Raw genomic sequence first — 71073 nt, forward strand, 5'->3', positions numbered from 1 at the left:
TAACATAGGGCATTAACTACTCTATGCAACGGCCATAGAAGTGAATATAATAATTCAAATCCCCCTCACTCTCAAATAAACTTGCAAGAGAAGCCCTATAAAGGAGTGTTTACAGGGAGTGCGGATGCAAAGCCCAGGGAGATGTTCAAATCACTCCTGGATCAAGCCACTGAAGTGGTCAGGCCTGGGGCGGCGGGGCAGCCAAGACTGAGAGAAAGACACCGAGATCTGGATTAGACGCTGCTATGTTCTAAAGCAGGTGATGACAACCCCTTAATAGCCCTGGGCCGAGAATCTGGTCTGATGAGATAGTGGTAGACATCAACATGTTCCATTTCTGACCACTTACCTGAGAGAAAAGAAGATTCTCTGTGTGGTTTTTGAGGTTTGAGAAACGGTGTTACCTAGGCAGAGGGGAGAGGGCCATGCATACAGCACCGAGGAAGCAGATGGCTAACGGTTTTCATAGTAAAATATCATTATGGAAATTTAGATTTCTGAAGAAGAGCTCTGATCATTTCTCACTGTTAATTTGAGGAGAAAAATATAAGGCATAGAATTGACATCCTAGGCTTAAGCTTAGCTTTCTTTTTTATTTTATATTTTATATTTTATTTTATTAAAATTTTATTTATGTATTCATGAGAGACATGCAGAGAGAGAAGCAGACTTCCTGTGGGGAGCCTGACGTAGGACTCGATCCTGGGACTCCCAGGATCACGCCCTGGGCTGAAGGCAGATGCTCAACCGCTGAGCTACCCAGGTGTCCCTATATTTTATCTTATTTTGTACTTCACTGCATTGCATTTTTTTTAATGGTAAGTATGCTCTGTAATCCCCATCACCTATTTTACCCATCACCCCAACCACCTCCCCTGTAGGAATCATCCACTGGATTTCTAGTTAAGAATCTGTTTTTTGGTTTCTCTTTATCCTTTGCATGTTTGTTTTCTTAAATTCCACAAGAGTGAGATCATATGGTACTTGTCTTTCTCTGACTTATTTTGTTTTATACTCTCCAGTTCTTTCCATGTTGTCACAAATGGCAAGATTTCATTATCTTCTATGACTGAATAATACACCGTTACATATTTATACCTCATCTTGTTTATCCATTCATCAGTTGACACACACTTGGGCTGTTGTACATAATTTGCAATAAACATAGGGGTGCATATATCCCTTTGAATTAGTGTTTTTTGTATTTTGGGGGCAAATACCCAGTACTGCAATTACTGGATTGTAGAGTTGTTCTATTTTAAAATTTTGAGGAACCTCCATACGGTCTTCTACAACAGTTTGCATTTCCACTAGCAGTGGAAAAGGATTCCTTTTTTTCCACCTCCTCACCAATACTTGTATCTTGTGCTTATTTTAACCATTGTGACAGGTATGAGGTGATTATCTCATTGTAGTTTTAATTGGGTGATGAGGGGTGATGTTGAGCATCTTTTCATGTGTACATTGGTCATCTATATATCTTCCTTGGAGAAATGTCTGTTTATGCCTTTTGCCCATTTTTAAATAGGAATATTTGGTTTTGGGGGATTGACTTGTATCAGTTCTTTATTTTGGATACTAACTCTTTAGCAGATATATCATTTGTAAATATCTTCTCCCATTCAGTAGGTTGCCTTTTAATTATTTCCTTCGCTGCACAGAAACATTTTATTTTGATGTAGTTCCAATAGTTTATTTTTGTTTTTATCTCTCTTGCTTCAGGAGACATGCTTACAAAAGTGTTGCTGTGAGAAAGTATTGCCTGTGCTCTCTTCAAGGATTTATATGGTTTCAGGTCTCATGTTTTGGTCTTTAATCCATTTTGAGCTTACTTTTGTATATGGTATAAGGAAGTGGTCCAATTTTCCCAACACCATTTGTTGAAGAGATTTTTTTATTTTATTTTTATTTTTTTTATTTATTTATGATAGTCACAGAGAGAGAGAGAGAGGCAGAGACACAGGCAGAGGGAGAAGCAGGCTCCATGCACCGGAAGCCCGATGTGGGATTCGATCCCGGGTCTCCAGGATCGCGCCCTGGGCCAAAGGCAGGCGCCAAACCGCTGCGCCACCCAGGGATCCCTGTTGAAGAGATTTTTAAAAAAATATTTTTAAAAGATTTTATTTATTTACTCATGAGAGACACAGAAAGACAGGCAGAGGGAGAAGCAGGCTCCCTGTGGGGAGCCCGATGTGGGACTCGATCCTGGGACCCTAGTATCATGCCCTGAGCTGAAGGCAGACGCTCAAACATTAAGCCACCCAGGCATCCCAAGAGACTGTTTTTTACTCACTGTATATTCATTTTTCCTTTGTCAAACATTACTTGACCATATAATTGTGGGTTTATTTCTGGGTTTTCTGTTCTGTTCCATTAATCTATGTAAGTGTCTGTTTTTATGCCAGTGCTGTACTGTTTTAATTACTATCACTTTGTAATAGAACCTGAAATCTGAAATTGTGATCTTCCAGTTTTGGGGTTTTTTTTAAAGATTTTATTTATTTATTCGAGAGAGAGAGAGAGAGAGACAGGCAGAGGGAGAAGCAGGCTCTATGCAAGGAGCCTGACGTGGGACTCGATCCTGGGTCTCTAGGATCACGCCCTGGGCTGAAGGTGGTGCTAAACCACTGAGCCACCAGGGCTGCCCCTGTTTCATTTTTCAAGGTTGCGTTGGTTATTTGAGGCCTGAAATGAGTCTCTTGGGCCTTGGGTTTTTTTTTTTTTTAATCCATTCTGCCACCCTTTGTCTTTTATTGGAGCATTTTACTCTATTAACATTCAAAGTAATTATTGATAGATATATATTTATTGCCATTTTGTTATTTGTTTTTGCGGTTGTTTCCATAGATTTTCTCCAATCCTTTCCCCCTTGCTCTCTACTCTCATGATAAGTTCACTTTCTTTAGTGATATACTTGGATTCCTTTCTCTTTATTCTTTGCATATCTATTACTGGTTTCTGATTTGTGGTCACATTAGTTTTGTATATCACCTCTTCTGCATATAGCAGTGTATATTGTTGATGGTCACTTAAGTATGAACCCATTCTGTACTTCTCTCCTCCCACATGTTAGGTATTCAGAGTTATATTTTACAAATCCCTTGACTGATACTCACAGAAGTACTTATGTTTACTACTTTTGTGTCTTTTTCTTTTCAGACTTTCACTTATGGTCTTCCTTTCCACTAAGAGTCCCTTTTAATAAAGCTCGTAGGGCTAGTTTAGTAGTCATGAACTCCTTGAGTTTTTGTCTGTCTGAGGAACTTTTTATCTCTCTTTCTATTCTGAAGGATAAGCCTTGCTGGATAGAGTATTCTTGGCTGCAGATTTTTCTCTTTTAGCACTTTGAATGTATCTTGCCACTCCTTTAGGCCTGCAGAGTTTCTCCTGAAAAAATCTACTGAAAATCTAATGGGGTTTGCCTCCTATATGTAACTGTCTTCTTTTTTCTTGCTGCTTTTAAATTTTTTCCTTACCACTAATTTTCCCCCATTTTAATTACTATATGTCTTGGTTTGTACCTCCTGGGATTGAATTTCTGGAAGGAATCTCTGTGCCTCCTGGATCTAGATACCAGTTTCCTTACCCAGATTAAAGAAGTTTATTTCTCCAAATAAACTTTCTGCTCCCTTTTCTCTCTCTCTCCTTCTTCTGAGATCTCAAAAATACAAATATTATTACACTGTATGGAATCACTGAGTTCCCTAAGAGTATTCTGAATGTGCATAATTTCCTTTCCTCTCCTTCACTCAGCTTGATTCCTTTCCATTACTCTGTCTTCCAGGTAATTAATTTGTTCCCCTGCTTCATTTAACTTGCTATTTATTCCACCTGGTGTATTTTAAATTTCCTTTACGATGTTCTTGATCTCTGATTGGTTCTTTTTTATCTCCGTGTTAAGGGTCTCACGATATCCTCCACTCTCTTCTCCAGTCCAGTGAATATCTTTATAGTCATTACCTTAAATTATCTTTTTTAAAAAAGATTTTATTTATTTATTCATGAGACACAGAGAGGAGGGGCAGAGACACAGGCAGGAGAAGAAGCAGGCTCCATGCAGGGAGCCCGACGTGGGACTTGATCCCGGGACTCCAGAATCATGCCCTGGGCCGAAGGCAGATGCTCAACCACTAAGCCACCCAGGGATCCCTACCTTAAATTATCTTATCAGGAATATTACTTATACCCATTTCACTTAGGTCTCTTGCTGTGGTTTGGTCCTGTTCTTTCATTTGGGACATATTTCTCTGTCTCATTTTGTCTAGCTCTCTCTGGCTGTTTCTCTGTGTTAGATGTCAGCTACTTCTCGGGCAACCAGGTAGCTTAGTGGTTAAGCATTTGCCTTTGGCTCAGGTCATGGTCCCGGGGTCCTGGGATCGAGTCCTGCATCAGGCTACCCACGGGGATCCTGCTTCTCCCTCTATCTGTGTCTCTGCTTCTCTTTCTGTGTCTCTCATGAATAAATAAAAAAAATATTTTTTTAAAAAAAGAAGTCAGCTACTTCTCTTGCCCTTAATGATAACAGCCTTATTAAGAAGTCCTGTAGTGCCCTGCAGGGCAGTGTACCCTGTTCCTCAGGACCTGGAGTTTCCGTGAGTATCTCCTATGTGTGTTGCCTGTTTTTCCTCTTTCTCCTTTAGTCCAAATGTCTATAGAGGCTCTCTTTGGTCCCCAGCAAGGGTGGAGTGCATTTTAAGAAGATGTGAGTGGTCTGTTTATGAAACAAGACCTGCCCCTACCACTGCTGGATTTGAGATCCTGTAAAATACACGGTTGGGAGTTGTGATGTTGGCAGGTTTTGCCTGGGTCTTCTAGGGGAGGGCCCACAGCACCAGGACTCATGCTCATGAGATGAGCATGACTCCCCAAGGCAGATCTGCTGAAGCATGGGGGCAGGAGGCAGGGTTGATGTAAGCAAAACAGGTAGTGTCTCAGCCATGCTGGCTCCTGCAGATGGCATGTGTTTGTGCTGGGCAGCAGGGGAGGAAAATGGTGCCTGCTAGCTCCTTTGTTCCTGGAGGGGTTTTCTCATAATCCCTGTCTCCCTGGGCCATGCTCCAAGATGAGAGAATCACCCTCCCTCCCATCTGCCCCCAGCATTTTTCAAAATGTTGGTTCTACAGCATACCTGCATGGGCTGTTTGTTGTGTTGCCTCTTTAAGGGTGAGGATTCCATTTCCTAAAACCCTCTGGGATCTCCCAGAGCTAAGCCTGCCAATTTTTCAAATTCCAGGTTTGAAATCCTTCTGGTTGTAAAGAACTCATAAAATGCGTGCCTTTTGCTTTCAAAAGCAAATGCTATGGGGATTCATCCTCCCTGCTCATGGGCTCCTCAGTGTGAAAGTCTGTCTTTCACCCTTCTCTGTGCTACTGACTCCTTTCCTACCATGGATGGTATGATCCATTTCACTCCCAGACTGTGTCTTTGCCTTCCTTATCTTCTTTAATGTGGTTGCTAACTCTAATTTTAGTTGTGAAATTTGTTCTAGTCTTGGGATCATTTTTCTGAGTGATTTATGCTGGTGAGAATGTCTACCCATACTGGTGGGACAAGGCAACCTTAGGGTCCTCCTCTGCCATCTTCTCAGCTGACCTCTTAAGCTTAGCTTTCTTGGCAGGAGCTAAGGTAGATAGCAATGGCCTAGCCACTGACATCCTGCACACAGGTCCTGTGGCTTCTGAGACTGGGAGAAAATACAAAAAAGAATAAAATTTACCTTACTTTTGGTTCCTGCAATAGCCAACTTTATTGTCCATGGGTGAATTGGGATTTGTTTCACAAGGAGAGTAGAACAAAGTCAGGAGATAATACTCAATGATTGACATTCAAAAACAGATTATGGAGAAGACAACAAGATAATTGTTCTAGAAAAAAAAAAGAAAAGGGATTTGTCAACTCTCATTAGCTCCTCCTTTAACAAGTCAACAACTAAAACTGGAGAACTCAGAGAAAATCCTTTCAATGGTTTAGAGCAATTGTCCCATAAACCTATGATGTCCAGGTCTCTGCCATAGAAGAATATACATGATGCAAAGGAAAAAATAAATGGCCTCCACTCAGTCAAAGGTGGGGGAGACAACAGCAAGAGAACAAATATCTCATTTGCCCCTGCTGGGCTCTAGGAGTGGCAATTTGACAGCTTGGCAGAGGAAAATGTTGCCCTATTCCCTGACTGGGACTTTGAGGTGGGGGGGTAGTCCCTTCACACACCGTCTTTTATCAGTTTTGGATAGAGGCTTACGGTGGTGACCATGGTGGTAAAACATAACCAGCAAAAGGAGTGCCCAAGGATATTTTTCCTAAGACAATCTTATTCATATTTGAGATGAACACTGACTTGAAAGCCAGTGGGCCTGCCTTGGGACTTGCTGGGGTATGACATGGTCTTCTAATGGCACAGCTTGTAGTGGGATTTGCACGAGGTATAGGGAGAAATTGCTGAGCCAATGGTCTGCAAAAGACCCAGCTAGTAAAGGCTAAGGGAAGGTCCATTTAGCAAAGGGAAAATGGCCCATGTTTCTGAGAGTATTACCCAGGGCAAAAATAAAAAAATGGATCACCAGTTTACTAGGCACAGAGTGAAAAATACCACAAATGCAGTGTGTCCTGTACATGGTGAATTAGCATGAGACAAATCTATGGGTTCCTTCACTACTAAAGGCGAAGTCCCAAAAACTGTTGGTTTCTTTTTCTGAGTTTAGTGACTGAAGACAGAAGCCAATACCATTCACACATTTTGCTACCCGATTTTCTTTGTCAGGACTGCATGGCACCATGGTTTTTTAAATTATGCAATATTGACATAAATATCTAGATTTATAGATATTTTTAAATACACATTAAAAATTTTTTTGACTATTTTTAATCATCAAAGGATTTCTCAATACTGAACCTCAAATGTGCCACGGCTACAACCCACCAGAGTTCAATACCTGTCCTTTTTGTCAAGAGTCACCCAATTTCTTACAGCCTCTATTGCTCTGTATTTTCTCCCAGATACAATCAATTTAACCTAATTCACATTATTCATTCACATTTGAGCTTGAGTCTGGTCTAAGGGATGATATTAAACATGTATAGCATAAAGGAGTACAATAAGGGTGGGAGATACAAAGGTGAGTTTTTGAGGCACACTTCCTAACTTCAAACTCCAACTCCTCATTTAATAGATGTGTGGCTTCTGTGTCCCTATTTCTTCATCTATAAAATAGAAAAAATAATAACATTTTAGGACTGGGATAAGAATTACATAAAACAATACATCTGAAGAACTTGCTACAGAGCTTGGAACATCAGAATTTTTGCATAGGTGTCAGCTGCTCCTAATGACATCATTTCCATACTCCCATCTACACAACACATAACCTGAATACACTGGTTATTCTCCTTTTCCATGTCACTCAAAACACCTTGGTAGTGGTACCTAGCCAAAGTTCAAATCTATCCTCTCAGGCATTGGCCCTATACCCCCAGAAACACTAAATTTTTAGTACTCTGTGGCAAGAACCAAAGTCAGAAAATCTGCCCTGTGTCTTGCTTCAAGATCTTAGCTGAAGATGTTAAGATGCCCCAAGATGCTCTGCTGAAACAACTAGTGTTCTAGATCCAAGACTCAACCAAATTTATGTGCCATAGACCTTCTTTCTGTTTCTAGATGAGAATCTACTTCCTTTAACAAAATACTACATGTCTAAGTTGTGGGTTTATAAGTTTTCTTCACATCCTCTTCTTCTCCAACCCTTCCTGACAGAGGTTTGGAGCCCGACAAACCTGGTGGGTACCTACCTATGCATATACAGGTAACTGATTATATCTAATTTCATATGGCAAGTCACATCCAGAATGTCAGTAATTTTCCTCTTACAAGGAGTCAAACTGCATCCCTCACAAATTAGAATAAGAAATCAAAACCGGAGGAGAGGCAAGGCGGCAGAAGAGTAGGGGTCCTCCTTTCATCTGGTCCCCCAAATTTAGCCTTTTAAATCACCTTGAATACCTATGAATTCAACCTGAGATATAAAGGAAGAATGGCTGGAACTCTGCAAATAGAAAAGTGACCACTTCTTGCAAGGTAGGAGTGTGGAGAAGAGAAATGGAGGGGATGTAATGGAAGATAAAATGTGAGCCGGCAGTAGGAAAGGAACATCCCTGGAGTTCAAAATTGGGACATTTAGAAATCTGCTCCTGTGAGAGATTTCCCTGCCTGAAAGGTGCTCAAGTGGTGAAGTGGGACAGAATTGCAGGTGAGACAGTGGGACAATATTCCTGGAGTCACAGAAAGATCAGGGACGCCTGAACCACCAGAGTTCCCAAGCATTGGAGCAGGAAATGGGTTTAGGTCAGCGAGCCTGGGAGAAGGCTCCACTTGTTGTGCCATAAGCCATGAACCACAGCTGGATAGAGTGACTGTTCTCTGTGTTGGGTCCCTGCAAAGCACTGGAACACAGCAATCCTCCACCTTCCTCTGGGAGAGGCAGAGTGGGTGCACACTCTATGGGGTGAACACTCTCCGTGCCAAGGCCCTGCGACAGACAGAAACAGGGAGACCCTCTGCTTCCCCCAGGAAGAGCGGAGCAGGTGTTCACCTCACAAACAAGTGGGCAGAGGCTTTTCCTGCCAGAACCCTACAAATTGCAAAAATCAGTGTCCTCTGCATGCCCCTGGGAAGGATCTAGGTGGGTGGGCACCACAGGAGTCTGCAGAGTTTGGCACATACCCTGATCCCTCAGCTCCCAGGCTGGAGATTGGGGCACGGTCATGCTATTTCCCTTTCACCCCCAAAAGAAGCACAAAAAGCCTTACACAGCAAACAGCTCACACTGAGCCCAGCAACCCCACAGAGGCACAGACACCCAAGAATTAGCACAGCAGGCCCCTCCCCAAGAAGACCAGCTGGAAGAACAGGTGAATAGCAAGTTTACTGACCAATCAGGACTGCAAAACTCCAGGACAGGGAGAAAATAGTCTATAGAACTCCAGGTTTTTCTCTTATGCATTTATCTTTCAGCTAAGATTTTCCAATATTTTTTCTTTTTTCCTGCCTCAACTAGTTTCTTATTTTATAAACTTTTCATTTTTAAGTATTTTCTTTTTAAGCTTTCATATTTTAATACATGTTATATATTCTTCAGTTTGGGCTTCCTTTCACTGTATTCAGTTTTATTTTTGTATTTATGAAATTTTGCCTTTTTAATAATTTTGGAACTTAGGATCTTCTAACATAGAGATCAAAATACACTCAGGACTCAGTGGATCACCCTGTTTTGTCCACTCTGTGAGATTACATTCTCTCTCTTCCTTTTTTGTTTCTCTTTTTAAATTTGTTTTTCTTTTTCTTTGTCTTTTTTATTTTCTGGTTCCTGACCTCTTCAGAATTGTGTAGTGTGTATCTTGCTTGGATTGTGAGTGATATTTTTGACTCTGCAGCCATTCTGCACTGGGCAAAATGACTAGAAGGAAGAATTCACCACAAAAGAAAGAACCAGAGGTAATTCTCTGCCACAGATGTAATGGAAATGGATTTAAGTAAAATGTCAGAGATGGAGTTCAAAATTAACAATTATAAAGTTACTAGTTGGGTTTGAAAAAAGCGTAAAAGACTCTAGAGACTCTCTTAGTACAGAAATTAGATCTAATCAGGCCGAAAGTAAAAATACTCTGAGATGCAGTCTAAACTGGATGCTTTAATAGCTGGGTAAATGAGGCAGAAGAGAGAAGAAGTGACATGAAGACAAGTTGATGGAAAGAAAGGAAGCTCAGGAAAAGAGAGAAAAACAACTAAGAGCCCATGAGGAGAGGTTCCAAGAGATAAGTAATAGTTTAAAAAAAAATAACATCCATATTATTGGAATTCCTGAGGGCAGAGAGAGAGAGAGAGAGAGAGAAGATATACTTGAGCAAACTGTAGCTGAGAATTTCCCTAAAATGGGGAAGGAAATAAGCGTTCATATCCAAGAGATAGAGAGGACCTCTCCCAAAATGAACAAAAGTAGGTCAACACCCCGACATTTAATTGTGAAGCTTGCAAATTTCAGAGATAACGAGAAAATCCCCAAAGCAGCTTGAGACAAGAGATTCCTCACATACGGTGGGAGAAATGCTAGATTAACAGCAGATCTATCCACAGAGACCTGAAAGGCCAGCAAGGGCTGGCATTATATATTTAGTACTAAATGAGAAAAATATGCAGCCAAGAATACTTTCTCCAGCAAGGCTGTCATTCAGAATGGAAGGAAAGATAAAGAACTTCCAGGACAGGCAGAAACTGAAAGAATATGTAACCACTAAGCCAGCCCTGCAAGAAATATTAAGGGTGATTCTGTAAGGGAAAAGGGAGTAAAAAAAAAAAAAAGAAAAAGAAAAGAAACCCAGAAACAATCTGCAGAAGCAGGAACTGTACAGGTAATACAATGGCACTAAATTCATATCTTTCAATAGTTGCTCTGAATGTGAATGGGCTAATTCCTCCAGTCAAGAGACCTGTACATGATATCAGATTGGATAAAAAAGCAAGACTCTTCCATACGCTGTCTACAAGAGACTCATTTTAGACCTAAAGATACCTTCAGACTGAAAATGAAAGGGTAGAGAACCATTTACTATGCAAATGGACCTCAGAAGAAATCTGGCATAGAAATCCTCATATCAGATAAATTAGATTTTAAACCAAAGACTGTACTAAGAGATGAAGAGGGACACTATGTAATACCTAAAGGGTCTATCCAACAAGAAGGTCTAACAATTATGAATATTTATGCCCCAAATTTGGGAGCAGCCAATTATATTAACCAATTAAAATCAAAGTAAAGAAACACATAAATAATAACACATTAATAGGAGACTCAACTCTCAGAAAGGGACAGATCATCTAAGCAGAAGATCAACAAAGAAACAAGGGCTTTGAATGACACACTGGACCAGATGGACTTCACAGATATATACAGAACATTCCATCCTAATGCAAAAGGATACATATTCTTCTCAATTGCGCATGGGACTTTATTCAGAATAGACCACATACTGGCTCACAAATCAGGTCTCAACTGATACCAAAAAGTTAGGATTATTCCCTAAATATTTTCAGGCCACAGTGCTTTGAAACTAGGACTCAATCACAAGATGAAATGTGGAAGGAACTCAAACAGAAGTTAAAGAGAATCCTACTAAAAAATGAGTGGAAAAATTAGAGAAGAATTAAAAAGATTCATGCAGGCAGCCTGGGTGGCTCAGCGGGTTAGTGCTGCCTTCCGCCCAGGGCCTGATCCTGGAAACCCAAGATCGAGTCCCACGTCAGTTTCCCTGCATGGAGTCTGCTTTTCCCTCAGCCTGTGTCTCTGCCTCTCTGCGTCTCTCATTAATAAATAAATTAAAATCTTAAAAAAAAATTCATGCAAACTAATGAAAATGAAAGCACAACTGTTGAAGACCTTAGGGATATAGCAGAGGCAGTCCTAAGAGGGAAGTACATTTCAATACAAGCCTCTCTCAAAAAATTGGAAAAATCTCAAATACACAAGCTAAACTTACACCTAAAGATGCTGGAGAAAGAACAGCAAATAAAGCCGAAAGCAAGCAGGAGAAGTGAAATAATAAATATTAGAGCAGAACTCAACGAAATAAAGACCAGAAGAACAGTAGAACAGATCAGTGAAACCAGGAGCTGGTTTGGTGACAGAATTGATAAGATAAATCCCTGATCAGACTTATTCAAAAGAAAAGAGAAAATACACAAATTAAAGTCATGAATGAAAGAGAAGAGATCACAACCAACACCAAGGAAATACAAACGATTTTAAGAACATATTATGAGCAACTATATGCCAAATTAGGCAATCTGGAAGAAACGGATGCATTCCTGGAAACTTATAAATTGCCAAAACTGAAACAGGAAGAAATAGAAAACCCGAACAGACTAATAATCAGCAAGGAAATTAAAGCAGTCATCGAAACCTCCTAAGAAACAAGACTCTGGGGCCAGATGGCTTTCCAGGGAAATTCTACCAAACATTTAAAGAAGAAATAATACCTATTCTACTGAAGCTGTTTTAAAAGATAGGAATGGAAAGAAAACTTCCAAACTCGTTCTATGAGGCCAGCATTACCTTGATCCCAAAACCAGATAAAGATCCCATCAAAAAGGAGAATTACAAACTAATATCCCTGATGAACATGGATGTCAAAATACTCACCAAGATTAGTATCCAAAAGGATCTAACAGTACATTAAAAAGATTACTCACCACAACCAAGTGGGATTTATTCTGGGGTGCAAGGGTGGTTCAACATTTGTAAATCAATCAATATGATAGATCACATTAATAAAAGAAAAGACAAGAAGCATATGATCCTCTCAATTGATGGAGAAAAACCATTTGACAAAATAGAGCATCCTTCCTTGATTAGAACTCTTTGAAGTGTAGGGATAAAGGGAATATACCTCAATATCCTAAAAGCCAGCTACAAAAAGTCCACAGTGAATAATATCATGCTCAATGAGGAAAAACTGAGAGCTTTCCCCTAAGGTCAGGAACATGACAGGAATGCCCACTCTCACCATTGTTGTTCAACACAGTACTAGAAGTCCTAGCCTCAGCAATAAGACAAGAAGAAATAAAAGGCCTTCAAATTGACAAAGAAGAAGTCAAACTGCAACTCTTCGCAGATGACATGATACTGTATATGGAGAATCCAAAAGACTCCACCCCAAAATTCCTAGAACTCATACAGCAATTCAGCAAGGTGGCAGGATACTAAATCAATGCATAGAAATCAGTTGCATTTCTATACACTAACAATGAGACTGAAGAAAGAGAAATTAAGGAATTGATCCCATTTAAAAATCATACCAAAAGCTATAACATACCTAGGAATAAACCTAACCAAACAGGTAAAGGATCTATACTCTAAAAACCACATAACACTTATGAAAGAAATTGAGGAATACACAAAGAGATGGAAAAACATTCCATGCCTGTGGATTGGAAAAATAAATTTAAAAAAATAAAAAATAAATAAATAAATAAAAAGAAAAATAAATATTGTGAAAATGTCTATGCTACCCAGGGTAATTGACACATTCAGTGCAATTCCTATCAAAATACCATGGACTTTTTTCAGAGTTGGAACAAATAATCCTAAGATTTGTATGGAACTAGAAAAGACCCTGAATAGCCAGAGGATTGTTGAAAAAGAAAATCAAAGCTGGTGGCATCACGATGCCTGACTTCAAGCTGTATTACAAAGCTGTGATCAAGACAGTATGGTACTGGCACAAAAACAGACAGAGAGATCAATGGAACAGAATAGAGAAGCCAGAAATGGACCCTCAACTCTATGGTCAACTCATCTTTGACAAAGTAGGAAAGAATATCCAACGAAAAAAAGGGCGCCTCTCCAATAAATGGTGCTGGGAAAATTGGACAGCCACATGCAGAAGAATTAAAGTGGACCATTTTCTTACACCATACACAAAGATAAACTCAATTGGTTAAAACACCTAAATGTGAGACAAGAATACATCCAAAACCTAGGAAAGAACACAGGCAGCAAACTTTTTTAAAAAATATTTTATTTATTTATTCATGAGAGAGGCTCCATGCAGGGAGCCCGACATGGGACTCAATCCTGGGTCTTCAGGATCACACCCTGGGCTGAAAGCAGTGCTAGACTGCTGAGCCACCTGGGCTGCCCTGCAAGTTTTTTTTAACTTGGCCACAGCAACTTCTTGGAAGACACATCTATGAGGGCGAGAGAAACAAAAGCAATAAAGAACTACTGAGACTTCATCAAGATAAAAAGCCTCTGCACAGCATAGGAAACAGTCAACAAAACTAAAAGGCAATCTACAGAATGGGAGAAGATATTTCCAAATGATATATGAGGTAAGGGCTAGTATCCAAAATCTATAAAGAATTTATCAAACTCAACACCCAAGAAACAAACAATTCAGTCAATAAATGGGCAGAAGACATGAACAGATATTTCTCCAAAGAAGACCTATACATGGCCAACAAGCAATGGAAAATGCTCTGCATCACTTGCCATTAGGGAAATACAAATCAAAACCACAATGAGACACCACTTTACACCAGTGAGAATGGCTAAAATTAACAAGACAGCAACAAATATCGGTGAGGATGTGGAGAAAGGGGAACCCTCTTGCACTGCTAGTGAACATGCAAGCTGGTGCAGCCCCTCTGGAAAACAGTATGGTGGTTTTTGGAAAAACAATATGTAAATTCCTCAAGAAGTTAAAAATAGAGTTACCTTACCACCCAGCAATTGCACTAGTCAGGATTTACCCCAAAGATACAGATGCAGTGAAATGACAGGACACCTGCACCCCAGTGTTCATAGCAGCAATGTCCACAATAGCCAAACTGTGGAAGGAGCCATGATGTCCCTCAACAGATGAATGGGTAAAGAAGACGTGGTCTATGTATACAATAGAATATTACTTGGGGCAGCCCGGGTGGCTCAGCGGTTTAGCACTGCCTTCGGCCCAGGGCATGCTCCTGGAGACCCCGGATCGAGTCCCACGTCGGGCTCCCTGCTTGGAGCCTGCTTCTCCCTCTGCCTGTGTCTCTGCCTCTCTCTTTCTTTCTCTCTCTCTCTCTCTCTCTGTGTGTGTGTGTGTGTGTGTCTCATGAATAAAAAAAAAGAATATTACTGAGCCATCAGAAAGGATGAACACCTACCATTTACATCAACATGAATGGAACTGGAGGGTATTATGCTGAATGAAATAAATCAATTGGAGAAAGACAATTATCATATGGTTTCACTCACATGTGGAATATAAGAAATAGTGAAAAGGACCATAAGGGAAGGAGGGGAAACTGAGCAGGAAAAAATCAGAGAGGAAGACAAACCATGAGAGACTCTTAACTCTGGGAAAGAAACTGAAGGTTGCTGGAGGGGAGGTGGGTGCGGGGATGGCATAACAGGGCAATGGGCATTAAGGAGGGCACTTGATGTGGTGAACACTGGGTGTTATGCTATATGTTGACAAATTGAATTTAAGTAAAAAAAAAATTAAAAAAGAGAAATTAAAACCAAAGGCAAATGAAGCTCTCATGGCATAGAAAAATCATAGAAGATGAGGAAGAAAAGCAAGAAAAAAGCAAATAATGAAAGCAGTGTGAGTCTATCTTACTCTGCTCAAAGAAATATTTTGGGCTTGAAGCCAGATCTGTTGGCAGCCACTGAATACCACATTCAGAAATCAATCCTGCATCACCATTTCCCAACAAAACTATATTTATTTTAAAACATGTTTAAACATCTATAAAAATTTTAAATTATCATATCATATATGCCTCATAATTTTTTAAAGAATATTTACTTATTTATTTGAGAGAGAGAGCACACAGTCTCCTATTAAAATGAAGGCATTGATTGAGAAATAATGGAATCTTGTAAGTTGGAATGGAGAGAGTGGGACACTGAGTCCCTATTTTGAAATTTTGAAAAGTCTTCTTTGCTGGTGGAAGAACCATCCCTGTCCCTAGTGGAACTGACTTCCTCACCCCCAGCAAAAGTGGCTTACCCACCCACAGTGGCACTGGCCTCTCTATGCCCAGTAGCAGTCGGATCTTCACCTCCAGAGGTAACAGCTTTGCTGCCCCCATCTGAGAGGATTAACCCTGTTTGACTAAGGAAACTATAATGGCCACCCTTGGGGCAGCTGCCTTACAAGACAAGACTGATTCTCCTCAGGACCCATCCCTACCACCCCTCTTTGCTTCTAGACCTAGAACTAGAATCAAGACCTAGCAGGCCCCTTGAGGTGAAGTACAACAGGTGACCCATGAGGAGGTATGCTATACTCCAAAAGAAGTACTTGATCTTCCTAACCTACACAAGCAGAAATCTGGAGAACATGTGTGGAAATGGGTGTAGGATAATGGTGCAAGGAACATAAAGTTGGAACAGGCTCAATTTATTCACATGGGCACACTAAGCAGATAATTCTGCATTTAATGTTGTAGTCTGGGAGTTAGGTGGTTAGAGGAAGAGATTAAAATGTTTAGGGAAACTAGAATGTTAGATTGGACTGTCATTTAAGACCTACTTAACCCTGGGGTTGTGTGTGTGGGGGGGTGATTTAGAAGACATACCCCTCACCAATACTTTGACAAATAAATTTGTGAGGGGAGCCCCAGCATCCTTAAAGAGCTCTGTGATCACCCTTCTATAGGCCAGACCTTACAGTGGGAACTGCAGTCACTCAACTGGAAAACCTAAATGCACTGGGAAAAAAACTGGACCCCAGGATGGCAGAAGCCATGTGGTGACACCCAAACACCAAAAGCATAGTGGGCCTGGTTACTATAACAGGCAGCAGTCTGACAGTTCAACCTATGCAGACTTACGGCATTGGCTATCTCATCCTAGCATTCCTACAGGTGAAATAGAGAGGAAGTCTAACGAATTCTTACTTGATCTGTACCAGCAAGAAAGTTCTACATCAGTGATCAAAAGTCTAACTTGAATCATAGAAAGAGAGAGCCATGGCTGCCTCAATCAATTCATTGACTTGAGCAAGTTTACAGACCCAGAATCCCTTGGATGAAGGGAAGGTCTCCTTGAAGCACACTATTGAAAATGCATCCTGTCATTATTCCTGCCAGCCTTGCCTAAAGGGCCCTATGACCTTCTACCTGGGGAATTGTGCACTGGGGACAAAGAAATAATGAAACCTTTCAGGACTACTAGAAACTAGCTCTGAATTGACAGTAATTCCAGGAAACCCAAAACATCACTGTGGCCCACAGAGTAGGGGCTTAGGAAGGTCAGGTGATCAATGGAGTTTTAGCTCAGGTCCACCTCATAGTGGGCCCAGTGGGTCCAGTGGGTCTGTGTTTCCTTTTCCAATTCCAAAATGCAGAAGCCCCTCACTGGTTCCCTGACTGTGGTGTGGGAGCTATTATGGCAGGCAAGGTCAAACAGAAGCCATTAGAAATGCCTCTACCTAGGAAAATGGTGAACCCAAAGCAATTCTTAGGAGGGACTACAGAGATTAGTGCCAACATCAACGATACAAAGGAGGCAGAGGCAATGATTCCCACCACATCCCTATTCAGCTCTCCTAACTGGCCTGGTGCAGAAGACAGATGGACTCAGACAATAGCAGTGGGCGGTGACTCCAACTGCAGCTGCCCTAACAGATGTGGTGTGGTTGCCTGAGCAAATTAATATGTCCCCTGGTACAGCTACTGATCTGGCGAATGTTTTTTTTTTTTTCTCTATAGCTGTCCATGCACTCACCAGAAGCAGTTTGATTTCAACCAGCAAGACCAGAAATATATCTTTACTGTCCTACCTCATGGACAAAACAACTCTCCAACCCTATGGCAATTTAGTTCAGAGGGGATCTTCATTGCCTTTCCCTTCCACAGGATACACACTGGTCCTATTATAATGATGACATAATCCCAACAGTCTGGACCTACAGAGCAAGAAGTAGCAAGTGCTCCGACATACTGGTAAAACATTTGCATGTCAGAAGGAATGAATCCAATAAAAATCCAGGGGCCTTCTACCTCAGTGAAATTTCTAAGGGTTCTGTGACATGAGGCATGTTGTCTTCTAAGGCAAACGGTAAGTTCGTTGTTTTATCAGATGTTGGGGGCAACGTATTCCTTATTTGGGTGTGCTACTCTGGCCCATTTGCTGAGTGACCAAAAAAGCTGCTAGTTTTGGGTAAGGCCCAGAAAAGAGAAGGCTCTGCAATAGGCCCAAGCGGCTTCACAAGCTGCTCTGCCCCTGGACCATATGATCCAGCACATCCGATGGTGCATAGTGTTAGTGGCAGACAGGGATGCTGTTTGGAGCCCCTGCCAGGCAGTTACAGGTCAATTGTGGCACAGGCCTGTAGAATTTTGGGGCAAGGCCCTGCCATCCTCTATAGATAACTGCTCTCCTTTTGAGAATAGCTCTTGGCCTGCTACTAGGCCTCAACAGAAACTAAACACTTTTCCACGGGACACCAAGTTACCAGGAGACCTGAGCTGTCCAGTGTGAACTGGATGTTATCTGACTCACCTGCTGACTTCTCGTCCTATTAAATTGTATTTACACAGTTCTTGTAATTTTGGTCAAGATAATTTAACAGATTTACCCTCCTGCCTAAAGCCACTTAAAAAATGACTAGATTACAGTACATGGTTCTTGAGGCATTGGATTGGGGCAATGTAGGTCAGTGATTCCTGAGGCACAGAAAACAAATGAGGTGAGCCGTCTGACTGTCCCAACTGATACCTGAAGATTTTGCAGGTTATAGAAGTGTGCCTGAGTCAAAGAGACAAAACTGAATCTGGGAAGACCAGGTGGCTACAGCTCACAGAGGAGGGACCTGCATACTGACTGGCACATGTGAAGAAGCTGCACAAGGTGGGAAGCACCATACAAAAGCACCATACTCACTCCCAACAAACCGGAGTGGAAAAGCTCACAAACCCAAAGGAAAAAAAAAGATCATTTCTGGAGAATGATAATACCACTGAAAGGAATATCGGATATCTTATGGGTGAATCCAGAGGGAAACGATGAATAGCATTTTAGATATGCTGTATTTGGGAAGACAAAAAGATATACAAATCTTAGTATACAGCTAAGATAAATTTTAGAAACCAGGAAAGAGGTAAGAATTGAAAATAAATATTTTGAAATTATCTTATGTAAAATGAGTAGTGGAAGCAATAAAACTATTAAGCTCTCAGGGAACCTGGGTGGCTCAATCAGTTAAGTGTCTGAATCTTGATTTCACTCAGGTCATGATTGCAGGGTTATGAGACGAGTTTCAAGAAGAGAGTAGCCTGTCTTCTCTTTTCATTTTATACTGTGTCCTGGAAGATGTCATTCTCATCCATTACTTAAATAAGTATCTACCCACCTGCAAATATCACCTTGCATCTAACCTCCACACTCAGATTTCCAACTGCCTAGTTTTACCTCCACCTGGATGTCTCAGGGGTATCTCAAATTCACCATGCCCCAAATCTAACTCTGCCCCTCAAAATATGGTCTTCTTCCAGTATTCCCTATCTCAGGACATGGCATCCAGTAGCCAAACCTAGAAAGCTACAAATAATCCATGACCTATTTTTCATAAATGAACCCCAGCCAATTCATGGTCAAGTCATTATGGTTTTATCCCCTAAATATCTCTGTCTGTCCTCTTCTTGCTATCTTTGGCTATTACCATCATAGCTTAACCCACCACCATCTTTGCCGGGAATACTTCAACTGCTTCCCATTTGGACTTCACATAATCTTGTCCCTCTCAAATGCATTCTCCTCAATGCAGCCAAGATAAAATTTCAATTACACACGTGAGTATGTTATATAACACATCCCAAACTTCACTTCAGTGAGTTTCCATAGTTCTTGGAATAAAGATGAAATTTTTTTGTCTTGGCTTACGTGACCTACATAATCTGGCCCTTGCCTACCTCTCCAGTTTCATCTTTACCCTTTTTCTCTTTGCTGGTCTTGAATCTTCCAAGCTTCCATCTCCAATAGGCCTTTACATATGCTTTTCCTTCTGCCTAGAAATCTCTTTTCACTCCCATCTCTCCCCACACACAGAATATTTCCCCTACTCATCCTTTAGCTCTTTGCTCAGTGGAACCATGTTAAATCTCTCTGTTATTAGATGTTTCTATTAGGCCATTCGCCTCTCCTTAGCACTGAACAAAATCGTAATTTTACAATAATTTGTGATTGTTTGATAGCTGTTGTTTTCTCCTATCCAACTGGAAGCTTCATAAGGAGGGGATGATGTCTTTTTATTCATCACCAAGTCACTAACACATAGCACCGTACCTACCATAGTTAATACACAATCAGTATTGTGAAACTTAATGAAGATACCTCTTTTAAAATGGAGCAGAGAGGCCAGAAAGGGGAGGTCTCATGTCCTATAACTCATTGTCAATTGTAAATCCCTAATAAAGAGGAGATGTGCCTTGCCTTCCCAACAAGAAGCCTTTATTTGACTACCCCAGAAAAAGAAAGGAGTCTTTACCTATGTACCTAGCAATAACCTAGCCAATGAAGACTTTCACAACTCAGCCAATGAAAATCCACAATACTTCAAATTCCCAGTTTACTCCCAATAAACATTTTGCTTATAACAACCCCTCCTAACTTCCTCCTTTTCTTTATAAAAGAACATTCTTCTCCTTTGATCTCTGTACTTGTCCATCATTTTGCTATAACCGGCATGTTCCAAGTTGCAATCCCCTGCTATTCCCAAATAAACACATTTTTGCTGGCAAAAGAACTGGGTTTTATTTTTTAAGGTTAACAGTGTTCAATAAATATTTACTGAACAAATTAGCAAACACTCTCAAAAGAAATAAAAGAGAACTGGAACTAAGCAAAACAATTGGAGATGACTGTTAAGATCACTAGCAACATCTGAGAGTACAGTCTGAATATACTGATGAAGATAGAACAACTGAGCAATAGAGACAGAGATCAGACGAGAAAGCTGACAGGATCAGGGGCAGCAGCATCCACAGAAGCTGTTTTCATTAGGCCATTGTTCTCTGTATTTCCAAGACTAAACAAAGCCAAATTACAAATGTCAGAGATAGGAGATAATGAGTCAAATAAGAGAGGGCTATAGCTGAAGGAGTTTGAAAATGTCAACAAAGGGGTGAGGTAAGCAAACATATCATAAAGGAGGGATTAACTTAAGGATGACAATATAACCAGTTGAAAGTAGTATTTCGATGCAAAGATAAAGATGCTGATGTGTTTATAAACAGCTAAACCTATGCAGGGAAAGCATCTGAAAGAGAGCTGCGTTATAATCAAAAGGTAAGGAAATCATATTAAACTGCATTAATCAGCAAAATCCAGATTATGGGAAACTCCATAGGACCAACAACAAGGTTCCTTTAATAAACCGCACAAGAAGAAAATGGAAGTGGAACTTAAAAAAAAAAATTAAAAGATCAACCAATTACAACATGTGGACTTTTTTAAAAAATAGGTTTTATTTATTTATTTGAGAGAGAGAGAGCATAGGGGGGTGGGAGGAGTAGAGGGAAAGGGAGAAGCAGACTTTCTGCTGAGCAGGGAGCCTAACATGGGGCTTGATCCCAGGACCCTGAGTCATGACCAGAGTCAAAGGCAGATGCTTATACAACTGAGCTACCCAGGGGCCCCTCAATGTGGGGCTTGATGTCGAATCAATGTGGACTTGATTCGATTCTGGTTGAAACAAGCTATCTAAAGAAAAAAGAGACAAGAAGAAAGTTGAACGCTGGATATTTGATGATATTAAGGAAATACGTTAGATATTTTAGGTGTGACAACAGTATTGTGGTTATGCTTTTAAAAAGTCTTTTTTATAGATTATTTATGTGTAATATAGATTTCAGATGCCTGGTATTTGCTTCAAAATAATACATGGGGAGGTATGTGGATAGTGATGTAGAAACAAGATTGGTCATGAGTTAAAAATTATTGGAACCAGGCACTGAGTTCATGGGGCTTCCTTCTATACAATTTGTTTTTATGTGTTTGGAAGTTTCCTTAATGTTTTTAAGGGTGCAATTTTGTTTTCAAGAATAGGATTTTCTTCCATGCACTCTATTTTAGATGACCTTGGTTATGGTTTTTTTAAAAAAATTTTTTTAATTTATTTATGATAGTCACAGAGAGATAGAGAGGGGCAGAGACACAGGCAGAGGGAGAAGCAGGCTCCATGCACCGGGAGCCCGACGTGGGATTCGATCCCAGGTCTCCAGAATCGCGCCCTGGGCCAAAGGCAGGCGCTAAACCGCTGCACCACCTAGGGATCCCTTGGTTATGGTTTCTTAACCTGGGTTCTTGGGTTCAATGAATTTCAGAGAATCATGAAGATTATTAAATCAGATCTAGGTAAGGATGGAGCATGAAGTGATCCACCAAAAAACAAGGATTGAGTTGAACACAAGATACGACTTGAAATACGACAGGAGATAGACCCTTCAAGTTGCTATTTTTTTTAACATTTTATTTTTCGTGAGAGACAGAGAGAGAGAGAGAGAGAGAAAGAAAGAGTGAGAGAGGCAGAGACATAGGCAGAGGGGGAAGCAGGCTCCTTGCAGGGAGCCTGATGTGGGACTTGATCCTGTGACTCCAGGGTCACGCCCTGAGCCACCCAGGCGTCCCTCAAGTTCCTATCGATTAAAGGTTTTCAAAGGTCAAACTTTATCATAAAGGATAACAAGAAAATAATTGGGGGTGGAGGAAAGGAGCATGTTGAATGATCAAAGTAGTAGGTAAGAAAAAAAAAATGACTGTGCCCTTTTTTCTAAGACAGATTGGCGAGATTTGATGTCCAAGAAAAAGTCATGCAAGGTATAAGATGACCAAACTAGAACAAGGGAAATTGGCTCATGAGGAAAGAAAAGAACGAGCGGCATTCGTGTTGATACTGGAGACCTAGGGGTAGGGTCATTCAAATCTTTACAACCTACTTTCTGCCACCTTGCTTATTCCTTTTTCTTTCCCCCAACAAATCCAAAGTGACTCAGAAGTCACTGGAAGGCCCCTGAGACTAAAGGGAAAAGTGTTCGGAGAAAAAGGATTAAATATTATCCCGTCTCTCTTGTAGAATCTTGGATTTAAGCAATAATATAAATGTGTCAGGGGATCCCTGGGTGGCTCAGCGGTTTAGCCCCTGCCGTTGGCCCAGGGCAGGATCCTGGAGACCCAAGATCGAGTCCCGCGTCAGGCTTCCTGCATGGAGCCTGCTCCTCCCTCTGCCTGTGTCTCTGCCTCTATCATGAATAAATAAATAAAAAAAAATTTTTTTAAAGAAATAATACAAATGTGTCAACCAGCAGCTACTTGTGTGAAGTGTGATAGAGAACGCGCTGACCCGCAGGACACAGGTCATGTTGCAGGGCAGTGACTAGAATGCCGAGCCGTGGGGACCTCTACGAATTTTCTAGGTCTCATCCTCAGCAATTCCCAAAGCGGGTACATGTAACAAAACAAAACAAAACATGTTTTTAAAGAATAAGGCTATGGGAAGGGAGCAGGCAGGTGCATTCTGGAGGAAGGCCGCGAGTGCTTGCATGCAGCAGGGCGGTCGGCGCAGCTGCAGCAAGGACGCAGGGGCCTCGGCGCGGACGGGAGACGGTCACGGTCGGAGAGCCTGGGCAAGGGCCACGGAAGGGGCGCGATGCGCGTCCGTGCTTTTCAAGGAAGCTGCGTGGGTCGGACCCCAGGCCGACCTGCTGCAGACGCGGGTGCCCGGGGCGGCTTCCGAGCTCCGGAAGCTTCGCTCCCCCGCAGCCGCCCGGAGCAGGGAAGCGCGGAAGCGCAGGCCGCGCAGGTGGACTGAACGCTGGGGCCGCCCCTCCGCAGACCCAGCCAGCGGGCCGCCAGCGGAGTTAGGGACGCCGCCTCAAGTCCCCGGGCTTCCTCCCGCCCCAGGGCGAAGGCCCGGGAGGACGAGCACCAATCAGAACGTCGGCGGGGCAGGCGCTCACCCTCGGAGCCAATAGGAGGGCTGGGAGGCGGGGCCGAGGGCGCTGGGGGGCGGGGCCGAGGGCGCCGGTTCGCTCTTCGGGTTCAAACCGCGGCTGCGGGCGGTGGCCTGCGGCCTGGGCGCGGGGCGGGCTGTGCGCCTGCGCGAGCTGCGGGCTAACGGAAGCCTGCGGAGCTGCGCTGCCGGGCGGCGGGACGCGGGACGCGGGACGCGGGGCGGCGAGCGGCCCTCGGCGGGGCCGGTAAGCGGGCGGAGGCCGGGGCGGGCGCACGGGGCGGGGGGCCGCGAGCATCCGAGGCCGACGCGCCGGCCAGGTGGGCGCTCGGGGGCTTGGCGGTGCGGGGACCGGACCCTTCCCAGCCCCGGTGACGCCCTTGGGGAACTTGTGGCCGCAGCCTTGCGTGCAGCCCTCTCCCTGGGCGGCTAGGAGGCCGTGGGGAATCCAAGGGCCCTATAGCCCTACCCCCAGGAGGAAAAAACAAAAACAAAACAAAACAAAAAAAACTTTTTTTTCCCTGATTATAAGTACAGTCTTGTTTTTTTTTTAGAATTGATCCAAGAAGTACGAACCTATAGAGAACAAAAGCAAGAAAATACTAGCTATTCCATCGGCCTCAAATAACTTTTTTTATTTTTATTTTTTTTGAAGATTTAATTTATTTATTCACGAGAGGCAGAGACACAGGTGGAGGGAGAAGCAGGCTCCCTGCGGGCCCAGATCCCAGGACCCCGGGGTCACGACCGGAGCCCGAGGCAGATGCTCAACCACTGAGCCACCCGGGTGCCCCTGTCAGATAACCATTTAAAAACAGCCCCCCCAAAAAATAAATAAATGAATTAAATTTAAAAAGCAACCCACTTCATATTTGGGTTTCCTTCAGATGTATTCGTTAGGAATATATATTTACATGATTTTGCTCAGAAAATATTTTTATATAATTGTATATTTCAGATATAATAAAGCATTCGCTTAAAAAAGCAGATTATGCCTTAGAATTTTGTCTGTCAAATATAGGTATACGTTATTTTTAATGACTTCATGGTATTTCTTGCAATTGTTGTCCCGTGTGATCCATTATTTAACCAATCCCCTAATGGTGGACACTTGTTTTTCCAGTTTTTTCATCATAAAAAATAGCATGATGGTTACATGTTTGTGTACACATTTGCATCCTTGTTCAGTTTATCTCTCCTCAGACTAATTCTTGGAAGTGGGTTATGGCTTAGAAATTGTGATACAGTTTACGTTGTGATTCATAATGCTAAACTGCCCTCTAGAAAAATTGAGATCCAAAGTTTTACCCACCCACTGTAAACACAGTTAAACACGCAGTAAGAGTGTTTATCTTCCACCTTCTAATAACATATCAAATGTTATTATTTTAATAAATCTTCTAATTGGCACTAGGTGCTGAAAAATCTTACCAACCTAAAAGGATATCTTAATGTTTTTATTTGTGTTATTAATGAGATTAAACATCTTTTTCTATGAGTATTATTCTTTGGTAAGCCATCCGTCTTTCCCCTTTTCTGACGTACCTTTTAATAGCTTTTTAGAAGAATTTGAATTAAGTGATTTTGAACCTGTTAAAAGTGTTTCCCCAGTTGGTTGTCTCTTTGGATTATGGTTGTCTTTTGTCAGTGTTTTGTTGTGACATTGTGGTTCTTAAAGCTGCATGCTTACCTCCTCAGAGGTAGAGGAATCTGTTGTGACTCTACCGTAGCCCCCCTGTAATGATTAGAAGCCAAACACCCTCAAAACCCTTTCACTTGCAACTACTAAGCCTGGGACACTGAGTTGCTCAAAAAAGTTTTGGAAAGAAGGTACTATTGGGTATTTTGGTCAATACTATCAGAATCTGCAAAATATAAGCTGCTCTAGCTTCTATGTGAAAGTTTCGCCCTAAGTAAAGGGGCTTTTATATTAAAAGGAAAGAATTTACAGTTACCTATGGGCCTTTACTTAAGTTTATATTTTATTTACAAATAACCATCTTCATACATTCTAGAAAAAGAATGGGAGTGTGCTGTAATTTAAATGCAAAGAAGACAACAGGTTAATCACTGTGTAGTATAGTACATATGCTGTAAAGAAATCTCTGGGTTTTCATGTTGGAGATCCTCCTAACCCAAAGAGTCCTGTTCCATTTCTGTCCCTGCTTTTATATTTTTAGTAGGTAGTTTTGTATTGCATGAATATTGAATTAAATGGTCTAGTACTCCTCACAAAACACCATTTTATTTATATATATTTATGTATAATGTTACATATATATTAAATGTTATATATTCATATATAATGTGTATAATCTCATTTAAACTTCATCACCTATTGGAATAATTTCTTAAATTTTGCCAATGAAGAAACTAAGATCTAAGACCTACTTTTCTTCTAATGTTTATTTAGTCCCTTCCTTGAGTCAGAGACTGAAATTTATAACAAATATTACTTCAGATAACTTAAGTAGTTTTGCAGAATCGCATTTTGGGATTCATCATTGCTTCATCTATGATAATTGTCCTGAGTTTATCTATGGCAACTACCAAAAAATAGTATCACAAAATGCTTACTCTACTATATATGATAGTATAATCTAGTTAACCTTCAAAGGATTTTACTTAAGATCTAAGACTGTTGTCCTGACTCCTTTGCTTCTGTAGAATCGCCCAAACATGGCTTTTCAGTTAGTGGTTTTTTTTTTTTTTTTTGTCCTGTATATCATTTCTTTAGAGTTGATTTTTTTTAAATTGTGATTCCATAAACTCTGTTCTTTTCCAGGTTTTTCTTTAACTTGAAAACTAATGCGAGTGGAGGTACACTGAAATAAGGTAAGAAGTTGAAAAAAATCGAATGCTTCGGTTTGTCCTTACATGTGAAAGTGAGGATACTCTACTCAGTCATTACACTCAAAACAAAAGGATCCTTACATAAAATTTAGAGGAGAAAGTAATATTTTAAGAATATTCAGGCAGTATGAAATGTTGAAAAATCAGGTTCCAAAGATCAATGACAGGACTCAAAATCCAGATGACCAGGGGATCCCTGAGTGGCTCAGCGGGTTTGGCACCTGCCTTCAGCCCAGGGCGTGGTCCTGGAGTCCTGGGATCGAGTCTCACATCAGGCTCCCTACATAGAGCCTGCTTCTCCCTCTGCCTGTGCCTCTGCGCCTCTCGCTCTCTCTCTGTGTCTCTCATGAATGGATAAATAAAATCTTAAAAAAAAAAAATCCAGATGACCTGGATTGTGCAATTGGCTATTAAGAATAAACCTTAGTTGTTTTGTACCACTGTTTTCCTATTTCTAAAATGAGGACCTTGTCCAGTTCCTACTCTGTTAGAATGTGAAAGCTATTGTGTATTTTCTTCAGTACTGCAAGGTCACTTCACTTTTCTTATACGGTTTTACATCCTAAACCTGGAACTTCTTCGGTAAAGTCTTGTTTCTTTGCCACACGCTGCTAAGCTTCTATAGCACTTACACAAGATCAGTTTACTCTTTATATATTAACATTGTTTGTAATTGCCCCATATGTTGTCTTAGCTAGCAGCTTGAAGATATACACCATATTTGTATCCCAGGGGTTTGGAGCCTAAGTAGAAACAAAACTATTTGTTGATTGTTAAGTAAAACTTTGGATCTCAAACATATAGTATAATTGTTTCATAAATGTACAGAAGTATTACACTCCGTAGTGATGAAGATTGTTATTGAGGCAGAAGGTCTGAGTTCATTTGGTATTTATTATTTTAATTACTATAAAAGCTAATACCTCATTTAAAAGAACTTTGAATTCTTTTGAATAAATATTGGTGTTAAGTAATAATATTTTGAGGGTTACTTATAATCTTTGAGAACAAAGCCCCACTTCATTTTCCTGTCCTTTGTGTCTCAGATGTGCTTCAGTCTGAAACCTAGATATTACCCTGAAAGCCTCCCTACTTTTGAACCTCACCATAAAACCCTGTTGCTGCTCTTTTCTTGGTTTCAAATTCATCTTCTTTCCATCCCCCTTACTACAAATCTAGTCTAAGCCATCATCATCTAATTCCTTGATTACTCTGACAGCCTCCTAACTGGGCCCACTGTCTTGCCCTTTTCCAATCCACACCAAACCCAGAGCAATCCCAGAGCAATATTTTTGCTACACGATCCTGGCTTCCCCTCCCCTCCCTGCCCCCAGTGGCTTCTCAAAATAAAATCTTAGGAAGGCCTTCAGGAATCTACAAACATGACCCTTGCTTCCTTTTCTAAACTAGGCTCTTGTCAGGGTCAAGCCATATTCCTTTGTTTACAATTATCTGCATTCAAATGCTGCTAAATCTCTAACGCTTTATACAAACTGCATCTTCTGCCTTGGACACACTAAAATGTATTTCTTTATCCCCTCTTTAACTAGCTCCCACTTGTTCTACAAGATTTAGCTTGGAAACCTGACAAGATTTAGCTTGGAAACCTCCTCTTTCTAAGAGCTTTCCTTAAACCACTACATCAGGAGGTTGTAAACTCCTATTTTTAAGCCTATTTTTATATGGCTCGTGAATAAAGCTAAGAATGTTTTTTACATATGTAAAAGGTTGTGAAGAAGAAAATGATGGGGGCACCTGGGTGGGCTTAGTCCTTTAAGTGTCTGCCTTCGGCCTAGGTCATGATCTCAGTCTCAGAATCTTGGGATCAAGGTCCACATCAGGTCCCTGCTCAGCAGGGAGTCTCCTTCTCCTTCTCCCTCTGTCCCTCCCCCCTGCTCATGTGCTCTTTCTTAAATAAATCTTTAAAAAAAAAAAAAAAAGAGAAAGATGACTGTGTAACCGAGACCACTTGTGGCTCACAGCACTAGACTGATAAGCTTTGTAAGAGATGCTGTGCTTTTATTCAGGTAGGTCATTTTCAGGTAGTATTGTGCCTTGCATAAACCAATGTACCAGATATTTAACTGACTAAATTTCTTATTTTTAATTTCTCTCTTAAAAAAATAATACACTCAGGGACGCCTGGGTGGTTCAGTGGTTGAGTGCCTGCCTTCGGCCCAGGGCATGATCCTGGAGTCCTGGGATCCAGTCCCACATCAGGCTCCCTGCTTCTCCCTCTGCCTGTGTCTCTCTCTTTGTCTCTCATGAATAAGTAAATAAAATCTTTAAAAATAATAAACCAAGGCAAAGCTCTTTATAAGAATTCAGATGAGTAGTGAATATCTCATTTGCTTTTTAAAAAGACAGCATAACAAATTAGACACTTGCAGGATCAGGCTTTAATTTAATTTGAACACAAGGCACATGTATATGTAAACAACTCTCCGTTTCACAATTGCTTTTTGCTTCTTCCATCTCTTAATCCTTTTGGGGAGGAATGAGAACATCTGAACTCTTATTTAAGCTGGAACTTCCTTTATAGGGCTTAATGGTCTTTGGGTTTTGGGGGGACTTTTGGTTTTTTGGGTTTTTTTTTTTCTTTTTTAAGAACTGATCATCTGAATTTTAGGATTTCTTGAAGTACATATTATCTTAAATTTCTTTTCTATACCCCTACCACTAGCTAGTTGGTTCCCTTCTAGATCCTGTTATGGTTAACTGATGCTTCTAATTTCTGTATCAACACAGACTCTCTTTGTTGGTTTCTCCAAAAGAGTATTTTCTTCCTCCATTGTATCATTACAGTCCCTTTTGGTTTTTGACCCTTCCTCATGGAACGAAAGTGGGTGCTCGATGCGTCCTCTACGTACAAAATGCTGGATCCGGGATTCTAATCCTTCGCATTTAGGACGATCCATTAGGGGTTTGTATGTGCGCATTTTCACTCCTTCTACAAAGGCACTGGTCTGCTTTATGACAGAAGGCTTAACATTTCTCCATTCTGTTACTCCATCCATCTTTGGTCCTATAATATATACAATCAAATATTACTTTACTACCGTAGAATCACCTCCAAACTTTATATAAATCTACCTCCCCCATACTCTCTATAGCTTTGGTTCTAGTAAATAATTGTATCCTAGGATTTTCCTGTCATACCTGTCCCACAGGGCACTGCAACAGAGTCCAGTCCTTGTAGCATGCTATACAACATGTGAGTTTTAACAGCATGATTAGCCCATAGTTGTTGTAGATGAGTGACATTGAACTCCTGAACCTCCCGGTCATAAATCCACTTGACATTTTCAAACTTACAGTCATACAAGACTAGAGGAAATTCTACGGCCATACTAGAGAGAAAAAGAGATGAAAAACAGAGTATGAAAATACACAGCAGCCATCCAACAGTTTTTTAGGAACAAGGTCAGGGGGTAGTTGGGTTAAAAGGAGGGGAAAACTTTGTCAGTATTGGGTAACAGATAAGAAAATAAAAAACTGATCCCTAACCTTGAACAACCAAAAATAAGAAAAAAACCAAAAACTATGGATCAGCTAGTTAAACTTGATCTATATTAGGCTACATTTCAAGGGTAACAGGTCACCCAAAAGTGAGATGACTTGCCTCAACCATAATGCTATAAAATTATTCTTTACATTTTTCCAAACTTGTTAATTTTGCATGATATGAAGTAAAAACTAGATTTTACTGCTTAGGAATGAATTGTTGGTTTATCTGACCTCAGCCAGCTCTCAAAAGAAAAGTCTATTCTTCCCATCTTTCCTACCATTTCAGACACTGAAAATTAGGAAAAATTCAAAGTATGATAGTTATGACTACTCGGTAATATAAAGGAAGATTTAATAGTTTGAATGCTTACCTTTAAACTTCACCAGAACTTAACAATAATACCTCTCAACATAAATTCATGGGAAAAAAAATGAATGTTATTTTATTAAGGGGCCTGGTCCAAACACCTGTTTCTTACTAATGAGACAGAACAATGAGACAAGAAAAAGGTAGCCCTCCTTGATGTTCATAGCATTCTACAAGTTAGAGTAAATGCTTCATGAAGACAAAATAAGTGACCTAGTTAATTAGACAATTGTTAGGAGAGGAAGATATGTTAACCTTTAATTAAAGTATTTAATTAAAAACAATGTAAAGGCAACAGTCACTTTGGGGTTTTTTGGTTGTTTTTAACTTACCTGTACTGAGGTTTCTGGGGGTTTTTCTCTATGTTCAGCAGTTCATCAATAATCTCTGGCTTCTCCATTCCTTGGCCAATCAGAAAAAGAATAGCCATCATACAGCGGACTTGATGGTAAAGGAATGCCTGGCCAACCACTTCAAACTGACATAACTGGAAAGGTTCTTGCCATTGCTCTTTATCCAGGCTCTGGCCCACTAGCTCTACTTGAGCAAATAGAACAGTCCTCTGAAAATTAATCACTCCATTGGCTACATCCATTTTACATAAGTTCCTAAAATCATGTGTGCCAACATACTTCTGAGCTGCGTAGTTCATGGTTACAATGTCTAAATCAGCAAGAGGGAAAAAATAGCGGTAAGTCCGCTCCAGACAGCTGAACCTAGCACTGAAGCTAGGTTCCACAGGAGCCCAGGCCAGTACACGGATGTCTGGAGGGAGCACCCGATTGAGAATGTGGGTATAGCGAATCTCTTTAGCAACATCGTTGACTTCATTCTTTAAATTAGAATCCTCCGAAGTGCTGCCCTCCAGAAAGTGAGAACGGAGGTCAAGAGAAATCACCTGTGGAATTAAAGAAAGAAGTTTGGAGACACAATCGGAATTCTTAACATGTGCATATATTGGTATCGCTTGCTTTGAGAAACTGTATAGTGGCCCTTACCTGTCCAAAGGCACTAACTCCTTTGTCTGTTCGCCCACACCGGTGGTAGTTGGAGGTCTGTCTGCTTTCTACTAGTCGAGTCTTGGTTAGAGCATCAAACAGTTTCTCTTCGATTGTATTGTTTGTGTTTTCCTGACTGGCAAAGCCCTGGTATCCCCAGCCCAGATAGGCTATCTTTAGGGCTACATGTCTTCGGCCATGAGCACTGAAATCAAATGCACGCTTAGCTTTTCTGGCTCCTAAAGAATTTTCTCTCGCGTTTGAGTCTTTGTTGTTGGCCTGTTCTTTTTTAAGTCTTTGTACCTCCTCTTCCAGTTCTTGTACTCTCTTCAGGAGTTTCTCAATTTGGAGTCTATCTGTGTCATTTTCAGCCATGATAAGACAACCAACCCCAGGAATAAAGGAATCATATAGGTCCACTCTATCTGAAAAGAGACTAAAAGGATACAACAATTTCAATGCAGATTACTTTGGTTGATGTCAGTATCATTCCATTATGTGCAAATAGTACCTAAGATTTAATTTAATGCCTAAAAGATATATTTTGCTTCCATTCAGGGAGACAAGCATTAGCTAGCATTGTTAAAATTCAGTCAGAATTTAGGGGAAATGTCTATAGATCCCATTTTTCTCTTCTTTATTAGCTAAGATGATTTAAGGATTGATTACTGTTATATCTTCCTTAAAGCATTTCCTTTTGACTATTACGCTTGTCCAATCTTTTGAATCATAAAATCTGTTCATATGGAATATATATGTCTGCTCTTCTGCTTTTTCGACATGTCAGATAAAATCAGTGGCTTGTTTGTCCTAACATCTAACAGTTCTGTCTTAAAGGTGGTACAGTAGAGGCTGGCCTGATTGATGAAACTTGCCAATGACTGTATTTCATATTGGAAATAGAGCCTGAAGTCCAGACTTTCCCACTCTAAGTAGTTTTGATGGCAGAAAAAAGGTAATTAAGCATCATGGTCCTTTTTTAAAGTCAAATTTATGTTCTGTACCTCTAGCAGTTAGAAGAGTCAGTCTAGAAAATTTAATTAAGATGTTGAAATTCCTGTCATATTTCAAAAACATGGGGATCGACATACCACATCCTTAGAACTGGGACAGTACTAGACAATCTGTGACTGGTGGTCACTTTAGTTCTGGATTGTCTCCAAATCTGTTCTAAGGTCATGTTACCTAATTCTTGGTAACTTGTTTAGCTTTTGGCCTTTGAGAGTTTCTTATATCTATGATAGATTAAAAGTTTAAATTAAAAAAAAAACTTTAAAAGTACTAGAAGAAAACCTTTTTTTATAGTCTTGGAATGGAAAAGGCATTTCTAAATAAGATACTGTAGAAAACCAAAAAAAAAAAAAAAAAAAGTGACTGCCTAAAATGGAAAGTTTGTACCAGCAAAAAATAAAAGGTAAACAACAAACTTGGAAGAAAAATACTTATGGCAAAGGGTAATTTGCTTGCTCTATAAGTATTTTATGAATATATGCATCAGCTTTAATGTAAGGATCAATAAGAAAAAGTTCAACAATCTGAGAGGTAAATGGGAAAGGAAAAGCATTTCACACAAAAAAGAGGAAAAAAAGCTTACATACATATATGAAAAGTTCATGTCTACTCAGTGGCATTTAAGTTGGGAACTGTTTACCAAGCTGACTGCAGAGAAGGTGTACTAGTATACCACTGTGAAGAGGGAATGAAGAAACAAGCTCTGAAGACACCATCAGTGCAGCTTCTTCAGAGGGCAGAGGGCATTTGACAGCAGCTATCAAATTGAGCACACACATCTTTTGACCTACTGCATTTCTAGAAATGTAATATACACATATATATGCTTACACAAGTATATACTCTCATCTTTTAAAAATTCAAAAGATACTTGTAACGTTTTTAACAAGACTGTAAGGTGAATTAAATCAGGAACATATCCATACGTCAGAGTTGTGTGCGACTTTAAACAAAATGAAGTCAGTCAATATGTGCTGATACAGCTGGATCACCAGGACTAAAGTTCAGAAGAGTTGTATAATATGCTCCCTTAGGGTATAAAAATACGCATATGAATATGGAAAATTACTAGAGAAAGTGTAAGAAACTGCCTTTGAGAGTGAGATTTGGTAGGGGGAGGGGAGATCCTTAAAATTATGTGCACTACAGCATAGGGCATGAAGTCAGTGGTACTGTAATAGCATCTTATGGTGATAGCAGCTACACTTGTGAACTTAGCATGACCTATAAACTTGTCAAATGTACACCTGAAACTAATATGTCGACAGTCTTTTTTTTTTTTAATTACCATGCACATGTACTAGTTTTTCAGTTTAAAAAGAAAAATTGTAGGGATACAGGAAATGGTGGACAGTAGATAATACCTATCCCAGATCCAGTCAGGAAACTAGTATTGGGCTCCATGCTCAGCACAGAGTCTGCTTGTCCCTTCCCCTCCTCCTTTCCACTTGTGAGCACACATATGGGCGCTCTCTCAAATATTTAACAAAAAATTTCTTAAGCATAGGAGTGTTTATATGCCTATCACTGCTTTTGTGATGGTTTTGGAATTAAGTCACTCTCACAGTTAAAAGCAAGGACTCTGAAGCCAGATTGCCTGAGTTAGACTTCCAATTCCATGACTTACTAGCTTGTAATCTTGGGCTTGTTATTTAACCCCTTTTGCCTCATGTTACTCATCTGTTGAAAGAAGATAATAAGGATACATGAACTGATAAATGTTAAGCACATAGGACAATCCTAGATATACAAACTGCCACTCTTGAGTTGTGTAATGTCCATTAAGCGTTAAGCCCCATATCACATACCATATCATATAGTCACAAGGTGGTTTATTATTTTTTTAAGATTTTATTTATTTGGGAGAGAGAAAGCATAAGTGGGGAGGGGAGAGTGCAGAGACAGAGAATCTCAAGCTGACTGACTCTGCCAGACATGGGGCTCAATCTCATGATCCACTGAGATCATGACCTAAGCCAAAACCAAGAGTCAGACACTTGACTGGCTGAACCATCCAGGTGCCCTAAGTCACAAGCTTTTTTTAATGCCAGAACCACCTGTACTGTCGTAGGACTACTAAAGGTAGCAGGAACTACCAGCCATTAGAAGGTGGGAGCAAGGAGCATCTGGGTGGCTCATTGGTTAAGCAACTGCCTTTGGCTCAGGTCATGATCTCAGGGTCCTGGGATCAAGCCCCACATCAGGCTCTCAGCAGGGAGTCTGCTTCTCCCTCTCCCCTTCCACCCCTACTCCACTGCTTGTGCGTGCTCATGTGCATGCTCACTTGTTCGCGCTCTCTCTCAAATAAATAAAATCTTTAAAAAAAAAAAGTGAGAGCAAATAAGAGTGGAAATGAAAGCAGATGATGGATTCTCTGGAGCTGAGTTAATGTTCCTCCAAACTGCTACCATACTACTCTGTATTATAAACTGTATTTTATTATATAACTATTACATTTATGATTGCCTTAGCCATTCTTTCTCTGTGTAACTACAATAAAATAGTACACAAAAGGGAATGAACAATTTATGAGCTGGGAATTACCAGAAAACTGATGAGTATTTTTTTCTTGCAGAAGGTCCTACAGTGGAGGGGAAGCAATGGAGGAACTCATGCGGCCCAGTGGACAAAAATGGGCTAATATGGATCCAGAAGAACGAATGTTGGCAGCTGCTACAGCTTTTACCCACATCTGTGCAGGGCAGGGTGAGGGAGATGTCAGGAGAGATGCCCGGTCTATCCAGTATGATCCCTACAGTAAAGCTTCAGTAACCCCAGGAAAGCGACTTGCTCTTCCTGTGCAACTGCAGTACCCACACGTAGAAAGTAATGCCACTTCAGTAACAGTCTCTGAGCCTTCCCAGAGACTCCGAAAGCCAGTGATGAAGAGAAAGGTGTTGCGGAAGAAGCCAGATGGGGAAGTATTAGTGACAGATGAGTCGATTATCAGTGAATCAGAGTCTGGTACAGAAAGTGATATGGATCTCTGGGACTTAAGACAAAAGCTTATGAGTCTACAGTTCCAAGAAGACATGGACTCCCCAGATGACATTCCACAGAAACTTACCCTACCACATGAATACCAAGGAATTTCTCAAGATCAGCTCATTTGTTATCTACGAAGAGAAGGAATGGGCCCTCCAGCTTATGAACAAGACCTGATGGTTGCCAGCAGACCCAAGTCCTTTATTCTCCCAAGGCTGGACCAGTTAAGCCGAAATCGGGGCAAGGTAGACCGGGTAGCCCGATACTTTGAGTACAAAAGAGACTGGGACTCGATGAGGTTACCTGGTGAAGATCATAGAAAGGAGTTACGCTGGGGTGTCCGAGAGCAGATGCTTTCGCGACCAGAACCCCAGGCCAAACCTCAGCACATATATGTTCCAAACAATTACCTGGTGCCAACTGAGAAGAAAAGATCTGCCCTTCGTTGGGGTGTTCGTTGTGACCTTGCAAATGGAGTCATGCCCAGGAAGCTTCCTTTCCCTCTTTTTCCTTCTTAAGTATTTTTTAACCTCTTTTATGGGATTGTTTGAGGGTAATCTGGTTCTTTATCTCTGTCCTCTATTTAAATAGAAACAACTAACTTGCAAGCCCATGGAACATTATACAGTAAGGACTTCACCCACCATTGGTCTTTCCTGGGTCTATATCACATTGGTAATCAAATACCACTTCACTTCCAAATTACCACTCTCAAATCTACTAGCTGCAAGAGAAATAAGGCCAGAAAGAAAAAAAACAGACCTAGTCTTTCTACTTTGTCAGCACTGTTTCTGTTCTATATTTTTAACCTTTGGCCAATGTGAACTGCTGTTTTTAAAGTTGCTGGGCATTAAGCTTATTCATTAAAGAATTGGGGTTTTGTGGACTTGACCTTATTTTTACTTACTAATACTTCCCAAAGTTAAGATGATCTCAGAACTGGGTTATGACTTGCCTCCAGTCATTGCTCCCCATCATACTCTCACCACTTAAATAATGAGAGCCACAGGAAAGGAACAAAAAAACTGTCCTTTATGTATATAATCCTAAAGGAAGAAAAGTAACAACATATCTCCATTACTAAAGGAACACAATAAATACAGAAAATGTAAGTGCTTTTTAATAGACCCTCAATAACAGTATTATATGACATAAAGGAGTCTAACCCAAGCTGCATTTCAGAAATACTTCAGTAATTTACTGCCCTCTAATTGTCACTTCTAGACTACCACGCTTTTTTAATAATTTGCCACTGAGATTTTCTTAGAAATTATGCCTGTCACTTGAAGGCTATTCCCACTCAGAAATAGAACACCTGGGCAGCCCAGGTGGCTCAGCGGTTTAGCACCACCTTCGGGCCCAGGGCCTGATCCTGGAGACCCTGGATTGAGTTCAGCGTCGGGCTCCCTGCATGGGGCCTGCTTCTCCCTCTGCCTGTGTCTCCGCCTCTCTCTCTCTCTCATGAATAAAATCTCAAAAAAAAAAAAAAACAAAAAAAAAAAAACCCAAAAAACTACGAACCTCTGGAACTAGATGTAAACACAAATCCCAAAATGAAACTGGCATATTTGGGTACAGACCAAAATGCTAATTCTGTTCACTTTATATTGGATCTATTCTTGATACTTCTAATCCAGTGAGGGACATCTAAAATCTGGAGTTTGTCAGTTTTAGCATTTGAAGCCATTACAGTGACAGCAGAAATAGTTGACTTATTCAAGGGAAAACAGCTATGTAATGTAGAAATGAGTAACTGTGACCAGTACTATCTGCTAAAATATATTTTCTCCATAATATTTAAGCTACAACATTCATCCAATTCCACAGTGAGGCATTTATCAGGAAAGAATCATTGACTCAAAGATAGATGTAGGATACGCTCACTGCAAATAAGTAAAAACTGCAAACTATCCAACAGTGAAATGATTAAATAGAATATTAGCCACTGAAAATAGTGGGAAGCTAATGGAAAACTGCAAATTAAATGAAACAGGTTGTAAACTATATAATATGATCACAGTCGCGTGCACGTACACAACAAAGCAAAAGGAAAAATCAAAACCATAGTGGGATCAAAGGTAGTTTTTTATAACTCCTCTCTTTAAAAACAAACAAAAAAACTACTTTAAAACCATATGGCATTTTTATACGCAAGTTAAACCAAAGACTTGGCTCCATCTCAAAGCCCAACGCAAGAAGTTTCCGGGGATTACCGAGTTCAACGCTTATTTGACCAAAGACTTGGTCCAAAGGGTTTCAGCAGGTAAGGTTTGCGGCAGATGGAGGACTTGAGGCCGAGACTCGTCGGCACGGCGCTTCCTCCAGCCCAGCAGCCCCGAGCGGACCTGACCCTGGAGACGGGCTGCCGAGTCGCCCCGAGGGAGCCGGGGTGTGGCTGAGCGCCGACCCCACGCAGAGTCGGCTACCTACCGCTGGAGTTCCAACACGTTTCCTGAAGTTCAAGGATTTAAATCTCGAAATACTGGTAACTAGTGGAGCACTAGAAAGCATTTTCCATGATAAACTTCATTTTAAGCCAGAGAGGAAGGAGGAGGAAGGGCCGAAGGGCCAGGAGCCGCGCACTACGAGCATTAACAGCGGAATCCAAGCCCCCACACAACCTGAAGAAAGTCGCCACGCCTCCCTCCCCGCATACTACTGGAATCCTGACCTCTGGTAGTGTTTGGTGTTATGAGCACATTGTTCGGAGGCAGCAGAGACCTCGAGCCCAAGGGCCCGCTAAGAACCCAATTACTAAGTTCCTCCTGCTGTGCGTTTCCGCCAGGAGCTTCAAGCAGCGGCAGATACAAGATGCCGCTTCCTCCCATCAGGGCTCTGAAGGGCAGGGCGAGGTATGGGAAGGGGGGAGGGGGAAGCCCGTCCAGCTATTTGTCCAATTATCCGTTCCTCTTTGTATAACCCAGAAAATAATTCATCCCCAAATTCCCTTACTTACCTTCCCGTGGCCCACCACGCAGCTTTTCGCGAGACAGGAAGCTGTCATTTTGTGTCTTGCGCGCGCGCGCGCGCGCGCGCGCGGGCGCGCCCAGAGTCTCATGGGAAATGTAGTCCACCCTGGTGGGAAATGTAGTTCCAAGCGACGGAGGCGCAGTCTCCACGCCGAAATCCGCCTAACGTTTTCCAGTCTGGCCACCACTTCTCTACCTCCGACAAAGCAGACTCTGGGGCCTATGGTGACACAAGAATAAAAGGATAAATTCTAGTGCAATAAAATAACGGAAAAGCGGTTTTTCAAATGTCTGCTATCCTTATATGAAAACTAACATTTAAGAACCTGGCCCGATTTTATACCTACTTAAATTAGTAGGAAGTTGCCATTGCGAGATAATAAAAAAAGAAATTTGCTATTAGAATCCACATGTGGAGTCTTAAGAGGAATTTGATAACCTCAAAACAAATGCGGTGCCCGAGAGTGAGCAAACAGTGCTGGGCAGTCTCGCTTCAGCACCACGGAGAGGTCATAGCTCGGTCTCGGTTTGCGAGTTTTGCAGAGACGCTCCTCCAAATCTCACGATTCCAGTCAGAAAACGGAAAGAGATGTGGTTCTTTTGTCCAGGTTCATTAGTCAGCAGTACAGGGAGTCGATGCCGGATTATGCAGACACGGGTAGGAGGTGGAGGTGGTGCCGCCAGGAAACCAGTTATCCCAGGATTGCTTTAGCGAAGGGCACACATCAGAATTAACATCAAAACAAGCCGGTACGCGGAAACGTCACAGGTATTGGGGCACGGGCAACAGTTAGAGCCCGAACAACTTCGCAACTTTCGCATTTGAATTTATTTGTCAGATGAAACTCACCCGTTCCGACCCTCTATATTCCTATGGAAATTCTCTGGTCTTGCTGACATCTTGTCATGTGGGAAGCAGATGTTTCGGGGGCCACATGGGCAGGACTGCTTGAAGCCAGGGGCGGGGCTGGGGGGAAGTGGAGGGTACCCACCCCCTCACCGCCTGGAAAATTGTCTGGGTAGTGAGTGGTAGGACTCTCGCTCGAATCAATGCGAAAATTGCGGCGGCTTAGAGTGCCAAGCCGCTGCTGGCTCAGCAGAGGGTCAGGAGCAGGCGAGTGTTCACGACAGCGGCGCCCCGCCGAGGGTTTCCACACCTGCCGGGGACGCGGGGCTGGTGGAATAGAAAAACCTGCCCCTGAACGCACTCCCCTGTCCCGCCCTCCGCCCCCCGGGCCCCGCCCCCCGGCCCGGGCCCCGCCCACCGCCTCCCTGGAGCTCGCGCGCCTGCGCGCCGCGGCAGGTCGAGGGCGCGTCGGCCCGCCCCCGGAGGAAGCCCATTGGCCGCGCGCTGCGGCCGGGCACGGCCTCGTGCCGGGGGACGGCGCACGTGCCGGGGGCGGGAGCTGCGAGCGCGGCTATGGCGTCGTTACTTTGGGGAGGCGACGCCGGGGCGGCGGAGAGCGAGCGGCTGAGCAGCCATGTAACCGCCGCTGAGCCGGGGAGGGCAAGTGGGCGGGGGCCGGGGCCGCACCCGGGGGGGGGGGCTGCGGGGGGGGCCCCGCTGGCGTGTGGAGTGGGGTGTCAAGCGGTGGAGGGGAGCCGCGGCGCGACTCGGGCAGGGCCCGGGGCAGGAGACCCCGAGACTCGCGAGACGAAGACCCCTAGGAGTCCCGGGACCCCGAGCAGCTGGTAGCCCCAACCAGACCTTGGAGTTTTTTGCGCTCTCCCCGTTTGACCATGGAGCCTCGCCTAGCTTCCATCTTACCCACCACCGCGCGCTGCCGCCCACCTGCCCTTGCTCGTGCCGTGACCCCCCCCCCCGGACTGGCCACATTTAGATTAGAGGAACCCTAAGGTACAGGGGCAGCAGAAAGCCTCCTTCGATTTTAGCACGATTCATAGAGGTGACCTCTTCCTGAAAAGACTCCGGTGTCGGAATCCATAGCTGACACCGCAGAGGAAAAGAGCATTGGGGTGGGACCCTCCCTGCCCCGGGGGGAGCATGGGCTGCTGGCTGGCTGGCTTCCTAACCCCGGCTGAAATTTGTGTCTTTCAATAGTTCTCAAACCTCATCCATCCCCGGAAGAACCTTCGGGGCATTAAGACCACTACAGTCCCAAACGTAGGTGAGTGCTGTTAGATAAAGCAGATGGGCCTCCGTTAATTAAAAAAAAGCATTGCTTTCCTCGGGGCCCTGGCAACCGAAATGCCTCCGGCTCCCATTAATTTAACTGCCAAGGCCCTCCGCGACCTGCCTGTTCTTTTAACCCAAGCTTTCCACTGGATGCCCCTGCCCCTTGCACACCGAGGAGTCAGTGAGGGTTTTGGGGTCATGCACTTTACCTATCTTGTTCGGTACTTACTGTTTCTCTCCCATCCTTTTAGATGGTTCAATTAATAACACGGAAGAAGATGATGAAGACGATGTAGGTAGGAGATACATTTATTTGCATGCACCTAGCCCTCTGTATCAGTTCATCATGATTTTTACAGTGTGAGTGAATCATATAATCTCGGTTGGAAAAGAGCTGTTTTTTCTTCTATTTTCTTTATAAATAGTGACTATCAGAAGAAATACAAAAATTAGGAGTAAGGCCATATTTCTGTAGGGGAAGTTGATATGGAATGTGCAGAATGAGTTAAGAATTTTCAGCCGGCAAGGAAAAATTAGGCCTGGTGGTGATAGATGTAGGCTTGCTTAAGGTCAGAGGTTGGTGCAGCTGCAGAGCATAAGAAACTGGATTCTCGGGTAAAAAAGGAATTGTTGGTGTTATGTCATTCTTTCTAGAACCTTCTTTTAGAAGAAAGATGAGACTAGGAGCAGTTGCTTGATATACAATCTCTGAACGGGAAGGAGCGATTTATTAGATACCACTTAGAAGGCTGGATTTGTCTCCTACAATATATCCTTTTTATTATTATTATTTTTGCTTTTCTAGTGGATTTGGCAGCTAATTCACTCTTAAACAAGTTAATCCGGCAGTCCTTAGTAGAATCCAGTCACCGAGTTGAAGTCTTACAAAAGGATCCCAGCTCTCCACTCTACTCAGTAAAAACATTTGAAGAGCTGCGGCTGTGAGTATTTTTTACTCATTTAATGTTGGGAAAATGCCAGAAGGAATGGTACAGAACAATCTGCTAAATAATAAAAACCCTCAGAATCCTCTTCATGTTCTAATAAGCAGTATTAAAATGAGATGTGCACATTTTGCATGCAATTGAAATGTGACTCAAAGAGGAGTATTAGGATACCTGAGTGTGCAGCAAATGGAGAACATCTTGAAAGTAAAATATTTTAACCTTGCTGTGCTAAGGGGGCTAGCTAAGCTCGACAGAGCCGTGTTGCTATTCTCCATACCATAATACAGATACAGGGACGTCAATGGACCACATATCCTCCATCCCTCACTGTAGATAAGTTATAAGCTGTCATCTTCCTGATTATGTTTTATTTCAGATGATATTCAAATGAATAACTTCCCAAATGGGTTTGCATTTCCTAGGTATCTGTCAACTCACATTAAGGAAATGTATTTTAACAGGAAGAGTTACTGATAGGGACTTATGTAAAGGGGAGAAATCCAAAATCCCAATGCCCCAAACTATTCTAGGTGGAAGGAGAAGCCTACCTATGATTAACAGTTGGCTGCCAGTAATCTGCCAATTAAGCAAATGCAAAACGTGCCTGTATGTCATTGAAGGTGGAAGTATTCCAGCCTATTTCATTTTATCTTCCTGTCGTCTACCATGAGACACCAGGAAAGATGTGTTTAAAACTGATGGCTCAGGGGTATGTCAGGGCTCAGTCAGTTAAGTGTCCAGCTCTTGGGTTCAGCTCAGGTTGTGATCTCAGCCTTGTGAGATTGAGCCCTGAGTTGGGATCTCTGTTGGGCATGGAGCCTGCTTAAGATTTTCTCTCTCTCGCTCTGCCCCTACCCACCCCCCATCCGGCACCCACTTGTTCTCTCTCTCAAAAAAAAAAAAATTGGCTCATAGGATGAGGTAGTAATGTGTCTTCCACCTCTACACAGAATTAATGTAAGAATTACCTCAGTAAAATCTGTCTTCTCTGAAAATAGCTGTTAAAGAATCAAAGTTTGTCATTCATGAAAAAGAATTAAACAGTATGGGCATCTGGGTGGCTCCATTGGAAGAGCATAGGACTCTTGATCTGGGGTTCATGAATCAGAGCCCCATGTTAGGTGTAGAGATTACTTAAAAAATAAAATCTTTTTTAAAAAAGGATTATACAGTAAATCTCAGTTTTCTCCTTGTATAGAAAATAAGACTCTTCTGGCAAATTGATACATTTCTTTCAGATGAGTTTTTCCTTTTTGTTTGGTTCAACCAAAAGTTCAATGTTAGGCTATTATTACTGTCCTCAGCCTAGGCTTATAGCATAGCGTATTATTTGAGTGGTCCATACATACAGCCATGATTGTGTGTGCTTGGGAGTCGAGTTATAAATTGTGTATTTCTAAATATTACTTTTGAAAAATTGTATTTTTCTAAATATTACTTTTGAAACTTAGTTGCAAAGTGGCTTAATTTAAAAATGCACCCTTTTAGTTTGTATTTCTGAGGCTACTGACCAATCATAGGCTTTAAGTGTTTGCTTTTTTTTTTTATAGGAAGGAAGAGTTATTAAAAGGGATTTATGCAATGGGATTTAACAGACCATCCAAAATCCAAGAAATGGCTCTCCCTATGATGCTGGCACACCCGTGAGTTTCCAGAGCAGTGCTGTTCCAACTTGGTTCTTAGTCTCCTGTATGCAGTTTATCCCAGATGTCTCTTCTCTTCTACAGACCCCAGAACCTCATAGCTCAGAGCCAATCTGGAACAGGAAAAACAGCTGCTTTTGTCTTGGCAATGCTAAGCAGAGTTAATACCTTGGAATTGTTCCCACAGGTAAGGAAAGGCTGAGGGAGAAAGGGGAATGTTTGCAGTGCCAATGCTATTTTAGTAATGGGCAATATTACTGCCATGATATGATAGCATTTAGAATAGAGATCCCTTCATAAAACCAGAGCATTGGGCAGCAGTACGGGACAGTGACGGGAACACGGGCTTTATGGTTTGACTGGTTCCAGTCCCAGCCTCTCTACTTCCTAGTAGAATTCTTAGGTGAGTTAGTAGGTCTTTCCATCTCTGTTTCCCTGTCTGTAAGGATAACATCTGTAAAGGCATGGATCCTTCTTGACTCTGAGCAGCACATTGCCTGGCTTGTTGAATGAATGAATGGCTCATACGATCGTCACGTAGATTAAATAACGTGCCTCTTTCACACTGTGCTTGGCCTAAAGTGAGCATTCACTGGTGGTAGCTGTATACCTTTAGGACGAGAGCATCACCCAGTCCACCTCCTCCTTTAGCAGAAGGGAGTCTGGGGCTTGGAGAGGGCAGTGTCTCACATGGGATCACAGATGTCAGAGAGCGACTGAGCAGGGACTGGAGCTGTGCTTGCCCTTCTCTTGGCTTAGTTTCCACTCATGGAAAGTGTCTGGCGTTCTTTCCCTATTTCTCCAAACTGTACTCCTCAACTCGTTTGACAGGCTGACTACCTGAGTATTGAACCCACCCCCTGGCTGTGGGGAAAACAAGGGTTCTTTTGGGAAACTTATAGTTTGATCAGCAAGATAAGCTGTGGGTATGAATGATGCTGGGCGTATGAAAGTGTGTGCCTTCTTAGGTCCACTGACGTGTATATTCAGGGTTTGATATCATGAATAAAAATTTTGGAAAAGCTGTGCTTGAACCTATGTTGAGAAATGTGTGTGGAAACAATTGTTATCACTTGAACTATGTTTTCCTTTCCTCTGTATCACAGATCCTTAATTGAAGCCCGTAAATGCATTAAATATCTACCAGTTTCTTCCATCAACATCTTCATTTATCAGCAACCACCAGATAAAGGGGGATGGAAGTAACAGTTTTAGGAAATGTTCAGCCAGAGGTGATGTAGTGGATTGGATCAAGGAGGGACTGTTCTGGAAACAGGCAGACTTGTAATAGCAGGCAGGAAGTCATGGGGGTGATACTCAAGTGGTGATGTGCCTTGCATTTCCTTTCTTCTTCATTCCCAGCCTCCCTGCACCCCACTGTCTCCCACAGAAAAACTTGATCTGTGGTTCTTCATCACTCTTTAGAAAGGAATATATAAAAGGTATTTCTGTATCCTTCAGCCCCTTCTCCCCTCTCATACTCAGCGTTCACCTCAGACCTATCAAGTGCTAAATCACGTTCAACCGAAAATACCACATTCAGCCAAAATCTATCTCCCAATTTTGCACACATGCGTCTCCCTGTACAGATGTTACTTGTACTTCAGGTGTGCATGGTGGCTTGTGTGAGCCTTGGGACCTTCCCCCTTCTCTCTCACAGTGCCTCTGCCTAGCTCCTACTTATGAACTGGCTTTGCAAACTGGTCGTGTGGTCGAACGGATGGGAAAATTCTGTGTGGATGTTCAAGTGATGTACGCCATTCGAGGGAATCGCAGTATGTACCAGTAAGCCAGGCCTGGCTGGTTTTCTAAGTCCTGAATCCACCACCACCAAGCATGTTCTGTACCTTCTTGGCTTCCTTGTCTCTAAAATGAGAGCTATAGCAGCACCTGTACAAAGAGCTGAGATTGGAATTAAATGAACTGATGCAGGTGCAGCACTGCAGACATGCCTGGTGCATAATAAGGACCCAGTAAATGCTAGTCACACCATTTCCACATCTTGCAAGACACTGCTTTTGTATATTCTTTTTTTTTTTTTTTGAGGCTCAATTGTTTTGTGCAGAACAGCTTGTATTCTTTAACGCTTTCATTAAAGTATTACATGTCTGTAGCAGAAAAAAAGTCTTTAAAACATGGAAGATGAGAAGGTAAAAGTGAAACAAAGTTCTTGTTTGTCCTCCAAAAACCAATTTCCAAGGATAACTAGGTTTTTTTTTTTTTTAAGATTTTATTTATTTATTCATGAGAGACACAGAGAGAGAGAGGCAGAGACACAGGCAGAGGGAGAAGCAGGCTCCCTGCAGGGAACCCGATGTGGGACTCGGATCACGCCCTGAGCCAAAGGCAGGTGCTCAATCACTGAGCCACCAGGCGTCCCTAAGGATAACTAGTTTTATTCACAGACCTCCATTGTTTGCTTCCTTTTTTCAGTTCACACACATATGGATGAACGTACGTATACTTGTTTTTGTAGAGCATTTACGAAAATGGAAGAATTTTTCTCATGGTGTCTAAAAACATACATGTTTTGAACATCTTTCCATGTCCACACATATGGTCCCACCTCCTTGTTTTGACTAACTTCATAGTATTCCATAATCTATTTAATGTAACCTTTTGGTAGACAGTTTTGCTTATTTTCCATTTGGGGACAGTTTGTAGATTTTTTTACCACTGTGCCGGTGTTTCTGTAAGGCAGTGGGATTGCTGCAGGGTAGCTTTTTAACTGACCATGGGGCAGAATCATATAGGCGGAACTATTCTTACTCTAAACCTGGAAACTGGGGAATTTATCCAAAAGCTCTGCAAAATCAAAATTTGCAATGACCTTTAGGGTTTGCACTTGGAAAATCATCATGAAATATACTTTCACCTAAAGAGTCCTATGTTGCGTGGCCTGGAATTGTGGACTGTTAGGGTTGTTCGCATCTGAAGGAGTCTTTGAACTCTTTTCTCCCTAGTTCCCAGAGGCACCGACGTCACCAAGCAGATTATAATTGGCACTCCTGGGACTGTCCTGGATTGGTGTTTCAAGCGAAAATTAATTGATTTGACTAAGATTCGTGTGTTTGTCCTGGATGAAGCGGACGTGATGATCGACACGCAAGGATTCTCCGATCAAAGCATTCGTATTCAGAGGTAAGTTTCACATTCAGCCTTTTTCTTCTTGGATCTTGAGTCTGGAGGGGGAGTTCCATTTGTCTCCTGCTCCCAATTGTCTTCACTACTTAATTCCCGCTTCCTTTGCCTTTAAAACAAACTTGGGTGCCCAGTAGTTTCGCCAGCTCCGCAGGTCCTTAGATTGCTGTCTGTCATATTCCCACCTTAGTAATCTTGCCCGACTGCTTTCGTTTTCACTACAGGCCTTCACATGGAACCCATGTGGTGGGTCGGCACCAAATTGTGCCACTAATTTTTCTGTTAAGAGCAAAAGTCTAAAGAGAGTTTATTAAAGCCTGATAATCATCAAGCTATTGTGAGGATAACTCCTGGAGAGTAGAGAATAGAGAACACAGTAACCTGGAATCAGGAGCCCCATGAACGAGTCCTGACGTTTGTCAAGTCTCATTTGTCAGGTAAATCCTATTGTTTTTCTAGGCCTCTCTCAGGATCACCCAAGAGTCTTAAATTTACAGATTACCACCTCACTGGTTCAGAATTTCTGGGAGTGGGCTCTAGGAATCTGCACATGTACCATTAAATAAAGCATATGTTCAGTGTTAAATTCAAATAGTAGTGAGGGACGCCTAGATGGCACAGTGGTTTTGACTCAGGTTGTGATCTTAGGGTTGTGTGTGTGCATGCGTGCGTGCTGTCTCTCTCTCTCTCTCAAATAAATAAATACAGCTTTTTTTTTTTTTTTAAAGCTAGATAGTACTGAAATGGCCACTGTAATGAACAGTGGCCCCTCTGCCCTATCTTCTAGAGAATACTGCTCTGTTTTGGTACTAACCCTCATATAAACCCTCAAATGGCTATTTTTTAATGTGTCCCTGTGTCTGACTGCTAGTATAGGAGGTGGGAATCCAGCTGTTTTGTACCTCCACCCTCTCCCACCTTCCTGTCCCCTTTGCTGCCTTTCTGTGGTTATATCACAAGAGTTGCTACAATAACAGTTGTTATCATTAGGGCATTATAAATATTGCTCACTGTTGTGCAGTAGATTACCATAGCCATATTTGTTCCTGTATGGCTGTTTCCCCTTGAATTAATAACTGCCTGTTTTCCTTCATTGGGTTAGCATCACTGGGTAGGGATCTTTAATTTTTCTCTGCCTATTTCATCATATTGTCATAGGTGAGTGATATCTCCATATAGGCAAAAACATGTAAAAACTCCATCAATTTCTTTTTTTTCCTGAAACTCTTGCAAGCTTGCTCCAGTTTCAGTCTGGACTGGTTGTGAAGCTGTCACCATAGTTCTTCCTGATCCTCATTTACAGTTTGGAATCTCCTGTTTTCGGGGTCATTTTTATTGGTTTACTATCCGTATACTCGGTTTTCAGGAGGGTATTCTCTAATGGCTTCTTAAAAAGAACATTAGGAAGTTCATTTTCAGGATGCCTGGGTGGTTCAGCAGTTTCGTGCCTGCCTTCGGCCCAGGGTGTGATCCTGGGTCCAGGGATCGAGTCCCACATCGGGCCCCTTGCATGGAGCCTGCTTCTCCCTCTGCCTGTGTTTCTGCCTCTCTCCCTCTCTGTGTCTCTCATGAATAAATAAATAAAATTTTTTTTAAAAAAAGGAAATTCATTTTCCATCTCCCACAGGTCTGAAAATGTCTTCATTGTGTCTGTAATCTGATCTTTTGATTGGATGTGGAATCCAAGTTATAGAATTCTCCTAGTAAATTCAGAGTCAGTGGTGAAAACAGAAATTTTTTAAATAGTCTGATTAATACTCTCAGTTCCATTGCTTTGCTGACAAGTTTACTGTCATCCTGATCCCCCAACTTTTGTATGTTATCTGTTTTTTTCTCTCTAGAAGCTTTTGGAATCTTCCTTCTGCATGGTATTCTGAAACTCCGTGATATGTATTGGTTTGGGTCCTTTTTTTCCTCATCCATTGTTCTAGACACGGGGCACTCACTGTGTTCATTTTTTAAAAAGATTTTATTTTCATTTTTTTACATAGAATATACATGTTATTAACATAAAAATATGGGAAACACATGTTTCTTTAAAATTATATATCATTCTATATTTTTTACTAAATGCTACTACTTAAGCAAAACAATAACTGGTTAATAGGGACAATTAGTCATAATTATTAGTACAACTAATTAAATGGATAATATGTATGAGAAAGACATAACAGTGTTTTATGTCATCTTCAACAGCAATTTATTTTAATCTTAAATTATTGTATTCTGTGCCATTGTACATTCTTAAGATTTTTAAATATAATACTTTTTATGAGGAGAATGTGACTACAGTGTTACCTGTGTTTAAAGACTAAACCAGTGGTGACCTATTTCTTTTTGTCTCATAGGTAGGCTGTTTCTACTCTTTCACTTTCATCTTCCAGTAATACTTCTCTGAACTACCTGCAGCCTTCTTTTTTTTATATGTGTCAGTAAAACAATACATTCCAATGTAAAATTCATTTTGACTTGTAGCTCTGGTCTTAGCAAGCTCACGCTACCCTTGGTATTAGTCCAGCGTGATGTCCTCTTCACAAAAATGTTCAAGCACGGACTATTTAAGAGTTTACTTACTAGCAACAGTTGGTTTTTAAATGCACAAGAATTCGTATCTAGCTTTCTAGAAATGTCCACATCAGCTCTGTCTTCAGGCTTATTTGGTAGACCAGGTGTTTGTTCAGATCCCTCATGTCCATAAATCCACCACTTAGATTGTCCACGTCTAAAATGTCCATCATTTTTAAATGCTCTGAAGTACCTTAGCTACTATTGCAGTTCTCAGGGGAATGGCGGTGAAGGATGGGAGCAATTTAAGCTTGTGAAATCAGGAGCACCTGGGTGGTTCAGTTGGTTAAGCCACTGCTTTGGCTCAGGTCATGATCCTGGACCCTGGGATTGAGCCCTGCGTCCAGCTTCCTGTTCCCGTGGGGAGTCTGCTTCTCCCTCTGCCCCTTCCCCTGTTCATTGCTTGTGCGTGCTCTCGCCCTCTCCCGAAATAACTAAAATCTTAAAAATGTATATTTAAGCTTGTAAAATCAAAGATGGATTCTGAGTAAGTTACATTGTTTAGCAAAAGAATGAGAAGGTCTTGTTGAACTGGACTGCCCTTTTCTGGTGACATTTTTTGAGTTTTGCAGCAGCCTTATTTCTTTAAAAAAATGAGTTGTTTTTTGTTTTTTGCTATGAGCATTTGTTATATAACCTGTCAGTAGCACCAGACAGCTCAGGGCATGCAGTCCATCCTTTTTGTCTGTACCCCTGAAAGCATCTTCACAGGTTATCACACAATTTTGGAGAAACAGCATATCATTTCTGTTTTAACTATAATCCTTTCCTCTGCTTTGAAGATACGATTTTATGACCGGCCAGCATTTTAACTCTTTTCTGTGGCCTCAACAATGATAATCTGATGGACAGATGTTCAAGGTGACTCTCTTCTTCCATTTTCATACAGGTAAAAATTTTACTAAGTGCCTCTGCAAGTTTTGAGCACACTGAAAAGTAAACAAAAACTTTGATAACGAAAGCTCAGTGTCACAGTTAAGCAAATGATTCACCTTTTGGAAGTGCTGTGCACGGACTATGCAGGATATTTAACTGGCAAGATCTTTTCATTTTCTTTGATAAGTATACAGACTGGAATCTGCATTTGCACTGTCTGCTGCATGTGCAGACAGTTGAGCAAAAGCTAGTTTGTATTTGGATATGGGATCAGCAGTCTTCTGTTTTAGATTTTTTGGTGTCTTCTTAAAACTTCTTAGAAGTCACAAAGATATTTTGAACTCCATTTTTCAAGTCAAAGTGCCTAAGAAATAGGGGGGAATATATTTTTTGTTGCTGTGATCGGACATATCTGCTATAGTGTACAAAGCGTGATCATTGATAAGATCTTATGGAATTCGCTCTACACTGACTGCTGACAGTGGTAAGACATCTGAGGTCAGAATGTCTGCATTTGTTCCCCCACAGGACATTCTGCTTGCAAACACTGATGCAGGAAATGTAACTTCACTAAGTTTCCTAGAGATGTCAAGGGAAGAATGCAATGATGCATGTCGATTTGTGTGTTATGGCGAAAAAAATTCAGCATCCACTGTTTCCAGCTGAGCTCTGTGTACTTTAAAAAGGAAAAACAACTTGGAATTTGGAAATGTTGCCTGTCTCATCCTGACTTTGGGAGGTTCAGTCTCCATATGTGCTTTTCACGTCTCCTTCCCCACTGTGCCTTGCACTCAGTTCGGCCCGTCATGCAGTACTTTGCCCTGTTTTTGGTGTTCATCTCTTTAACCGAGTTGGATGTGTTCTTCTGTCATTAAAATAACACATTTGGCCTTTTTGGTCTTGTCTGGGTTGTCCTGGCTTTCTCTGTTTCTTCTCTGTGACTTCCTTTTCTTGTTATGGATGCCATATGCTGCTGTTGTCTCTCTGAGGATGTTAATTATAGTATTTAAAATTCTTTTCTGTTCTCAACATTGGCTCTGAATTGTCTGTTTCTTCTTTTGTTTGTTTGCTACGTCTCTGTCTCTTATGATGGACCTTTCCCCCTCTCATCTGGTGATACATGGCTAGTCTTCCATAGTCTGTGTCAGTACCCAAGAAGCTTATTGACAGCTCCAGGTGCATGGATGGAGCTTGTGACCTGGGCAGCTCCCCTCTAGGATGATCGTTACCTGCGGATCGTTAGGACTATGGAATGTCTCTCATCTCGTCCCTAGGAGACATAAACTTGGCTGCTGGTCTCTTGGGAACAGGGCCAGGGAATGGGCTGGGCTGCGTATTCTCATATGCATATTTTCACTCCCTATTTTCAGTGATCTGCTTTATTTTCACCTTCTTCTGAGGCTGGTATCCCCAAGTCTGGGATTTCTGCACAGAATAAACCTCTAGTCTCCTACTTGTACCTGCTCAGCTGCCTGAATGAAGGTGGATTCATCTGCTCTTTATACACATGCTCAGCCAGTCCTCCTATTTAAAGTAATTTTTGCCAAAGATCAAGTAAGACTCCCTTCTTTCCTCCCCTTACCAATAAGTGTTAATTTACGTATAACCGAGAATGAAAGATTCAGAATTCCAGGAAAGATCCAGTAGTCAAAAAGGGCTTTCTACTCAAGAGAATATTAAGTAATAATTAGAGCATCTATATTGGTTGGTCATCCCTCCATTGTTGATTTTCTTCCTTTTGCTTAAAAAGATTAAATCATAGTCTCGTCCCATAGAAAAATACATATTTTTTAGGATTTTACTTATTTATTCATTCATGAGAGACACACACAGAGGCAGAGACATAGGCAGAGGGAGAAGCAGGCACCATGCAGGGAGCTTGATGCGGGACTCCGTCCTGAGACTGTGGGATCATGACCTGAGCCGAAGGCAGACACTCAAACCACTGAGCCACCCAGGCATCCCTCGTCCCATAGAAATATAATGCAAGCCACATGTGTAATTTTAAATTTCCTAATAGCCACATTAAAAAATCAGGTGAAATTCATGTTATATTTTATTTAGCCCAATAAATCAAAAAATAGCATTTCAATAAGATTAAATTAAATCAGTTTAATCACCAGAAAAATTCTTAATGAAATGGTTTATATTCTATTCTTTTACAAGATCTTCAAAATCCAGAGTGTTCTGCAGAACAAGCCCATGTTTCCTTTCCTTGTGTAATCTGTGTACATTGTCTTTTTGAAATGAAATGGTGCAGGATGCCTGGCTGGCTCAGTGGCTGAGCATCTGCCTTTGGCTCAGGGTGTGATCCCGCGTTGAGCTCCCTGCTGGGAGCCTGCTTCTCCCTCTGCCTATGTCTCTGCCTCTCTCTGTGTGTGTCTCATGAATAAATGAGTAAAATCTTAAAAAAAAAAAAAAAAAGAAGAACGAAGGAAAGAAAGAAGGAAAGGAAAGAAGGAAGAAAAAAGAAAGAGAGAGAAAGAAAAAGAAATGAAATGGTGCAAGCCTTGGGATGCAAGTCCTGGCACCATCTTTTTCCAGAGGAAGGACTGTGATACAGTGGATGGCCAAGAGAGCCCCCTCACCACCCTGCAGCGAGCTAATGCATAATTTCCCTTGTTTTTTCTAACACATCACCCCTGCTTTCTCTGGGCCCTGGTCCTTGAAGCTCTGAAAGCTCTCAGGGATTGTGAGGGAGCCACTGTCTTTGCAACTCAGCCACCCTCTGCATCACCATGTCCACCTGTAGCATTCCATGAGGGCATCATCCACATTCCCATCTTCCAGAAACCTAATAAGATACCTCATCCACCACTTTCTCCTCTCCTCTTCTCCATGTTGTTGTGGGTTTGTATCTTTCTCTTTATTATCATATTAGTGGTATGTGGGAAGCTGAGGAGGTACATACGTGTGTCACAGTCTACCATACTTGCCCAGAAGTCTGTCAGATTGTTACTTGGGAAAGCTCCCCAGATGATCCACGCCCCCGGCTTGGCGTAGTTAGTGCCTGAGAGTCACTGCACTCCACGATCTCTCCCACTCTCTTTCAGCACTGATGACTTATCTTTTGGGTGCTCTGTCTTCTTCCCAAAAGTGATGATTTTTGTCTGAAATAAAATTAAAATGTATTTATATGTAAAATATGTTCAGAGAAATACATGAATCACAAGTGTACAGCTGAGTGAAAATTCAAAGAGACTGTGTTGGTGTGATAATGGCCCAGACCAAGAAATAGAACGTCACTGACTCTCCAGAGGTCCCCTACGGCTCCTTACCTATCACTAGTCCCTGCCCCAACTCTCCCACGATTGATTAGCCTCTTTTCTGACTGCTAGCTCCATAGATTTATTTTGCCCACTTTTAAACTTTATGTAAATCATCCCCGTGTTTGTTTTGGTCCACCTCAAGTTTTGCATGCAGTAGCTTTTCCCCTTTGGTTCCCCTTTTGTTTCCATTCAGGTCCTTCCCATTCCAAATAAAGATAGTATGGCTGTTGTTCTTTTCCTCCCAAAAAATGCAACACCTGCCATTGAATAGCCTGTTTCCTTCTTCCTGTTTAACTTCGTGTGAGACAAATACCATGAAGAGTATCTAGACTGACACTCATGGCTCCTGCTTCTGCCTCTCTTAAAAATGGCATGAAACACCCCAGACCTTCCAAAAAACATACCTAAACTTAGCTCTTAAGCTCCACATTCAGCTTGTGTTTTTCCAAGTTCTTGGTTCTGGGGGTCAGGGAGGCAGGACACATGGCCCTTTGCACAGAGGCAGAGCTCGTTGCAGGCAGCACCTCACCCGCTGACCCCTGGTCACAGTGGCAGGACCTGCTCGAAGCTGCCTCGGAGGAGGGCGACAGGGACGGCGGTGGCTGACGGCGTCTTCCCATCTCTCTACAGAGCTTTACCCTCTGAGTGCCAGATGCTCCTCTTTTCAGCGACCTTTGAGGACTCTGTGTGGCAGTTTGCAGAGCGAATCATTCCTGACCCTAATGTTATCAAGTTACGAAAGGAGGAGCTGACCCTGAACAACATCCGACAGTATTACGTGTTGTGTGAGAATAGGAAAGACAAGTACCAGGCTCTGTGCAACATCTATGGTGGCATCACCATCGGCCAGGCCATCATCTTCTGCCAGGTAATGGAGCCAGGATCTGTCCTCGTTGTGCCTGGACTTGGCCTGGCCACAGGAGGGGAGGGGACGGCCTTAGGGCCAGGCACCCTGCCAGCACGTTGTGTACAGGAGGGCGTTTAATATTCAGGACAATGTAGGATGGAAATGAATCCGTGTTTTATGGATGGAACCTGGAAAGATTAAGTACTGGAATAGGACTTGAAGATGATGCTAAGTAGAGAGCATTAGTTTAGGAGGATTAGTTTAGGAGGATTGCTCCTGACGCTTCCCCATATGGGTAGATGTTTATTGTGGGGTTTTTATAGATCCCCTTTGTCAGATTCAGAATGTTCTTGTCTGGTTCCTTACTATAGTAAAGTAGCCACTCTATCACTCACTATTAATATTGCCCTATTTTTACTTGCGTATTAATTTTTTTGCTCTCCCGATGTGTTTCATGTTCACGCATTGGCTGTATTTTCTCTCTACCACGTGAACACTGCAAGCACTGTGAGCACAGGACCTCATCTGTCTTACTGTCGTAGCCCCTGCTGGTAGAATGGTACCTGCTGGCACAGGGATGGCACTGAAATGAAAATCCACATGTAGAATGAAAGAAAGCTCGCATCTGCCATGAAACCGTGAGCGAGTGACTCCCATTTTTTGTAAGCGTTGGGTTTGGGACTTTTTAAATTTTTTAAATGAAATAAGGTAGCTGTTTTGTTAAATTGTCTTGAGCACAATTACCATAATGCACGTAAAGATTTGAACGAGACGCCGGGCAGAAATGAGCACTCTTACAGTGCCTGTGGTTATCCCGTTTCATCCTCATACTGCCATGTGAGGGAGGTGAGTGTTTTATTTCGGCTTCGTGGCTGAGAAGCCAAAGCTCCTGCAGGTTGAGAGGATATGACCCCGAGAAGCACAGGAGGTGCCCATTCTAAGGATCTCTAGGACTTGAGGGAGGGGGAAAGCTAAACTCACATGCAGCCCTTTCCGGTTTTCCCACCCTGCATATGTGAGCATCACAGACATACCCGGTCTGCTTTGACTTGGGGTGCTCTGCTGGGTTTTGTGTTTTCATGTAGACTCGTCGAAATGCCAAGTGGTTGACTGTGGAGATGATGCAGGACGGCCACCAAGTGTCTTTGTTAAGCGGAGAGCTGACCGTGGATCAGCGAGCCTCCATCATTCAGAGGTTTCGGGATGGGAAAGAGAAAGTTCTTATAACAACCAATGTCTGTGCTCGAGGTATGTGTGCGTGTGTGCATGTGTGTCTACACACACATTTAAAATCAAGTTTATTGAAGTATAATTTACAGATGATAAAACTCACTGATTTTAAGTTTACAGTGAGTTTTGACAAACAGAGAGTCATGAGACTATCACCATAATCAAAGTACAGAACCCTTCCTTCTCCATCCAGAACTTCCTCGTGCTCTTTTGCAGCCAGCCTCTTCCTTTCATCATCTGATGCCTGGCAACTCCTGATTGGATTTCTGTCTCTTCCAGAATGCTATATAAATTAAATCATAGAGTAGTTAGCCTTTGTGTCCGACTTATTCCACTTGACATAGGCTTTTGAATTCACCGGTGGTGTGACATATAATACCAGTAGTTCAGTCCTTTTTATTGCCAAGTAGTATTCCTTTGAATGGATGTACCACAATTAGTTCATCCGTTCACCAGTTAGTTGATGGATATCTGTATTGTTCACAGTTTGGGGCTATTTTGAATAAAGTTGTAGTAAACACTGAGGTATAGGTCTTTCATGGACATGTTTCATTTCTCTTGGATAAATACCTCGGAGTAGATTTTCTGAGTCATATGGTAAATGTACGTTTAGCTTCATAAGAAACTGTAAAACTGTCTTCCAAAGTGACTACTGTTTTTTAATTCCTATCAGCAATGTAGGAAAGTTCCAGTTGCTCTGCATCCTTGCCAACAATTGGTATCGTCACTCTTTAATTCTAGCCATTCTAGTAGATGTGTGTGATATCTTTTGGGGTTTTTAAACTCATGTTCCCTAATGACTGATAATGTTGATCATCTCTTGAAGTGTTTTTAATTTCAAAAACTACTTGCAGGAAGAAATTCTTTTTTTTCAAGAGATGGGCCTTCCTACATTCGTCATCTTTCCTGTACCCTTGCCTAGAACCCCCCCACACTCAAACCGTGTTTCCTAATTCATTCTTAGTTCAGCAGATAGAAATGAGGACCTGCCATGCTTGTGGAGCTCAGCACTATGGAAGAATAGCCTGAAAAAGGATGGAGCCTGAAAAAGCCCTTGGAGCTCAGTGCCTAGAGGCTTGACTGTCCAGAAGCAGTGCTGTCCAATAGAACTTTCCACATTGATGGAAGCGTTCTACTCTGTGCTGTTCAGTTGGTAGCCACTGGCCATATATGGCTGCCGACACTTGAAACATGGCTAGTGTGAGTGAGGAAATGAATTTTTAATTTGAATTAAAGTTAGCCATATTGGATGGTATGACTGTAGACCTTGGAGGATAGAGGGCACCAGGAACTCCCAAGCAGGACGAAGATTATGACCCAGACAACTTTCTAATGCTGGGGGACGGAAGCACGGGGGAATCTCCGAAGTCTTCTAGCGGACAGTAGATATGAAAGGTTCTGAAAGAAGGGTAGGGAATCCAGTTTGGTAAGAACTGACAGTTTGCTTGGGAAATGGCACTACTGTGAGACTGTAGTGTTGGATTTGAGTAGGAGTAGAAGGGATGAGACTTCAGGTAGTATGGGAATCTGGAGTTGTTTGTACTTTATCCTGGGCCACTGGGGCAGTCGGATCCTCAACAGCAGTGTTCTCAGCGTTGCCATGATTACTATGGTTGGAGAGATCAGAAGAAGAGAGAAGGGAAGCCCAGCTGGAAGCTGTTGTAACAGTGAAGCAAGGCATAAAGAAAGAAATGGATGGGATGATGGCCAGGGCATGGGGCTGAGGGGGATCCTGTGAAAGGTAGAGGACACTGGAGCAGGGGCCTGCTGGGGGCTTAGTACAGCAGGAGTCGAGAGGAGGCAGTGGCTTCATGGGCTTGGGGAGAGCCCGGGTCCACAGCACACACACAGCTTTTGTACCTATTTAGATTCTGTGGAATTAGCTTCTACTGACACTCTTGAATCTGTCATTGTAGGCATACTGTGCCAGCAAACTGCCTGACCAAGGTATCCGCTTCCATGATGTAAAGCCAGGTTTTACTGGTAAACTGTGGCTGTTAAGGACAGTTTCCTTGGCAGATGTGGTTTGTGAATAGGTGTGTCCTAAGGAACCAGGTGCAGGATCCAACAGCACTTCTCCTCTTCCAGGGATCGATGTGAAGCAGGTCACGATTGTTGTGAACTTTGACCTCCCTGTAAACCAAGCAGAGGAGCCAGACTACGAGACCTACCTTCACCGCATAGGGCGGACAGGACGCTTTGGGAAAAAGGGCCTGGCCTTCAACATGATTGAAGTGGAAAAGCTGCCCCTGCTCATGAAGATCCAGGATCACTTCAGTAAGTAGCACCTTTCACAGTGGGAACCGCAGACCCTGCTGATGGTGACACTGATGGCATGTGTCACGAACCTTGCACCCAGAGGCTTAGGGTAGCATGGTGGGGGCAGGAGCCAAGGAGTAGGAGGCTTCTGATTCACACTGCCAGGGTTCCTAAAGTGAGACCATTGGTTAAATCATCCATATAGGGTGTGGCTAAGGAACAATTTAAAAATCAAGCAGAATTACTAAGAATTCAGGTTTATGTTATTGCCCATTGTGGGACCTGGGGCAGCTTTTCACGTCCTATAGAGCACCGTCCTAAACAAAGTAATAAAGTCCTTTATGATAAAATTGTCCCAAGCTTATCTTTTATTTACATTTGTCCCTTCCTCCAGCCCCCATCCAAACAAGGCAGGCTCTGATAACCTGCTGGGGTTCTTGGACTGGCACCTTGCCCTCTGATGGAAACTGGAAGCGTGACCTAAACTGAGGTGTCCACTTCTCAAATTAGCCCATGCACCAAACCCATGGATAGGGCAGGGGAGCCAGGGAAGAGGAACACGAAAATGACCCTGAATATATCTTCGCCTATTTGGGAAATGGTACTTAACTTTTGTGGGAAGAATGGAAACTATCCTGGGGAGGTGCACAGAAGCGCACGTATGCAGTTTGGAATACAGTTCTGAAAAGTCTGTAGACCGTAGCACGTCTGTGGCCCTGCAGGGAAGTTGATTAAGCACCTCTGTGTTAGGAGAAGCAAGGAGGGATGCAGGCAAAGAGAACCCTTACAATCCACTCTTGCTATGGTAAGTGCCTTATGACCTCGTTTTGAGAAGTGACAGTGGAGGAGCCTTCGCCCCTCTCCCTGTTGCCTTCCTACACCCCCTACACATACACTCACCCCCCACACACACCCACTTCATTCCTCCCAGCACAGCCAGGCCCCCTTCCCAGGCTCCCCTCACTTGCACTCTGGTCTATTTCCTGACCCAGGGTATCTAGACCTCTGTGTTCTATTATTTGGTGCATTTGATGTTACTTTAGTCAATCTTATTTGATTATTTTGATGCCATCTCTTCCTTAACTGATCTCGAGAATGTTCATCTCTTAAGGCTTTCCATGCAGCGGATCACAGGAACACATATTTGCAAAAGTATCACTGTCTTCAGAAATTCAGAGTCGAGGAGTGCCTGGGTGGCTGAGTCAGTTAAGCCACTACCTTCAGCTCAGGTCATGATCTCAGGGTCCTTGGATCGAGCCCCATGTTGGGCTCCCTTCTCATCAGGGAGTCTGCTACTCCTTCTGTCTCTCCCTGAATAAATAAATAAAATCTTAAAGAGAATCCAGAGTTGAGTGGAATGACATTCCATTTAGGCCCTGGGCTCAGACTCGTTCCATTCTCTTTCCTTCTTCTAGACAGCAGTATTAAGCAACTCGACCCTGAAGACATGGATGAAATTGAAAAGATTGAATATTGAAGACAGAACTTTATTGCTTGTGAAATATCCTAGTTTATGTGAGACTGTCCCAGTGGGTTTCAAAGGTAATTTTTCCCATTGAGGCTTTTTCAAAGTGAAACTGTTAAATATGGCAAAATAAATGTCATGGTAGCCTTAGTGTTAAGATCTGAGGTCGTTTTGAAACCAGATTGTTGTGAAGCACATGATCTTTTTGAATAAAAAAGCAAGATTATTTCTTACTCTAATCTCACTGCAGGTTAACACCTTTGTGTGGGCTACTGGGATGTTGCAGGACTTTCGTTTAAGGATCTGAGCACACTGTGCCTCTTGTGAACATGTTACGGTGCCACGAGATGGCAGTAGAACTTCACTGGTTTCGGAATATGAGCTAGTGGAGCCAAGAAGCCACCCAGCTCTGCCTCACTCACAGGCTGCCCTTTCTAGCCACTCACTCACGTCCTTCCCCCTCACATATCTGCTCCGCTCTGCAGGCATGCTCGGGAACAAAGTGTGTGTGTGCACACACACAGACGCATAGACACACGTGCACACACACCTTCCCATTAGGTGGGAGTGCAGGGTGAAACCTTCAAAAAAGCAAAACAGCTTGAAAGAACATTTTACTTTTTTAATGTTTCAATTGACATACAGAATGTGAAAATATTTTCTCTGCTTGGCTTCTTAATATGTTCAAATTAGAGCCGATTTAATCCATCATCAGCTATCTAATAGTTTCTAGAAATGTGGCTTTGTTATAGACATTTCTTCAAAACAGGTGGTGGAGGGGACTATTTGCCTTGTAAAAGAAGTAACATTTCATTCAAAGTATATCTGAGAATCCCAGACGTTCTCCTAGAGGTCCCATTGAGATGCTTTTCATTTCTCACATTTGCTGCTAACAAGTGAAACGGTGGGCTGGAGGCAGCCGGGGAAATTGATACTCTCCCAGAAAGCTGAGCAGGTCTGCAACCTGCAGCTAGAGCCCAGGCCCCAGCTCTGTGCATCCCACCAGAGCCCCACCTGCAGGTGCAGGAACGCCCCCATCCTCCTGGCCTGGAAGGGTATTTCTGGGGTATCTCTTTTGGTATCCTACATGCATAGCTCCCTGCCCATGTTTTACTCCGAGAGCAGGGCTCAGAAATACATGAGAACCACCCAGTTGCCTCATTCCGTGGCAGACATTTATCGTATACCCTTTACGCCAGACACCAGCAAAAGGGAGATGAAAAAGATGTTATAGCCGTCTCAGACTTCAGAGTAACAGCAGCCTAAGAAGCAGCCAGCAGGATAATAGATGGTGCTGAAGGAGGGAGGGGTGTGCAGGTGGCTGGTAGAGCATGGAGGAGGGGCCCCTAACACCAACTGGGCCAGCTTCCTGGAGAAGACACTGTCTGCTTTTATAAGAGAAACATGCATTGAATGGTGCCTCTCATCATGTTGTTGGTACCAACCTCCACTTAGCTCACACAGGCCCGCTGAGGCAGCCTCCCAGGTCCAGCTCAGCGCTGTGATTACCTGGAGAACTTGAAAAGAAAGCCTACAGATTCCTTCGTCTGTGCGGAAGAAGCCAGACCCTCCGAAGAGAGGGCCCAGAAGTACAGTGTCGGGGAGCCGAAGGCATAGGTAAAGCAGTAGGTAATAAAGATTGCTGTCTCAGGAGACGTCTCCAGAGACTGAATCGGTAGGAAGTGGAGCTCCCACCTCTGAATGTCCACTCGGGTTTTGCTCACGCCATGTCTCCCACAGGGGCTCTCTCTGGGCTGCTATGAGCGTGCGGCCAGGCTTCCTGCGCCCACTCAGCACCCAGCACGTAACAGGTGCTCAGTAAATATTTGTCAAGTAAGTAATCCTTTGCCGTTTCTTCATCCACTAACATTCTTCCCGGACATTTTCCATCCTAGTTTTGAACCCCAATTATATGGCATAAGATGACTGAGCATAGGACGTATATCAAGATGTTCTGCTCTCTCTTACTGTTTGAGAATTCAGTGGGATTTAGTGTCATACTCAGCTCCGCATCGGCGAGATCTGAAGAAAACTGGCCCATTTCCCTGTCCCATCCAGACCCTCCCATAGACTCTCTACCCATTACCCTCACAAACATAATTTCCATTTGGCAACTGTTCCCACAGGCTCTGCAAACAGTGGGCATTCTTCGGCCTTCCCCTTGGCCCCTCCCCTCACATCCCCTCTCCTCACATCCCTTTGTCTCACCACCTAGGAGGCAGCAGAGCCGTCCTGTGTTCTGTGTGCATCACAGCCGCCTCAACATGAGCTGTCTGGTCTGGTGAGTCAACAGTCGAAGGCTGTTTTGCAGGCGCAGCGCCTTGCTGGGAACAACAAGCAGTTTCCACATCTCTGTGCACGGCCTGGCCAAGGTCAGCTCTCAGTTGATGCCGGCCTGGGGAAGGAGCCCATGGAGAAGCAAGGAAAACCAGATGATTTCCGTGCATCTGTGGGCTGGGTTAATCAGCTGTGTATTACTTGGCACCGAATACTAAACCAAATCCATTACGTTTATCTTGGCCAGCCTGATACTGTTAGCGTATTGAAATTCACAATTACGCAGAGCAGGGCTGCGACTCCCGGCGGGAATTGTGAGTGAACACCTCGCCTGGGGCACAGCTCCTATGATGTGAGGCGCTGGATCTAAAGGCAACTATGAATAATAGGAAAGGCAAACGTGTCGATGAGAGTCTGGGAGGATGTCTGACAGCCCTCCTCAGGAGACATTATTGCTTTTGGTATCGAGAAAGTGTTGATCCTCCTCGGCAAAGCTTGGTCCCAGGGAAGTCTGCTGGCGGTCTCTGCCCCTGCGATCAACAGTGGAAAGTCTTAGAGGCTTGCTGGCGGGGTGGGAGAGATGAACAGCACCTTTCCAGTACCGGGGAGAGGAGCCGTTTGTGTCCAGCCTTGCTTCTGCTCCTGGTCCTCAAGAGGCTCCGTCTCCTACCTTTTGGTTCAAGGAGGGAACCCATTGGAAAGAGGACCAGAGCGGAGATGGCACAGCTGTTGGAATGGAAGGTGAAATGGGAGTTCAGGGCAAGGACCTCTCTGTGGGCCTGCACCTCTTTGCCTTCTGAGCTGGAGGGCCTGCCTCTGTTCCCTCCTGCTGTTGTACGGAGAGCCCACACCTGCTGGTCCAGAGGGCACGTGGGGCCCAGCAGGTGGGCGTATGCTAGTTTTCCCACCTGTCTGATGGAAGGATTGGGTCCTCTTAAATCCTGCCTCCCTCGCTCCACCCCCCACCACTTGCAGGGAACCAGCTCGTGTATGAAGGACCCTCCTAACATTGTAACCCATGGACTATGCTTAAAGGAAGGAATACCAACTGTCTATTCTTGGAAGAGTCCAAAAACAACTGGCCCCAGAATTTTGTATACCTTTTTTTAAACCCATGGCTGAGAGGAAAGTTAGACCTTGCCCTTCTTCTGTCTGCTGATCCTCTTACTCCACCCTCCAACCCCCCCCCCCCCGCCAGTGTTTTCCATTCTAGATTCTACATTATTCCATGTTCTCGGCTCGCTTGTGCTCCCTAAAGAGGGCTAGATGGGCCAGACTTCTCCCACCCTCCCTCCCACCCCAGCTGCCTGGGTCCCTCCGAGGCAGGCTGTCAGCGCCATTGTCTTGAGACACTACCCTCTTCCCCTGATTTTCTTATTGCTTTGTCTCTCAGTCAGCTTGGGCACCGTAACTACCACAGACTGGGTGGCTTAACAGAAATTTCGTCTCTCATGGTTCCGGAGGCTGGGAAGTCCAAGATCAAGGTCTAGCAGTGTTCAGTTTCAGGCAAGGACTCTCTTCTGCCTTCGCACTATGTCCTCACATGGCAGGGAGAGAGAGAGCTAGCTCAGTGCACTCTCTGGTGTCTCTAATCCCATCGCCAGGCCCCAACCTCATGACCTAATTACTTCCCCAGAGCCTCACTTCCAAATATGGTCACACTGGGGCTAGGGCTTCAATATATGAATTTGAGGTGGGGATGGGGAACAGGCAGTGTGTCTCACCTGCCAAACAGCACTTTGCAATCTATCATTTTAAAACTATTCATATCCATAACATTCCATTCACTATCATTTAAAAATTTGGGTGAGGTTGAAGAACCTTATCCTTTTATAATGTGATTTTCCACCCCACCATTAAACAGGGAACTTTTAGACCCTTTTAATGAAATACAGAGAACACACCTGAAATGGGATGATTCTTGTTTAAGAGAAGGAACAGTGTGTTCTGAAAACCTAGGGAGGGTCCCACTGCCCACGTGGACCTGTCAGCCCTTCCCTACCAGTTAGTGAGCTTCAGCTTCTACTTGGGTTAGAGACAACCAGAAGCTCTACTATATTAAGAAAGATGAGCACTGAAAAGATGTCTCTCCCCCTCTTATATTCCAGAAGAGATGAAAGAATTTTCTAAATGAGAATCTTTAATCCTTAGAAGCATGGGCAACTATCTCACACTCTTCTTTGGGAATTCATCTTTGCCCATGATTTTTTTTTTCTATTCAGTAGTTTGGCTATGGTTTTCTATATTCCCATTTCTAGGATATATTTTTCATGAGTGGGGATAATGTATTTTTTAATAAAGATTTTATTTATTTATTTGATACAGAGCACCAGCAGGGGGAAGGGCAGAGGGGCAAGCAGACTCCCTGCTGAGGCAGAGAGCCCGGGTGCAGGGCTCGATCACAGGACCCTGAGATCATGACCTGAGCGGAAGTCAGATGCTTAGCTGACTGAGCCACCCGGGTGCCCCTAATGTTTTATCTTGAGCTTGATATCATGTTAGGAAGAATGATGCGGTTTCACTCTTGCCCCTTAGTTTGTGATTTGTGGTTTGGAATCCCAGTTGGAAGGAAATGTTGACCAGGATGCCCTGCTTTTTGTGAGATTTGGAGGCGTGGTCAAGTCTAACAGCCTCAGGCATGATTTGGAAGGCAGAGCCTGAAGCCACAAAGGATCGGCTAAGCCACACCACTCGCTGTCCCTTCTCTGGTCCCTGTACTCCCGAGGGACACTTTCACTCTGGCGGGAGCAGGTTTTCAAACAGCCTGCATGGGTTTGCTGCCTTCTAGAAGCACTTGGGGCTGTCCCCACTGCACACCGGGCGAAGTGTGACAAGCAGGCCCGCCACTGGAGTGGTAGGAAGGTCCCTGGTCCCTCGTGGAGTGCTGACCCGCAGCCAGGCCAAGTGACCAGTGAGAGGGGTGAGCTCACCATTCATGGGACGACTATTTAGTTGATCAGAAGTATCCATTAGCATCACTTGCAATGAATACTGTACTTCTGGTTCTTGAATTAGTTGGGATTTTGGAATAGAATGATCTCAGAGACTCTGCCCATTCTAAAATACCATGTTTCCATGACTGCACACAGCAGAGCTCACACACGGTAGAACACGAGTCATAGAAGTCTTGTACAGAGGAAGATTGTTTTCCACAAAGGAAAAAGAAAATGAAGCGATTAAGTTCTAATTGTACCTTGTCTTAACTTCAGATTCACTTGGCTTCTTCCCCATGTAACCATCTCTTTATGCCTATCTTCATCAACTTATGCAGGATGTGGATGATTTTTCACTTATATTATAAAAGCGATAAAACAGCAAAAGTGGGGAGAAAATATCATTACTTTGTCATAATAATTATCTTAAGGAGTCCTTTCCATCTTAATATGGCTGTAGTTAATCATGGTGCATATACGTCACGTGTCTTTATTTGAAACATCCAAGTGTTTTTTCCTATTACCTCCTAGTCTTTGGAATTATTAAAAATAATAATTGACCAGACTATGCTGTCAGGTGAATATAACACTGTGCATATCCCTAGCTTTGTTGAACATTTATGTGATGTCCTTATTTAATTACAAATAATGCAGCAAATCTTCTTGCCTGTTATTTTGAATTATTTTTGGGGATTGGAGACATTCAGTTTGAGTATTAGGTAAAAAACAGAAGCGTTTTTATGGCTTTTGATAGATAATGGCAAATTGCTTCCAGAGGGCCATAACCACACCAGTTAATACCATCCCTCTGATTTCACCTCACCTCACCAGCAAAGGGGTATTTTCATTTCCAAATTGCTTGGTAACTTTTTCTGGTTTACATTTCTTTTAATACAAACAATATTGGATTTTTTTTATATGGTTCATTTTATGAAAAACATGTGTGGTGTCCTTTGCCCACTTATCTCGTGAGATCTCAATGTCCCTATCAAGTTGTGTGAAATACGTGTGTGAATTGATTTTTTCCAAATAAAATAAAGATATTAACCATTTTTTTCCTAACCACATCTTCCCCGCCTGCCTCTCTTATTTATATGATGGCTGACACAAAATTGTCTAATTTTTATAGTAAAATATATCCATAATTTTGTGAGTTTTGACTTCTGGTTCTAGAATGTTATCACTGCTGTAGAAAATATGCGGTTTTATTTTTAGTTATTGTGATTTTTTTATCTTTAAAAAATATTTGACTTTAATCCACCTGAAATTGATTCTGCTGTGAGACGTATCAAATTGATCAATTTCCCTCTTTTAAAAAAAATGTTAATTCCAATACCATTTATTGTGAGATCCTTTCCTTTTTCCATTTTTTTCTGATAATCTCCCTCATCATATCAAATTTCTACACATCAATGCACATATAATAGGATTCAGACCACCTACTTAAATATAGTTTATTCTTGTGCCAGTTACTACCACAGTTTTAAGTATTGCTACATAATGTGTTTTAAGGACGTGTTCCTCCTCTTGGTTACGGCAGTTCCCTCTCTTTTTTTTTCCCTCTCATTTTTTTAAAGATTATCTATTTAGAGAGAGAGCAAGTATGCGCACATGAGCAGCGGGAGAAGCAGAGGGAGAGAGAATTCCAAGCTGACTCACTAACGCGGGGCTCAAACTCATGACCCTGGTATCACCACCTGAGCCGAAATCAAGAGTCGGCGACTTAACCAACTGAGCACCCAGGCACCCCCTTCCTCATTTTTAAAAAATACCATTACCAACTTTATTCTCCGAGATTAATTTTAGATCCATTTTATCAACTTCCAAACAACCCTCTGGATTTTTGTTTGACTACATCCATTTGGCAGTAATAATTATTCAGTCCGTACATTAATTTGTGGAGAACCGACTTCTTTGCAGTATTTAATTACATGGTAGGTCTTTTCTGTCTCCAATGTCCAGAGGTGCGCTGGGAGCCCAGACGCAGAGGGGGGAGCGGGGCGGGGATGCCAGGCGCGCAGGTGTGGGGAGGACTCCGCCGGCCGCCCCTGGGCTGGGCCGTGCAGTGCCCACGTGCTGACTCAGCCGGAGAGGGGGTCCAGGTGAGGGAGACCGGATGCTCCAACCCCTGGAATATGGTTAGCCCATTCTGGGCGGGGGCCAAGCCACTTCACCGGCCCCCAAGGATCCTCCTGGCGTGAGACCCTCTTCACCTCTGCGCCGCGTGGCAGCAGAGCCTCAATGCCGTTCCTGCTTCACCTCTGCTAGACCACGAGGCAGAAAGGCCAGAACCCTTCTCACGGATCCTGTAGATCCTAGCACCCAACCGGGTGGCCAGTCCTCACAGGTGATCCACACCTCCCGGGAGAAGGGGCAGGGGGAGAAATCGTGCAGCCCCAGCCTAGAGTTTGTGCTAGCTGATGCGTTTTCGTGCACCCAGTCCCAGGCTGCAGTGTAAACCGAAATCACCCAGAGAACGTGTGATTCTGCAGCTCTCTGCGAGTAGGTCTGGATGGTGCCAGTGCTGTCTGCAGACCACACCTTGAGTAGCAAAGTTTTATTTATTTTTAAGATTTTATTTATTCATGAGAGACACACAGAGAGAGATGCAGAGACACAGGCAGAGGGAGAATCAGGCTCCCTGCGGAGAGCCCGATCAGGACTCGATCCCGGGACTCCAGGATAATGACCTGAGCCGAAGGCAGATGCTTAACCCACTGAACCACCCAGGCGCCCCACCGCTATGCTTTAAAAGTCTGGTTATAAACAAGAAACCCAAGCCATTTGCTACATCATTGGGCTAGTGAGGATATGGGAGGCTTTCTTCTACGTGCTTGTTGCTTTAACATGTCTGCAAAGAATGAAAACCGTGAAGAAATATTTTAGTGAGGGACCCCTGGGGGGCTCAGTGGCTGAGCACCTGCCTTCCGCCCAGGTCTTGATCCCGGAGTCCCGGGATCAAGTCCCACATCGGGCTCCCTGCAGGGAGCCTGCTTCTCCCTCTGCCTATGTCTCTGCCTCTCTCTCTCTCTGTGTCTCTCATGAATAAATAAATAAAATCTTAAAAAATATATTTTAGTGAATGGGAAAAACAAAAGCGGTTCCTCCTGCAGCCACAAAGGATCGGCTAAGCCACACCACTCGCTGTCCCTTTTTTGGTCCCTGTACTCCCGAGGGACACTTTCACTCTGGCGGGAGCAGGTTTTCAAACAGCCTGCATGGGTTTGCTGCCTTCTAGAAGCACTTGGGGCTGTCCCCACTGCACACCGGGCGAAGTGTGACAAGCAGGCCCGCCACTGGAGTGGTAGGAAGGTCCCTGGTCCCTCGTGGAGTGCTGACCCGCAGCCAGGCCAAGTGACCAGTGACGCCCTCCACAGCCTCCGAAAGCGTAAAGGAAAATCTCAGAGTTAAAAGTCTGCCTTTCTTACTGGAAGAATTTTTATTAGGCCCGAGCGTTGACAAGTTTGTCATTCCCAGAATCTGCTAACACCCTCTCTCCGTTCCCTCCCAATTTTTTAGTGCTTTCCCCTCCTCAGTTTTAGAGGGGAGGAAAAAACCGTCCTGAACAAGCAGAAAGTTTTATCCAAGGTGTTTGGCCATGACTCCATGTGCTGGGAAAGATTTATGTCTCCGCTCTCTGGCACTGCCTAGTGTGAGCTCACTTAAAACAACTGAATAAATGAGTTCACTTTATCCTGTCAGAATGGAACCGAGGGCGGCATGGTACCAGCTGGGGTCCACGGGGACCCTGAGGCAATGTTCCCGGCTCAGTCACTTGTGCTGAGCTCAGCCGTTTTTATGTCTGTCTGAGATCATTAAAACGAGGAGGGCAGGGAGCAGAAAGACCTGTGGAATGAATGGTGTGATGGAAACACCACTCGAAGCCTACAGGCCTCAGCCAAAAGCCTGAATTTAGGGGTTCACTTAAAAGGCTCCCTCTCAGCCAGCTTGTCTCGACCAGTTGGCAACCCTTGGGACAGGAGCAAGACCCTGAGCTCCTCGAAGGGGCTTGGTTGGACCTGAGCTCCTTGAGGGGCTCCTCCAGAGAGGGTTTCTTCATGCTCATGGTCACAGGAGTTTCCCTTAAGTCCTCTTTTGTCATTCGTCTGGCCCTACTACCATTAAGAAAGGGCCCGTTGAGCCAAGGTCTTATTGTAAAAAAGGAGCATGGATTCCATCCTGGGTGGATCGTCCGGGCCAGGCTCAGACCCATCCCTTTACATGGGTTGGTGCTCGGGCTGCTTGGTTGCGAACTCAAGGCAGCTGTCCCAGCTTAGTCCCGGGCAGAGGGAAGCTGGCTCGCTGGAGGATCCAGGATCACCCATCTGGGAAGCGACTGCATGACCCTCTCCTCTCCCCCGTGTTAGGATTCGTTCTTCCTTCTAGAGACCTCGGGCTTCAGCCAGAAGGAGGAGTGGTTTCTGTCTTAGGGTGGGGAACCTGGGGACTGCATTAGCCCCTAACAGTTTCCTAGCATTTAAAAGTGACAGAGTGTGTCCCCTAGACTATACGGAGCATAGGGGCGTGGGGATTGTGCCTTCTCCAGAAGGAAGGGAGCAGAGGGAGGGAGGAAGGAAGTAGATTCTCACAAGTCCTGGGAAACTCCCATAGGAACTCCATAATGACATTCTATAAATGTGGAAGCTCAGAGGTTGTGATTTATATATATATAAATATATCCTTAAAGCAATTCGTTTTTACTTAAAAATGTAACTAGTTTGATGTGCGCTGCTTATATTTTTCCAACATGGGTTAAACCACAAATACGCATAAGGCAAATTGTCATCCGTGTGTCACCTTGGATGCTGCCCAGAGTGCTCTCATCACACAAGGGCGGTGGCTCTCACAGTGTGGGGCCAGATGGGCATCACTTGAGAGCGTTTCAGAAAAGCAAGTTCTCAGGCCTCAGCACAGGCCTCCTGAATCAGAAGCTCTGGCAATGGGGCCCAGTGAGCTCTTCTCTCAAAACCTTCCAGGTGATTCCCACACGCGCTGATGTTTGGGAACCACTACTCTGGAGCACTGGACCCCTCCGGAGTGTCCCAGGTGTGTCTCCTTTGCTCTCACAGTGTCCTCGTGAACACAGAGCACGTGGAAGCCCCGGGTGAAACACCACATAAATGTTAACTCAGACCCAGCCTTTCACAGCTTAGTTAAGAAAGACAAGCAGTGTGAACTGGATGAACACCTGCATCAAGGAGAAGAACCTACAACTTAAGGGTTGCATAAGGGTGCAGAGCACCAGCGCTGGCTCCTTTCTCTCTTGTCAGAACTCAGAACCGATAAGCAGGACCTAGTAAAGCATCCAGTGCTCCCCTGTGTAGAGCACGTCTGTGCAACAGAACTCTGCAGTGATGAGATGTTCAATTTCGACCCTGTGCTGGGAGGCAATTCTCCATGGGTCTTTTGTATTTCCACACGTTTTTCAAGCAGAAGCACTGACCGCCTTTTTCTGGACAATTCTCAAGGACATTTGGATAGCCAACACTCTCGGAAGGCAGAGATAATGTCTTCCTCCAGAGCAAAAAACCAGCCAGCTTCCTGCCCATTATAAAAGATTCGGGTTCCCTCAACAGGGGTTTCCTCTCTTGAACTGCTCGCCACCATGTGTACAGGTATCATCTGGCCCTCCTCGTGTTGCCTTGTGAGAACGGGAGCTCAGGAAACTGGAGCAAGAAAATGCGGATACTCTGGGTACTGATGTTGCTATAAACCATAAAGCCCTTTGTCTTGTGCAGCATTCGTGAGAACTGGCAGATTAACCTGTTAGCTTGCAACTAGAGGAAGGTACGAGATTCTTCACCTTCCTCAACACACTGTCCAACATGTATGGTTCCTGAGCCTTGAAATGTGGCCAGTGGGACTAAGAAACTGAATTTTTAGTTTGAGCTCATTTTCCCCCTCGTTTTGTTGAGGGGTAATCGACAAATAAAATTGCATATATTGGGCAGCCCAGGTGGCTCGGCAGTTTAGCACCGCCTTCAGCTCGAGGCATGATCCTGGGGTCCTGGGATCAAGTCCCACGTCAGGCTCCCTGCATGGAGCCTGTTTCTCCCTCTGCCTGTGTCTCTGCCTCTCTCTCTCTCGTGAATAAATAAATAAAATCTTAAAGAAAAAACAAAATTGCATATATTTAAAGTGTACGATGTAATGATCTGATTCAAGTGTGCATTGTGAAATGATCACTACAATCAAGGTAATTAACATATTCATCTCAGTTACCATGGGGGGGGGGATGGATGGGGACTCTTAAGAACTACTCTCAGCAAATTTCAAGGATATAATACAGTATTATCAGCTATAGTCACCATGCTGTACGTGAGATCCTCAGAACATATTCATCTTATAACTGAGTTTGAACACTTTGATCGCTGTCTCCCCATTTCCCTCACCTTCCAGCCCCAGGCAACCACTATTCTAACTCTGCTTTTGTGAGTTTGACTTTTTTCCCTCTTTTGTTAGATTCCACGTATGAGATCCCATATATATCATACAGTATTTGTCTTTCTCTGGCTTATTTCATCTAGCATGATGCCCTCCAGATTCATCCATGTTGTCATAAATGGCCAGACTTTTTATAAGGCCAAGAAATATTCCATTGTATGTTTACACTGCTGCTGCTTCCCTTAGGAGCTCCTTAGGTTCTTTCCATATCTCGGCCATTGTCAATAATGCTGCGATAAACATGGGGGTGCAAGTATCTCTTCAAGATACTGATTCCCCTTTCTTTGGAGATCTACCCAGATGTGAGATTTAATTTTCAATAGCCATATGCGGCCAGAGACTATCACATTGGACCACATAGCTCAGAAGTTTCAAGCATCAACAAGCATGGCCAGGGAGAGGGATTTTCTACATTGAGAGGGAGCTGAGCCTTAAGGCAGTCTCTATTTTCCATATTTGAGTGTTGATGATTCTGCAGCCCTTAGGAGGAGTGGGATTTTTTATTATGCCTGGAGGGGTTTCCTGGTACAGCTCAGAGAAAAGAGAAATTGGGGCTGTGTCCGGAGCCTGGGGATGGGGAGATATTTTTGCTACATGATAGGTCTCTTGGAAGAAGCTTGGAGTCTAGAGAGAGAAGATATGGCCAGACGAGCAGACTTAAAGAATTTACCCAGCCCTCCCCCCACCCCCAGCTTGGGAGCATTCCCCATCTGCCCCTGGCTGGTCAGAGACCTCTTTGGGCCTTCTCAGCTCCCCAGGCTCCTGCCCCCTCCTGGCTCAGAACAATCTCCTCTTTGATTGCTGGCTCAGGCCCTGCTGACAGGTCAGGTCATATGTACCTAATCAGGAGGAGCCGGGC

General features: G+C 43.1%; 3 protein-coding genes across 10 annotated transcripts; 2 read left to right on the forward strand and 1 right to left on the reverse strand.

The window, feature by feature from the left end:
- Positions 1 to 23626: 23626 nt before the first annotated feature.
- HYLS1 (HYLS1 centriolar and ciliogenesis associated) lies at positions 23627 to 36103 on the forward strand. 5 transcript variants are annotated; one of them, XM_055306889.1, is made up of 4 exons: positions 23627 to 23738; positions 26277 to 26326; positions 32041 to 32171; positions 34803 to 36103. In XM_055306889.1, the coding sequence occupies exons 3-4, from the start codon at positions 32158 to 32160 to the stop codon at positions 35728 to 35730; spliced, it is 942 nt and encodes a 313-aa protein (XP_055162864.1). In that variant the 5' UTR covers positions 23627 to 23738; positions 26277 to 26326; positions 32041 to 32157; the 3' UTR covers positions 35731 to 36103. The 5 variants fall into 5 exon arrangements, with proteins under 5 accessions (XP_055162864.1, XP_055162863.1, XP_055162865.1 ...); XM_055306888.1 differs by having other exon boundaries at positions 32054 to 32171; XM_055306890.1 differs by lacking the exon at positions 32041 to 32171.
- PUS3 (pseudouridine synthase 3) lies at positions 28721 to 38230 on the reverse strand. Of its 4 annotated transcripts, XM_055306886.1 has the most exons (6): positions 38169 to 38201; positions 36120 to 36258; positions 31217 to 31652; positions 30551 to 31116; positions 29504 to 29694; positions 28721 to 29369 (listed from the first exon to the last, which is right to left on the reverse strand). In XM_055306886.1, the coding sequence occupies exons 3-6, from the start codon at positions 31589 to 31591 to the stop codon at positions 29059 to 29061; spliced, it is 1443 nt and encodes a 480-aa protein (XP_055162861.1). In that variant the 5' UTR covers positions 31592 to 31652; positions 36120 to 36258; positions 38169 to 38201; the 3' UTR covers positions 28721 to 29058. The 4 variants fall into 4 exon arrangements, with proteins under 4 accessions (XP_055162861.1, XP_055162859.1, XP_055162860.1 ...); XM_055306884.1 differs by lacking the exon at positions 36120 to 36258 and having other exon boundaries at positions 38169 to 38230; XM_055306885.1 differs by lacking the exons at positions 36120 to 36258; positions 38169 to 38201 and adding an exon at positions 35295 to 35398.
- Positions 38231 to 39573: 1343 nt separating this feature from the next.
- Positions 39574 to 58738, forward strand: DDX25 (DEAD-box helicase 25). The gene is made up of 12 exons (XM_055306220.1): positions 39574 to 39664; positions 40244 to 40310; positions 40570 to 40614; positions 41124 to 41259; positions 42816 to 42908; positions 42993 to 43095; positions 44569 to 44683; positions 45872 to 46049; positions 53390 to 53627; positions 54692 to 54854; positions 56925 to 57113; positions 58511 to 58738. Exons 1-12 carry the CDS (start codon positions 39602 to 39604, stop codon positions 58570 to 58572), a joined length of 1452 nt encoding a protein of 483 aa, XP_055162195.1. The 5' UTR covers positions 39574 to 39601; the 3' UTR covers positions 58573 to 58738.
- The last annotated feature ends 12335 nt before the right edge of the window (positions 58739 to 71073 follow it).

Source organism: Nyctereutes procyonoides, unplaced genomic scaffold (assembly GCF_905146905.1).
Source record: "Nyctereutes procyonoides isolate TBG_1078 unplaced genomic scaffold, NYPRO_anot_genome, whole genome shotgun sequence".
Taxonomy (NCBI): Eukaryota; Metazoa; Chordata; class Mammalia; order Carnivora; family Canidae; genus Nyctereutes; species Nyctereutes procyonoides.

Excerpts from the sequence above, each read along its gene's own strand:
- PUS3 (XM_055306884.1), bottom strand. The coding sequence starts at position 31,591 with ATGGCTGAAAATGACACAGATAGACTCCAAATTGAGAAACTCCTGAAG. Across the intron at positions 29,695-30,550 it reads CCCCAGAAACCTCAGTACAG|TATGGCCGTAGAATTTCCTC; the intron begins GTAAGTTAAAAA and ends TTTTCTCTCTAG. Across the intron at positions 29,370-29,503 it reads TGCAGTGCCCTGTGGGACAG|GACCAAAGATGGATGGAGTA; the intron begins GTATGACAGGAA and ends TATATATTATAG.
- DDX25 (XM_055306220.1), top strand. The coding sequence starts at position 39,602 with ATGGCGTCGTTACTTTGGGGAGGCGACGCCGGGGCGGCGGAGAGCGAG. Across the intron at positions 41,260-42,815 it reads ACATTTGAAGAGCTGCGGCT|GAAGGAAGAGTTATTAAAAG; the intron begins GTGAGTATTTTT and ends TTTTTTTTATAG. Across the intron at positions 42,909-42,992 it reads CCTATGATGCTGGCACACCC|ACCCCAGAACCTCATAGCTC; the intron begins GTGAGTTTCCAG and ends TCTCTTCTACAG.